This window comes from Homarus americanus, unplaced genomic scaffold (assembly GCF_018991925.1).
Source record: "Homarus americanus isolate GMGI-L3 unplaced genomic scaffold, GMGI_Hamer_2.0 scaffold7782, whole genome shotgun sequence".
NCBI lineage: Eukaryota > Metazoa > Arthropoda > Malacostraca > Decapoda > Nephropidae > Homarus > Homarus americanus.
In genome coordinates this window covers 1-70,000 of record NW_024719690.1, presented here as the reverse complement: position 1 = coordinate 70,000, position 70,000 = coordinate 1, and the positions used below count along the sequence as shown (strand labels likewise).

Below are 70,000 nucleotides of genomic sequence, written 5' to 3'. Positions count from 1 at the left end.
TTAACTACGTTACCGATAAGGGCAAATGGTTTCAGTCTTAACAAACAAGAATTTACAGATGCCATTGCTCTAAGGTACAGTTGGCCAGTTGAAGGTTTGTCCTCCCAATGCCTGTGTGGCTCTTCCTATGACGGCGATCACGCCATGGTGTGCAAGAAAGGGGGCTTCATATGCATGAGGCATGACGAAGTAAGGGACCTTACAGCAAATATGCTGAAGGAAATCTGCCGGGATGTCATGGTAGAACCGACCCTCCTTCCATTGGATGGTGAGATCTTCCAACATAGGACTTCAAACACATCTAACGAAGCCCGTGATGACGTCAGTGCTCGAGGATTCTGGAGGCGGGGACAGCGAGCTTTCTTTGACATCAGGATTTTTGATCCCATGGCCGCATGTCACCGTAACCTAGCTCTCGATGCTGCACATAGGAGGAACGAGAACGACAAGATAAGGGCATATGGAGAGAGAATCCAAAACGTTGATCAAGGCAGCTTCACTCCTCTAGTGTTCACAACCTCTGGTGGGATGGGACCAAGTGCAAGGTGTTTCTACGCCAGACTCGCGGAGGTGATCTCCGAACAGAAGCAGCAGCCCAGAAGTTTCGTTACAGCCTGGATGAGATGTCTACTGTCTTTCTCTCTCCTTCGGTCGGCTTTGCTCTGCCTCAGGGGAACGAGAGCTTCTGCCCCAACTCCGACAACTGCCGCAGATATTGACTATGAGGCTACAGTCACTGAATGCCCCATAGATCTGCGGCTCAACTAATTTAACACAGATAGGATAGCTACTTATGTATTAGGATATTTAATATTAAGGTAATTAAATGGTGGCGAAGGTGTGGCTATTGGGGGAGGTTGGAGGCCACGTTGAATAAAAAGAAAAAAAAAGAAAAAAAAAAGTAGTAGTAGTAGTAGTATTGTAGTAGTTGTAGAAGTAAAGGTAAAAAAATAAAATATAGGTCAACATTAAAAAAAAAAATGGACCACAAATGACAGTTTGTTTACTTCAGCAAAAACAAACTTTGATAAAACTAACATTTGTGAGGAATACGTTAACAAGCTATCACGAACACAACCCACATACAATGACAGTTATATATTTTGTTTTAATTAAGTCACTTATTTTGCGTACCAGTGAGGCAGATATGTACAGTATGTTGTTGAGACAGACGTAAGAGCCCCTCAGCACCGCCATTAAATGTTACAATGTTCTTATGTTTTAGTGTAGCCAAAGTGTCGATTAACTCTTATGAATTTGTTGACTCTTTTTTACTTGTGTATACTGTAGCTTCGGGCAGTGTTTACCAGTTTTGTTGTTGTGTGAATACTAGGATACTCGCTGTGAGTCGGGTAACAAGCAGTGTTTGATGTACCTAGGTTGTTTGTTAAATGTGCTAACGACGGTGTAGGCAATTTGCCGGTTCATGGCGTCATTAGTGTAACGATCCACGACCCTGACCGACCCGAGGGTTGAAAGGTTAACAGGTTCGAACGAGGTGGTGGTGATGACATCCGTGTCAAGTTTGTTTGGATCCCGTCACATATAGGAATAACAGCCTGTGACACTGTTGATCGACTTGCCAAAGAAGCTACACAAGAAGAAGATATTGAAGCCACCCTCGCCCTCTCCCTGAATCATCTCAATTCTCGCATACACGCCACACAACGAGAGGCATTCAACGTAAAATGGACACACCTGAAACAACCGGGTAGCAACACACTATGCCACTATGACGCTGTAACCGGTGACTCCAACCGCCACTACAAAGAATATCAATCCCTGACTCGATCTCAACAGATTATATACATGAGACTGCGCCTAGGGTACAGGTACCTATGGGAGTACATTGGCAACCCTGAGCCTCACCGCACTGTTTGTAAACTTTGTGGCCAACCCGACTCTCACACCCTCTCTCACTACATCCTCACTTGCCCTATGACCTCCTCCTATAGGTCCCCAGCCGTTACCAACACCTCTTCCCTCCCTGACCAGATATCCCTCCTCCTAGTCTCAGGCCTAGCACTTGACATTATTAGGGACCTGCCACGCTTTGCTATAAACAGATGAAATGTACCGGGAATTCCCCCTCCCTCCCCCCACACTCTCATCATTCTGTCACTTTATGTAACTTGCTGACTGTATGTATATTCTGTATGCTGTATTTATATTATGCTATGTATATTATGTATGTGCTCCATTTATGTATTATTTATTTAGCCTAGCTAGTAGCGTGTGGCAATGTATTTATCAATGTCCCACATGCTTAATTAATGTGCCTGGCGACGTATGGAAGCTGCTAATGTATCACTTGCCATACGTCGTCTATAGAGCAGTTGACAAGCAGACAGGTTGAAGAGCTCTACTCCCCTTGTGTACATATCTCTTATCCAGTAAATAGAACCTATAAACATTATACAGGTGTTTGTGTTCGCTCCTGTATACAGAACTTATTACCCAGAACACGAACATGGCGCAGTGAACTGGTTTTACTGGATAATTACGAGTGACAGTGCAAAGTTTGTGGAAAGCCGGCTTATGGACTCCTTCCCTGTGTCAACCAACCGCCGCCCGCCACCCCTCCTCGAAGAATTTAGCAACTTTGTGCAGTGTCAGTGACAGTGATTTTCTGTGCAGTGTTTAGTGCATTGTGTGTTTCGTGCCATTCATGTGTGACCTTGTTCTAAAGGATTCCCAAGGTACACGGCATGTTCTGGGCATTTGTAAGGAGTAGACTTCAGTACACCTCCCCTCGCGAAGCCTGGAGGGTAACTGCCGCTAGTCATCGTCTCCACCCCCCCTCACAGTGTCGTCTCCACCCCCCTCACAGCTCGAGGCGGGACGCTCTCGCCCGCCTGGCACACACACATACATGTACTAACACACTGACATCGGCGATTGCCTTATATATATTTTATATATATAATCTACTTATCTGTGTATTTAATTAATTTTTTGTCTGAGATCTTGTTGATACGACGGGCTGACCGGTCAACACTGATTTAGACACAGTACACAGATGAAGTAGTTATGTCTCGTGCCTTACGTAGCCGTGGAACCAGCGCCCGGATGAGTCAGTCGGATGATAGCTCCGCAGAGATGGATGACCAGGCTGACCATGACGCTCCAGCTCCCACAACATCGCGCAGCCCTTCACCTCGATATTCAGCGTTGTCTCCAGAGATAATTGCTTTAATGAAGTTTATGAGAGATGAAAGGCGCGAGGATGAAGCTAGCAGACGTGTGGCGGATGAACACAGAAGGCAAGCAGAGGCAGAACGAGACCACCAACGGAGATTGGAAGACAGTGCACGGTTTGAAGCTTTGATATCTCGCCTCACTGTTAACCAAGCCCCTGGCTCTAACACTGCCTCGGTACTGAATGGTTCAGATACCTCATCAATGCTCTCTTCACGCCCACCAGCCCCACCTAAAGCAGCTGCTCAAACACCGCCCATCTTGAAGCCTGATGTGAATTTCCAGACTTTTCGTGAATGGCGGCGACGGTGGACTGATTATGCTACAATGGTGGATCTCCAGAGTTTGTCACAGCCTAAACAACTCATCCAGCTGCGTATGTGCCTGTCCTTGGAAATTCAGCGTGTCTTAGAACATACGCTGCAGGTACCTCCGACCTCTTCGCTGTCTGTAGAGGAGGTACTGGACATTCTACAACGGCACATCAAAGGACAGCAGAATGAAGCTCTGCGCAGGAGGGAATTGTTTAGCTGCAGACAGATGGAGGGTGAGACTTTTGACGCCTTTTATGTACGTCTTAAGAGAGCCTCGGAAGAGGTAGATATATGTCTAGGCCACCACCAGCAGTGCGAGGAGACCCAGTTGAAGCAGGTGATCCTGATGGGTGTTAAGGACGAGGAACTTGTCCAACGCCTCACCTCCCTCGACTCTTCCTCTTCTCTCAAGGATGTGTTGACGATATGTCGCTCCTATGAGGCTGCCAGGTGTGCCACCTCTGCCATCCGAGCTCCCCCTACAGCTGTACGCGCTGTGTCCCGGTACAAGAAGGACAAGAAGTCTGCTCCTACGCCTTCGCCCACCACGTCCACGCCCGGTTCATTTTGTAACAACTGTGGTAAGCAGCACGGAACACAGGTGTGTCCAGCTGCTGAGTCTACCTGCAACAGTTGTGACCGTAAGGGCCACTGGTCACTCACAGTACGGTGCCCAGCTAACGCGTCCAGTGCAATGTGTGCGGTCGTCTGGGCCACTATGACAAGTGTTGCCCTACCAACAAACCCAAGGGACAGCGTCGGCGGAAGCTTCAGCGCCCTTCCACCAGTGAGGGCCGCCCACAGTCTTCCAATGAGAAGCGTGACGACCCTGGACAACGCTCGAGCCATATTAGGAATGTGTGCTCCCCCTCGCGTCCCAGGACCAAAGTCCCCCAGTACATCAGCGTCATCGTGACCTACGGCGGTGTGTCATCCCGTCTTCAGATGTTGCCCGACACCGGTGCTGATGCTACAGTCATCGGTCCCCAGCATTTGCAATGCTTGGGGCTCTCTCCAAGTGATCTAGGACCGCCCCCCAAGGATCTCCGCTTTACGGCAGATGATTCACAGATGACCCCGGCCCTGGGTTCACTCCAAGCACAAGTCACCTTTGGCAACAGGTCGTGTCAAGCCTGGATTGATGTGCATAACGGTGTCCCGACTCCTTTGCTGTCCTACAGACATTGTCAAGAGTTGGCCATCATCTCCCAGGACTTCCCAACACCGATTCTTGAGGTAAAACACGCCAACAGGGTGCAAAAAGGGAGCAGCAACGACCCTGCTGCCGCCCTACCCCTGCCTCTTGCCAGTGACACCTCTCCTTCGGATGCTCGGAAGTACTTCCTGAAGGAATTCAGCGACGTTCTGGTGACCAAGTCCGCTCTGGAATCCAAGCCTCTCAAGAAGATGGCAGGTCCCCCCATGAGGATCCACCTGAGGGACGACGCGAAGCCCTTCGCTATTTACACCCCTCGACTGGTTCCCCTGGCCTTCCGCGAGGCGGTCAAAAACGAGCTGGACTCCATGGTCGCCCAAGAAATTATTGCACCAGCCGGTGATGACCCGTCTCCATGGTGTCACCCTATGGTAGTCGTCGCAAAACCTAAAGGTGGTGTTCGGATCACCACTGACCTCTCCAAGCTCAACAGCCAGGTGTCTCGTCCTGCGCACCCTTCTCCCACGCCCTTTGCAGCTATACGCAGTGTGAACCCGAAGGCGCGCTTCTTCACGACGATGGACGCCCTGTGTGGATACTGGCAGATAGAGCTTGCCGAAGAAGACCGACCACTCACAACTTTCATCACCCCGCATGGACGTTACAGTTATTGCCGTGGCCCTATGGGATTCGCCGCTACAGGAGACGCTTTCTGTCTTCGAGGTGATATGGCTCTACAAGGTTTGGCGAACTGTGTGAAAGTGGTCGACGACATACTCGTGTACGACGAGGATTATATGGATCACCTCTGCCGTATCTACGAGGTACTCAACAGGTGCCGGAAGCACGGCATTACCCTAAATGCCGACAAGTTTGTTCTGGCCAGCTCTTCAGTTGACTTTTGTGGGTACACCCTCTCAGGGAATGGTATCGCAGCTGACCCGAAAAAGGTCCGCGCCATCACGGATTTTCCCACCCCTGCTAACCTCACCGACTTGAGGTCCTTCATCGGTCTCGTCAACCAGTTAGCAGAGTTTTCGTCGGACATCTCCGCAGCTGCCCAACCACTTCGCCCCCTGATGAGCCCCAAGAGGACATTCCTGTGGACCCCCGACCACGACAAGGCCTTCCAGCAAGTGAAACAGGCCCTGTCTAGTCCACCTGTCCTCGCCACGTTTGACCCAGCCTTGCCGACGGTTCTGCAGACAGATGCCTCACGCTTGTACGGCGTGGGATACGCCCTACTGCAGGATCACGGTGGAGGGCAGTTCCGGCTCGTCCAGTGTGGCTCGCGTTTCCTCTCTGACACTGAGACGCGCTACGCCACTATTGAGTTGGAGCTGTTGGCTGTGGTTTGGGCGATGTCCAAGTGCAGGTTTTACCTCATAGGCCTGCAACACTTTCACCTAGTGACCGACCATCGCCCGCTTGTCCCGATCCTCAACCACTACACGCTGGACGCCGTTGAGAACCCTCGCCTCCAGCGTCTGAAAGAGAAGCTCTCGGCGTACATCTTCACAGCAGTGTGGCGTGCTGGTAAGGAGCTCTGCATCCCTGATGCCTTATCCCGCTCTCCTGTCAGCCGCCCTACTCCAGAAGACCATGTGCTCGACGCCGACCTCGCTCTTTCCGTCAGGACTGTGGTCACTCTCCATGCCGTCCAATCCCTTCGTTCGGACCTGTCACCAGATGACGACAAGGCAATGGAGGACCTTCGAACAGCGGCCCGAGATGACCCTTCCTACGTCCGACTTGTCGAGTGTGTGAGGAATGGATTTCCTAGCAACCGCTACGATCTTCACAACACCCTGCTCCCGTATTGGAAACTCCGCGATGAACTCTACTGCGACGGAGACCTTGTTCTGTACGGAGCACGTGTAGTTGTCCCTGCTGCATCACGTCCCCACGTCTTGGCTCGCCTTCACGACAGTCACCGTGGAGCTGAAGCCACCAAACGACGTGCACGACAGACTGTGTTCTGGCCCGGCATCAACTCCGACATCTCCAATGTTGTCCGTGCGTGTGAGCCCTGCCAAGTATTACAACCCAGCCAGCAGCAGGAACCCTTCATGAGTGACGACAACCCCACCCGCCCCTTTGAGTCTGTGTCAGCCGACTTTTTCTCTGTGTCAGGAAAGTCCTTCCTTGTTATCATCGACCGTCTCTCTGGTTGGCCGGTTGTCATCAAGTGCGGTAATGACACGACGTCTGCCGCTACCATCAGCAAGTTCCGCCACTACTTCCATGACGTGGGAGTTCCTGTGCGCCTGCGAACCGACGGAGGGCCTCAGTTCACAAGCCGGGACTTTGCTGTGTTCCTCGACCGATGGGGAGTCCGGCATGTGTTGTCATCGCCCCATTACCCGCAGTCCAACGGCCACGCTGAGGCTGCTGTCAAATCCCTGAAGCACCTCATCCTTAAGGTGGCCCCTTCTGGGAACATTGACTGCGAGGCCTTCGACCGGGGTCTTCTTGAACTCCGCAACACACCTAACTACACCGGACGCTCCCCTGCCCAGGTTTTGTATGGACGCCCCCTTCGTTCTTGTGTCCCTGCTCACCCTCAATCCTTCTCCAAGGAGTGGCAGGCCAAGACAGAGGATTGTGATCGCCGAGCCGCCGAACGTGTTCAGGACGTCGTCGCCCGCTACAACGACCACGCCCGTTCTCTCCCCAGGTTGAGTGTCGGCACCCAAGTCCGTGTTCAGGACCCGACCTCCCTACGTTGGGACAAAGTAGGCGTAGTCATGGGTCTCGGTAGGTCACGGGACTACCAGGTGCGGTTACCCAGTGGTCGTGTGTGGTGGAGGAACCGCCGTTTTCTCCGCCCCGTAACAATGCCTTCTGCTGACCCCGCCACCAGTGTTGAGTCCCATACCCTTCCCAGTGATCTAGTCCCTCGACGCTCAGAACGGATCCAAAAGAAAAGGTCCGCTCAAGACTTTGCTATGAGCGTATAGGGGGGAGGGAGGTGTATGTATATTCTGTATGCTGTATTTATATTATGCTATGTATATTATGTATGTGCTCCATTTATGTATTATTTATTTAGCCTAGCTAGTAGCGTGTGGCAATGTATTTATCAATGTCCCACATGCTTAATTAATGTGCCTGGCGACGTATGGAAGCTGCTAATGTATCACTTGCCATACGTCGTCTATAGAGCAGTTGACAAGCAGACAGGTTGGAGAGCTCTACTCCCCTTGTGTACATATCTCTTATCCAGTAAATAGAACCTATAAACATTATACAGGTGTTTGTGTTCGCTCCTGTATACAGAACTTATTACCCAGAACACGAACACTGACAAAACCCATGACCCTTCAGGCTTCCACGCCCTTAATGCATGAGTCATAAAGGCAAGCATGAACTCCGCATGCTTCCCAGTTGGGCGCTGTAAACGCTTCTGCGCTTCACCTTGCACAGGATGTAAGGGGGTGCCCAATAAACTAGCCCCCTCGTGGGCAATCTGTAAAAAATCTGTAACCTGTGGGGATGTGGTCTCAGTGTTGCTGCACCTGTACGCTATAGTGTTTACCTCGACAAGCAGTGAAGCCTCCTGATAGACACGTCACTGGTGAAGCCTTGGAGGTTCAGTGCACGAAGTTTTTCTACTCATCGAGGAGGACGTAATTATCATGACCACATCGGTGACACAGGGAAGTGATTCTCCAGTTCATGTGTGGGGCTGCCGGCCAGGGTCTGTGTGGGGCTGCCGGCCAGGGTCTGTGTGGGGCTGCTGGCCAGGGGTCTGTGTGGGGCTGCTGGCCAGGGTCTGTGTGGGGCTGCTGGCCAAGGTCTGTGGGGCTGCTGGCCAGGGTCTGTATGGGGCTGCTGGCCAGGGCCTGTGTGGGGGCCGGCAGGGTCTGTGGGCTGCTGGCCAGGGTCTGTGTGGGGCTGCGGCCAGGGTCTGTGTGGGGGCCGCTGGCCCTGCTGTGGGGGTCTGTGTGGGGCTGCTGGCCAGATGTGTGGGGCTGCTGGCCAGGGTCTGTGTGGGGCTGCTGGCCAGGGTCTGTGTGGGGCTGCTGGGGTCTGGGGCTGGCCAGGGGTCTGTGTGGGGCTGCTGGCCAGGGTCTGTGTGGGGCTGCTGGCCAGGGTCTGTGTGGGGCTGCTGGCCAGGGTCTGTGTGGGGCTGCTGGCCAGGGTCTTGCTTCAGTGTTGTAGTGAGTGTCATGATAGAGGGAAGAATATTTACTGTATATAGGGTTGGCGAGAAATAACTGCTATACTTTACACTCATATAATATCCTGTCAATATTATCGTATATCTTAAACAACATATATCATACACGGTACATGATATATACTGTACAATTAAACAGATGGATATTTATTGAGACAGCTGCGTGTCACGTGTTGTGTGGTGATAATACTTGAACACTGTTAACCATCTCCATCATAATGTAGAGTATACAGGCACACACCCATGTAGTGAGTGATAACATCAATTTCACTTATTTATTGATCTTTTCCCTGATTCTCACTCGAATAATCTATATTAATTTAAAGTCAGGAGGTTGATCGATTATAAGAATCATTATACCAACACGTGAACCAGGGTTATGTTTATCGATATATAAGATTTAAAGAAATATTTTTTTGTATATTATGTGTATTTAATTGTTCTTTGAATATGGCCAAAAGACCAAAGGTTAAGGTGTAATGTTATTCGAAATGAAAAATGAATACTGGGAGTAAGTTCTCATCTGGCCCGAGTGCAGTACTGTGGCACACACGTTATAATGGTGAAGATAGTAAGTAATGTAGGCTTAAGAAATTCTTTTAAAGCACGATTATGTTTATTTGGTTCACGATTCCTGTTTCTGGTTAATTGATACAGAAGAGAGTGATCTGTGTACATCGTTTTGTCGATTCAGTCCAGCTACGAGAAATTGAAGATTCTGATAAGCGATATACCTGTAGGTGTCCGAAAGTACCAGTTTATTGTGTTGAAGAAACGATCAGTCTTGATGGAATAAAATAATCAAATATAAAATAATTATCGATATTAGGTCTAAGATTCAACATGAACGTCGGCGGTGTCTCAGTAAATTTTTCTATACACAAGTTTCGGGAACAGAGTCAGTTTATCATGATATGCTTCAGCCATTGTCTAGAGTCTCATCTTCGTTCAGATATCCTCATTTATATTGTCTGTCAACACTATAAGCTCCATGTTATTTTGTAAACATCGTTCTGGACTACCTTGATGAGGTCTCACTAATCCCTGGACTGGTCGAGGTGGAAGCAGACTCCGGGCCGCACCATCTCCAGAGTTCACAGCACCATTAGATTTATCCGTCAAGTCTGAGGTTTACAAGGACTTACAAGATCTACAAAACTATAGAGTTGCTTGAGTTCCGTAACGCAGCGGACAGATTTGAGATTTACAGATGTGAAAAGTGTTCACGTCGAGTCTTAGACCTAAGTTAGATATTAAATACCTGTATATATTCTATGATATGTTTATTTACGTTTTACCATAAATGACATTTGTTTAAAAAAAAAACAGATATAAAGAATTTGAACATATACACAAGCACATCCACGAACCGCACTAACCTCCATCAGCGGAGATTGAATCTGGTACAGGTTAATACATTACAGGAATGGGTGTGCGTGTAGGTACAAATTCCTGAAATACACGCACTGAGCTGTGTTTCAGTGGTGCTGGTAAAAGTTAATACAGGGTTGTCTGGTGTGGCGTGAGGGCGGCCCCGGGGATACTGCTATACCCGAGAGGCCAGTTGTGTGTGTATGTGTGTATGTGTGTGTGTGTGTGTGTGTGTGTGCGTGTCTAATAAAATAAAAGCTTCCCCAATAAGGATAATCATTTGCATCGAAATTTGTTTGCGTTTGGGCTTGCGCTCTTGCAATTCAATGGCATTAAATTTGAATAGAATTACACAAGATCCCAAGCTTATGAGATAGTGAGGGGTATCACACGCCCCTCTGTCCCCCTCCTTCCCTCTAACCCCCTTCTCCTCCAGCACCCCTTTGTCTTCCCCCTTCCATTCTCCCCAGTTTACTTCCCATCTAGCATCTTTCTCTTTCTAAACTCCCCATCCCTCTTTCTCCTCCTTCTCCCCATCTTCCCCTCCTACCTCTTCCTCATCTCCTCCTTCTCCCCACTTTCCCCTCCTACCTCTTCCTCATCTTCACCTTCTTCACGTCTCTCCTCACACTGCCCTTCACCCTCATCCTCCTCTTCCCCTCTTCCTCTTCTCCTGTTTGTTTCTCCCCGTTCTTATATCTTTCTATGCTTCTCCCTTAATTCATGTGGTGGCTGAGTGGTAACATCCCCGCCCACACTTAGCTGATAGTTCGAATCTCACTGAGGTCGAAATGCTGAATTAATGTATAGTTACATTATATAATTTCCTAAAATGTATGAATTTATGACACGCTAATTAAGGATTAATTGTGATATAAAGATAATTTTTATAGGTTTTATTAATTAAATTGGACTGGAAATACTGATGAAACTATAGATAACCCTAACATAAGTTAGAAATAGATATAATCCTTACTAAGCTAACCTAATTAACTTAACCCTAACCTAACCTAAATTAGTTATATTTTGGTTAGGTTATGTATGTAATCGACGTCTCAAATGAATCGGAGTAAAGTTTGCCGTACATTAACATACAAAGTCTCTATGTTTGTCTTAGGAGGGCAGAAGGTAAAGTCAGACAGAATTACAGTATGTACATTTTGTTTTGCCATGTTCAACGGCTAGTTTATTGTGCACCCCATACTTTTCCTGTGAGCGGTCCATGAGTGTGAGGCAGTATGTCTGGCCGCACACTTTGTTAGTCTCATTTACGCGAGAGGTATTCAAGCACATTGTGTGTTTAGTTCCATACAGGGGAACTGGTATAGCTACCGAGTGCAAAAAAGTGGCTACAATCTTATTATGTCGGCTATCTTGCCATTAGAGATAAAGTGTTGTGCCATTTCACACACAGTGTGCTTGGACCTGTCCCTAAAAGGTTCTATCTTCACACAGTCAAGGACGTAGTGTTCAAGTGTGTGGCCATATGTCTGGCCACACACTTTACATTTAGTTTTGTTCACATCTGCTTGAGGAACATACTGCCAGAGGTACTTATATCCTAACCTTAGTCTAGGTGTTACAAACATCTTGTAATCTAGTGATCTTGTTACTTGCTCCATATACACGTTTCACTTGATACATATCATGGCAAACAGTGGATTGACTGGTGCCTGTTTGCACTTGTCTACTTGCGTCAAATTCATCAATAAGTTCCTAATGGTTCTTTTTGACAGACCGCGAGTTTGGCGAGGGCATCAACTCTGTCATGTTCTGTGAGGCCTATGTGAGAGGGGATCCACAATAGTTTCATCTTAACACCCCGGTCAACAAGGTACGCATATTTGTGTCTGGCTTCAGAGACAAGCACGTGACAACTGAAGTTGAGGGTGTCATGGGCAAGTAGTGAGGATGGAGAATCAGTGATGATGAGACTGTCAGTGACAGCGAATTCAATAAATTTAATAGCTGTGAGTATGGCAACTAATTCAGTTTGTAGAGTGGATGCCCAGTTAATTCTAACTGCTTTCTCAATTATATTACCGTCAGGTTGAGTCACAACAATAGCACTTCCAGCCCTCCCACAGGCGGTGTTAAGAGATCCATCAGTGTAGATGGTCTGTGTGATGTTATCATCAGTCTGTAGAGTGTGTATGTGTTCAAGAGCTCTCACTTTGGCAGTGTGTTGGAGATAAATACTTTGAATAATTAATCTTTTAGGCGGATATATCGGTATTGTGATATCGAAGGGAACTGTCCGCCAGGGTGGCAGGAAGTGCTGTTGTGTCTCAACTTTGTACAGGTGGTCTAGTCCAAACATCTTCATATGTGTAGCTGTAGTTTGGATCCATTTAGATTCACGAATTCCATGGTCCATACATTCTAGCAGTTTTAAGGAAACAATGTTATGAGGATCACCTCGCGAAAGCCTCAGGGCTATCATGAGATTGACTTCAATTATTCAGTCTTTGACACTGGGTAAACCTAGTTCTTTCCTCATATTAAGTACTTTAGTGCTCATGGGACATCCTAGGATAATTCCGAGGGCTTTATTTTGCATTTTTTCAAGCTTGCCAATGCCTTTCCCTTCACGAAAGACCAGGGCTGGTGCGTGGTAATCTATCAGATTATATATAGGCGAGGTACGGTACATTGTTGTAACAATTCTAATATTAGCACCATAATGTGGGCTGTACCCCGCTACACTTCCAAGAGGTTTCAGTCTGTCAGTACATTGGCGGGTTAGCTGTTGTATGGCAGGTAGGGTACAAGGGATGGAGACACCAAGATATTTAAAAGAAGAAACAGTCAATAGTGTTGTTACCTATCTTGAACTTGGCGGGGCCGCGTTTACGGTTACCAGCTTGTTTATTCTCAATAGAGATAATAACACCGAGGTTCTGACAGGCTGCGTATACATGGTTCAGGGTGATTTGCATTTCACGATGAGTTTTAGTATGTATAAGAATATCATCAGTATAGCCGATTGTGATATTGTTGGGGTTGTCTGGTATTGAATTGAATGATGCATTCATAAGAACATTGAATAAAGTGGGACTAAGTACTCCACCTTGGGGGTGCCAAGTTGCATATCTTTAACTTTACTTTAGTAATCCTGAAACAGTGCAGCAGCCCTTCTATTGGTAAGGTACCCACTTATCCAGTCTGCCAGCCGACCTCTTCTATCTATTTTGGCTAATTCGTACAATATAAGTTGACTATTGACAATATCAAATGCAACTTTCAGGTCAAGAAATGTTGTGTATTGTTACGCCGTCTCTTAATTTACTTAAATATCCAGGTTCTAGGCGTAACCAAACAAAAAAGAGTGAAGTAGATTAAAAGAGAATAAAAATAAATAAAGTAAACCTTTAAGAATTTAATTAATTAAATATTAACACAATAAAGAGCCTCGTAGGCTGTCACAACAAATTGATTCACCATCGAAACTTTTAAGACAAATGATAAACATCAAAAGAATAATAATAAAGCATTGGATTACGTTAACACTGCATAAAAATAAAAACTAACACTGAAATTAACTAACGTGAAACACTGAATTACTAAAATGTAACTAAGCAAATACTGATGGACAAAAACAGACATAAATAGGTACTCAGATATACCACATTGGTGGCGACAGGAACAACACAAATAAATTAAGTATAAGTAACAGGTGACGAGTGTCACTCAAAGGATGTGAACTGTATGACAGGAGGACTGAACTAACTCAGTCAGTCAGTTGGCGAGTCCTATATACAAGGTCGCCTCCCGCCACGCCGGTGGGTCGTTTAACGATGCAGATGGTCGTTAGAGAACAAAGAATGCTGGTTACAATACAAAATGGTTTTTGAACAAATAATAACAGTTAAAACCTTAACAGCATAGGGTTAAGGTGATAAGATTATACAATAGTAAATACAACACATCATTACAGGAATAATATGGAAGCATGTTATATAAAAAAAATAGAAAAATACGACACGGTCGTAACACTTCCCCCCCCCCCATAAAATAAAATTTTGCTTGCACAAATTTTGATATGACAAGTGTTCATCCTGTGGGTCTAGATAACAGATCACTAGCATCACAGCCTAGCTTGAAAGGCTTAGAAAAATTAGGGGCTCTCAAAATAGATAATAATAATACATTTCCCAAGTTTTGAAAAGAATTCTGACACCTTGAAGTCCAACAAAAAAAATGTTACCCTTCTTCAAGAAATCAGTAAGGGGTAGTGCCAACTCGGTAAAATTACAAAAACATCTCCGGTAATAACCCACACAACCCAAAAATCTGCGGACTTGTCGTTTGTTACATGGAACAGACATCTGAGAAATAGTGTCACACCTTGCTGTGGGAGGAGCAAGTCTTCCCAACCCAATTACATGTTCCAGATACAAAAGTTGAGCATAAACAAATTCTGACCTAGCAAAGTTTATATCAAGTCCTGCATTTTCTAACTCAGTGAAGAGAGCGTCTAGCCGACATAAATGGTCTGACCAAGTGCCAGAAAAAATTACATCATCTAAATATACTACACAACCAGGCCAATGGGCCGTGACTTGTGACATCAGCCTTTGAAAGGTGGCAGGGGCATTGCAAAGCCCGAAAGGCATAACATTAAATTTATAGGTTTTACCTAACGTCACAAAAACTGGAAATGTCTTTAACACTACGGGTCAATGGTACTTGCCAAAAACCCTCGGAGACACTTAACCTTAGAGAGGAACTTGGCGTTCCCGATTGCTTCGATGCAGTCGTCGACTCTTGGTAGAGGGAAGCTGTCCTTGCTGGTGACGGCGTTGACCGTGCGGAAGTCAATGCAGAATCGAAGAGTGCCGTCCTTCGGTACTAGAGTGACTGGTGAGCACCACTCGCTGGTAGGGAGCCTGCTTGATAGGCTTAGCACACTGGTTCCCAAACTGGGGGCCATGGCCCCCCAGCAAAATTTAGGCGGCCCATAAGCTGAGGCGATGCACACAAAAATCCCAAGCCCCACCACACTAGAACAGCCAGTCAGCAGCTGAGCCAGCCAGAGATATGGATTGGGAGAGGGGGGCCATGGATAAGCCTTAGCAGAACCAACAACATCATGCACCACGGCAGTGGCACAGCCAGGCCTGTCTTGGAAGACAAGAGGATGTTGTTGGATGGCTGCCAGCACGTCAGCTCTCTGGTGTCCCGGTAGACGCTGTAGCTTCCCCTGTAATTCCACGGAGTTGGACTGCCAAATCCTGACTGATGACAGGGCGAGTGGACTTGCCCCTATTCTTTCCTCTTCTTTCTCACCATCTACCAAGAAAGTGTCAACGGCACACACGGGAACTGGATCATCAGCAACAAATGGGGGTGCTGGGCGTGTGTGGTACAGCTTGATGGTGTTGACGTAACATAAGCGCTGTAGTCAGCGCCTGTCAGGGGTAGATATAATATAATTCGTGGGGCTTACCTTCTTCACCACTCTATATGGCCCACTGAACTTCGCATGGAGCGGCTGTCCATGTCTCGGCAAGAGAATGAGTACTTGATCTATCTGGAACTCTGTGTCTGGCATGCTTGTCGTACCATGTTTTGGTCTGCGACTGCTGTAAATGGTCTGCGGCAAGGCTCCAACAACTTAGAAGCTCCTCTTTAACATCTCCAACTAAACTTAATACACTAATGCTCACTTCACTACTACCCAACATCTATCTCTAACTATGTACAAAGGACCTCTTACTGGATGAGCGAACAGTAGAAGTAAGAGAAACAAAATGGATGATATTAGGGCCCTAGCAGTAACTTTCGTAAGAGGTACAGCATGCAAGTACCTAGTGGAGGCATGAATGACTAAATAAATATTCAAACCCACTAGAAGTTTTAGGCAGAGGGCCTACAATGTCACACTGTACTGTTGTAAAGGGCTCAGGTACGTGAGGTACTCTTATAAGTGGCAAATGTGGAATAGCCTCATTGGCTTTTTCTACCTCTTGACAAAAATGACAGTACAGTACTTACAATATTTAGTAACATCTCTCCTCATACATGGCCAATAGAACTTTCTGGCCAGCCTGTTGAACGTCTTTCGGACACCTTGATGTCTAGAAAAGCGACCGTCATGTGCCAGAGCTAGAACATGTTGTCTGGAAGTGTGTGGGAGAACTATTTGAGTGACAGACGCCCAGTCCGCGTCTTCCTCTGACATAGTCGGTGGGAGCCAGAGGCGGCACAAAACACCGTCTTGACTGAAATATCTCGTGGTAAGGCCTGAATCATTGGCAGAATCAAACAAGAGCCGTAATGAATCGTCTTACTCTTGCGCAGCTATTAAAGCAACTCGCCCGGTCACAGCATTAACTGCGGAAGAAATGTCTTGGGAAGCAATTGGGTTAGCAAAAAGTCCTTCTAAGGAAAGTGAATCGTCTACAACAGGAGTCACATTATGATCCTTAGTCATTGACATAGAACGAGTCACATCACACAAAGGGGAAACACCGGGCATATCATCTTCAAATTGTTGCAACTCTGCAGTAGACTCTGGTTTTTCCAACAGCACAGGAGGTGGGGTTACGTTCCCCATTTGACCTCCCGCCAAATCGTTACCGAGTATGAGGTCCACTCCAGCAACAGGCAGCTCGTGCACGCAGGATACGTTAGCTATCCCTGAAAAACAAGAAGACTTGACGCGTTCTAAAACCAAAGGAGCTACACCTTGACCCCAAAGGGATCCCAAAACGACGTTTTGTCAGTCTTCCTCGCCGCAACAACACCCTCTTTGATGAGAGTTTGGAGGCAACCCGAGTCTCAAAATAGTGACTGATGTTTCGACATCAACTTCTACCGTGCCTTGTGACAAAAAGGGACGAAAGGTACCAACGTCTGGGTCCTTCCCAAAACTCTCCTGGAAAAGATCAAAGTCTCGTGAGGCGAGAACCGAAACCTCTCGTGCTTCACCTTATTTGGCTGCGGCCTTGTCCAACAAAAATCTGCCTTATGACCCGGCTTTCCACGGAAACTACAAGTAAATTAAGAAAATTAGGACGCCCCATTAGGTGGCGAACGAGTCCCAGCTCCTCCTGTCATGCACAAATTTATTACGCACAAAGTAACCATTGTTAGTCCTACCATGCCTCAAAACAAATCCATCAGCATGCTTAACAGCCTCTTCAATAGTACTAAATTCCTTATCTAATAAGTATAAGGTAACCTCTTCGTCGATGGTTCTCAGAAATTCCTGTGAGCATTAACTCAATCAGGGAGTCAAATTCACTCGCTTCCTTGGAGTGTAACCACTTTGAGAATACCTCTTTTACTCCTAGCAAATTCAAGGTGGGTCTGCTCTGCCTTCTTACGGAGGCCACGAAAGCGTTGTCTGTACGCTTCAGGAACAAGGGCATAAGCCTTTAAAACTTCCTCCTAAATACACAAGTAATCCTTAGCGTCACTGTCTGTAAGAGACGAAAAAACACAGAGCCTTACCTGTAAACGCCTGCTGAAGCAAAATGGGCCAAAACTCCATAGGCCACTTTAAAGTGGTAGCAAGTCTCTCGAAAGCAATGAAAAACTCATCAACTGTTTCCTCTGAAAACGTGGGCTTTAGCCTAGCAGCACGTGCTGGATCGAAATGAAGAAAACTAGATCTGGGGGTGAGGCCATCGGTGCTAGAAGGGTTACTCTGACCGAGCTGTATACGCAGCCGCAAGTTTTCTGAATCTGATTCTTTCGCTTTAGCTTCAGCCTCTTTCGCTTCAGTTTTCGCCTGACGTATTCCAACTCTTCTCGCTATAGCTTCGGCCTCTTTCAATTTTATTTGTAACTCGAGAAGGCGTAATTCATCAGTCACTGACCGTGACTCAACTACGTTAACTTGACTAGCTTCACCGTGGTTTTCCCTTAAACTAACATCAACACTAGCTCCTAACAGCTGACTACTTACCGCGTTAAACAATTTTACCTTACTGGCGCTGCTAGAAATTTCCATACCATAATACCCGCAAATTAAACTTAATTCATGTGCACTTAATTTTGAAGTTTCCTCAACGGAGGGACTGCTTGATATAAACGCAGCCACATCATCTTGGGTAATGATAACCATGATGGCTAGTTAATAAAAAAAAATATACATATAAAACACAAGAATATCGCAAGTGTCAAAAGGTCGTTAGTGAATCCTGGCAAGGTCGCCAAAACTGTTACGCCGTCTCTTAATTTACTTAAATATCCAGGTTCTAGGCGTAACCAAACAAAAAGTGAAGTAAATTAAAAGAGAATAAAAATAAAGTAAACCTTTAAGAATTTAATTAATTAAATAGTAACACAATAAAGACCCTCGCAGGCTGTCGCAACAAATTGATTCACCATCGAAACTTTTAAGACACAAATGATACTAAACATCGAAACATCAAAAGAAAAATAAAGCATTGTATTACGTTAACACTGCATAAACATATAAAAACTAACAATGAAATTAACTAACGTGAAACAACACTGAATTACTTAAATATAACTAAGCACATACTGATGGACAAAAACAAAGACATAAATAGGTACTCACATAGATATACCACATTGGTGGCGACAGGAACAACACAAATAAATTAAGTATAAGTAACAGGTGACGAGTGTCACTCAAAGGATGTGAACTGTATGACAAGACTGAACTAACTCCGTCAGTTGGCTAGTCCTATATATAAGGTCGCCTCCCGCCACGCGACCCGCCGGTGGGTCGTTTAACGATGCAGATGGTCGTTAGAGAACAAAGAATGCTGGTTACAATACAAAATGGGTTTGAACAAATAATAACAGTTAAAACCTTAACAGCATAGGGTTAAGGTGATAAGATTATACAATAGTAAATATAACACATCATTACAGGAATAATATGGAACATGGAAGCAGGTTATATAAAAAAAAAAGAAAAATACGACACGGTCGTAACAGTATCTGTGCCTTTCATCCCCATGTACAGTTAAAGGAGTGGTGATTTCAATTGTGTGCATCTTTACCAATGGTGAAGTCATTTTTATTAGGAGACATGTTTTCTCTGATTCTACTTAAGAGTCTGCGAAGAACCATCCTCTCAAAGTTGTTACACAGGCAGCTGGTTAGTGATATGGGACGAAAAGCATCAGGCTGTTCTGATTTCGGAATTAATATAACAATACTGTTGGTCCATGATGTGGGTAGTTGGCCCTCGGCATGACTCATAATGTACAATGCCAATAATGGATTACCCGGCTCACACCTTGGTAGTCTAACGATGTTGTAGGTGACTGTCCTGTCCAGGGGCAGTAGACCTTACCCCTGGCGAGGGCGGCGTCAAGCTCCCACTCAGTATATGGAACATAACACTCATCGTGCTGTTTGCCCAGCATTAAGTTAATGAGATTACTTCTCTCTACAGACTTTGCGTCAAGGAGTCCTCGAGTCATAGTTGGTAAGATGTCATAGCTAGGGACATGAGCCCACTTTGTTATTAGTTCATTCGGTATTTGTAGCGGGTTTGGAGGGTATTGGTGAGGAGATCCTGTATGACTGCTGGGTCGCTTCTAATCAGAGCATGATCTTGTGTACCGACTCTGAACTGAAACTCAGCGTCTGGGTGTTTATCTTCCGCATCGTCCAGCCATCGATACTTGACTTCAGGTGATGTACCTTCAGGGAAGTTTAATCTTACTCTCATGGGGAGTTGTGGTTGTGGTTGATGGTCTCTAAGGTTTTCTGCCTTTTCGGTCTCCCGCTTGTTCCTGGACTGAACTAGTTGAAAGCCATCCTCTCCATTGGTGTCAAGGTCAACACAATAGTCACCTGGCTCACTCAGTGCATCAGGAGAGCTAGAGTGAGTAGCTGGGTCTCCAGTTAACACTGGTCAGAGGGCCGAGGCCTGCGTGGCACTCCTCGGAAGTCAGCGATGGTTGGGAGGCGTAACCCTCTCACAGGACAAGGCAAACTAACGTCTACAGCGTATCAGCCATGTGAGGGGAGGGAGTGTGGTGGCAAACCCAGTATATCTACAAAAGAAGCAAGAATATTCTCAGTTTATAAAGGCATTGATTATACTTGTTGTTCATTTGGCTGAGGTTGGTGTTGTGAACCTACCTGTAGAGGTATTATGAGGGAGGGGCGGGGTAGTTAGTAGCCAATCAGAGAGTCAACAGTGGGGTGAGGGGGTGGGGCAAGTAACGGGAGTGAGAGAATGTAGGGGAGGAGGAAGAAAAGGTGAGAAAGAGAAGAAGACAGAGAGAAGGGCGAACAGGCTGACAGAAATATAAACTTAGAGTCAGACACAGAACTTTATATTTAGAAAGATTATTATTCTTTGTCAGCGTCACTGTAATAAAGTAACAATAATAATAACAATAATAATATTACAACTACTACTACTACAACTACTACTACTACTACTAATAATAATAATACTTATAAACGCCTTGGTTAAGGACGTTCAGGTGACGGGCAAGTCGAAGGGAATGATTGAAACCCGCCTTTTGACGCATTCAATATTTATTGATGTGGTCAAAACCTACAGAGAACAAGGCGTTCATTAGTATTACATGGTGATCTATCTGATACATAATTAGTTAGCCTCAGACGATTTCATCTTAATTACAATTGATTATTAAGCATAGTGACATGATACAAAGTTCATAACTCTATTAATCTTAGTTACATTTCATTCCGCATTGTCTTATTTCTCCAGATAAGGCAGAAACGAGTAGGTATAATTAGTCCACAATATTTCAGTACTGAGGGGTATGTCATCACTTTGGCTGTACTTACAAGTGCGGGTCAATGCGAACCAGTATGTTGTTCCAAGGGACAATAGTACTGTGTAAATTGTTCCAGCACAAAACTCGGCCAGGATTGGGAGTCGGTGTTTACCACAGAGGGCTGGTGGCTGCATGGTCCTCACAGCATCACTTGAGAAGGCGATCTGCCTCATGGAGAATCAGGGCATCTTGTTCGTGCAGGTCGCGTGGGGAGGGGGAGGGGGGGGGGCGGCGTACGTGGTCCTAGGCTGATAGATTGAATGTTTGTTCAGGTAAGGCAACGCCAGCACTGTAGTTGAAGCCAGCGGCGATAACACAACTACTACTACTACTAATATTAATAATAATACCGTTAATCCTATCCACAACAACAACACCCGTATCCCTCCGCCAGCGAGCATAACATCACGTCTATGCAAATTAACTACTCTGGCCAATAGCTAGCTAGGTCAGGTTCAAGTAATCCGTTGCTGACTACCCAAACATCCGTCCAGTAAACTTTCTCCTTAACTTAAGACACGATAACTCAGATACGGTAGAATCTCAGCGTAGTTTTAATGTCAGATTCTTCGATAGGTTCAGTATGCTAGAGATCAGTGTAATGGGGTCGTGGTAAGCCCCTAGGGTGAAGTGGGTCTCCCTATATAGGTCCTGCCATACTCCCATTATATTACCATACTACACCTCTCCATACTGTCATCTCTTGTTACTCTTTCAAGGACTGTGCCATCCTGTCTGTCTGTCTGTCTGTCTTTGTCTGTTTGTCTCCAACTCTCTTTATCTGTCTGTGTTTGTCTTTCTGTCTCTTCTTTTGTCTGAGGATCTCTCTTTGCCTCCGTATCTCTCTATCTGTCTCTCTCTTTGTCTGTCTTTATCTCTCTTTGTCTGTCTGTCCGTCTCTCTCCTTGTCTCAGTCTCATTCTCACTTTGTATGTCTGTATGTATGTCTATGTGTCTGTCTATCTGTCTCTTTTCCCCCTGTCTTCCTCCCCCGTAACTGCCCCTCCTCCCCACCCCTCCATTACTCCTCCCCTCTGCCAAGCTCTTCACTCCCTACTAAACTGATTTGAGTTGAGGATATAGAACTGTCCTGGTTGACCATTATATACGAGGGACAAAGGAACTGCACTAATGAGAGGTGGTTTGTCTGCTCGGGACAGTGGGTGTAGTGAAGAGTCCTTGACGTGTTTGAGTGAACCGGGAGTACGGGAGAAAAAGTAAATGTCTCGGGCAGTGAGTTAATGAGGATATATTAGTGGGGAATTAAAAAGCAATGGTGATAGGATTTGATGGTTATTCTTGAAGATATTGGGTTAATAGATTCATAAATTCCAAAACTAATGGATCACACACACACACACACACACTACCCAACAACGTCAGCTAGAGAAGGTACAGAAAAGGGCCTGCAGAATCATGCTCGGCGCAGACTACTCCGGCTACAACAACGCTCTCTCCACCCTGGAAATGCCATCCCTCAGTGACCTCCACCACCAAGCACTAGCAAGGTTTGGTAGTGGACTACTGCATCATCCTCGTCATCGCCACCTCCTGCCACCGGCAGTCCCCCGCCCACCTCGTGCAGTCTCGCCACTATAACAAAATTCAGCCCATAAGAGCCCGCACTGATAGATATAAGAACAGCACCATCCCATCTATTGTTAAAATAATAAACAGCTCCTGATTTATGTACTGTACAGCCCTGTAAATGAATTCAATGCATATCATTATGTCTAAATCAAATGTAAGTTTGTATATTTTCAGCCACCGGCTGCAACTCTATTAATAAACCGCTTATTATTATTATTATTATTATTATTATTATTATTATTATTATTATTATTTTTATTAATAAAACAATACAGCATAGTGCTAACCCTGAACCCCTGACAGTACTCCTTTACAGACAAAAGACTCACTTACAACACTGGGTAACAAGAGGGTGTCCACCAGAGACTGACTGCGCCCGCGTTCTTGTTAACACTTGGCCTCGATAACACAAATGTTTTAAAATAGTATAATGGATCGATTGGAATTGTAACTTGCAACAATAGACTGTAGCCTTTGTGTGTGTGTGACGACCTCCCAACCTTTTTCAATTTATAAAGCCGTTTTCCCGTCTGGTTGTTTGTGTAATTTGAATTGGAAACTATTTCAGTGATTTTCATCTACGACTGAGTTATTTCACCAGTAAAACTATTATTAATCTTTTGGAAATTTAAATCACAGTAGTTAAAGAGACGGATGGTATTCGTGTGTGTGTGTGTGTGTGTGTGTGTGTGGGAAGAATAATACTCTCCTTCAATCGTCACATAATTTCCTAGGTAACATGATCACATAAATACACCTAGGCAGGCTCAAGGAGTGAAACAGCTGATAGAGAGAATTAGAGAATCTTTTTGGTTATGAACAACAGAGAGACTAATACGAATGGAACAGCATATGATAAGTATTGGTCCTGTGTATAAGGGGAAGTATTGGTCCTGTGTATAAGGGGAAGTATTGGTCCTGTGTAGATGGGGAAGTATTGGTCCTGTGTGTAAGGGGAAGTATTGGTCCTGTGTATAAGTGGAAGTATTGGTCCTGTTTATAAGGGGAAGTATTGGTCCCAGTGTAAGGGGAAGCATTGGTCCTCAGTGTAAGGGAAGTATTGGTCTGTGTATAAGGAAGTATTGTCCTGTGTATAAGGGAAGTATTGGTCCCATGTATAAGGGAAGTATTGGTCCTGGTGCATAAGTGGAAGTATTGGTCCCGTGTGTAAGGGGAAGTATTGGTCCTGTGTGTAAAAGTATTGGCCCTGTATATGGAAGTATTGGTCCTGTGTATAAGGGAAGTATTGGTCCTGGTGTATAAGGGAAGCATTGGTCCTGTGTATAAGGAAGTATTGGTCCTGTGTATAAGGGGAAGTATTGGTCCTGTGTATAAGGGGAAGTATTGGTCCTGTGTATAAGGGGAAGTATTGGTCCTGTGTATAAGGGGAAGTATTGGTCCTGTATATAAGTGGAAGTATTGGTCCTGCGTTTAAGGGGAAGTATTGGTCCTGTGTATAAGGGGAAGTATTGGTCCTGTGCATAAGGGGAAGTATTGGTCCTGTGTGTAAGGGGAAGTATTGGTCCTGTGTATAAGGGGAAGTATTGGTCCTGTGTATAAGGGGAAGTATTGGTCCTGTGTATAAGGGGAAGTATTGGTCCTGTGTATTGGTCCTGGTGTATAAGGGGAAGCATTGGTCCTGTATATAAGTGGAAGTATTGGTCCTGTGTGTAAGGGGAAGTATTGGTCCTGTGTATAAGGGGAAGTATTGGTCCTGTGTGTAAGGGGAAGTATTGGTCCTGTGTGTAAGGGGAAGTATTGGTCTTGTGTGTAAGGGGAAGTATTGGTCCTGTGTGTAAGGGGAAGTATTGGTCCTGTGTGTAAGGGGAAGTATTGGTCCTGTGTATAAGGGGAAGTATTGGTCCCAGATAAGGGCATGGCTAGTCCCAGGTATAAGGGGAAGGCTGGGTCCTGTGAGCAAGGGGCTATTGGTCCTGGCAGGGGAAGCATGATCCTCCAGTATAAGTGGAAGTATTGGTCCTGTGTATAAGTGGAAGTATTGGTCCCAGGTATAAGCAAGTATTGGTCCCTGTGTGTAAGGGGAAGTATTGGTCCCGTATAAGGAAGTATTGGTCCTAAAAGTAAGGGGAAGTATTGGTCCCAGTAAGGGGAAGTATTGGTCCTGTGTATAAGGAAGTGTATTGGTCCCGTGTATAAGGGGAAGTATTGGTCCTTGTGTATAAGGAAGTATTGTCCCGTGTATAAGGGGAAGCATTGGTCCCAGTACAAGGGGAAGTATTGGTCCTGTGTACAAGTGGAAGTATTGGTCCTGGTGTGTATAAGTATTGGTCCCAGATATGGAAGCTATTGGTCCCGGTGTGCATAAGGGAAGTATTGGTCCCAGTGTAAGGGAAGCATTGGTCCTGTACAAGGGAAGTATTGGGTCCCAGTATAAGGGAAGTATTGGTCCTGTGTGTATAAGGGAAGTATTGGTCCTGTGTGTAAGGGGAAGTATTGGTCCTGTGTATAAGGGGAAGTATTGGTCCTGTGTGTAAGGGGAAGTATTGGTCCTGTGTGTAAGGGGAAGTATTGGTCCTGTGTGTAAGGGGAAGTATTGGTCCTGTGTGTAAGGGGAAGTATTGGTCCTGTGTATAAGGGGAAGTATTGGTCCTGTGTGTAAGGGGAAGTATTGGTCCTGTGTGTAAGGGGAAGTATTGGTCCTGTGTGTAAGGGGAAGTATTGGTCCTGTGTGTAAGGGGAAGTATTGGTCCTGTGTATAAGTGGACAAATGTATGCAAATATTACGAGGCTCAAGGGCAATAAGTGTATCAGGGAAGGTGAAGATGTGTATATGAACTGATTCAGTTTGTAGAGTGGAAGACCAGTTGTTAATTCTAATCCTTTCCCAATTGCATTACCGTTAGGTTGAGTCACAACGATAGCACTTCCAGCCCTCCCACAGGCAGTGTTAAGAGATCCATCAGTGTAGATGGTCTGGGACGTTATCATCATTCAATAGAGTGTGTATGTGTTAAACGCAAAAAATTGCGAATCAACACATCATGCAAAATTGATCAATTCTACTTAAGAAATCAATGGCTCAACTACCCATGGTGCAGCCCCCTATGCTCATCCGACGGTAATTCCCTAATTAAAGAAGAAGGCATCCGTCAGTGCTGGAAAGAGCACCTCCATTTCCTGCTCAACATACACACCTATGCGGATGTCCTGCCTCCCCATCAGGTCCCTCAGCACCCAGAACTGGCCTTCCTCAGCTATCCTCCATCCCTGGATGAGGTAGCTACTGCCATCGAGCAGAAGAAATATAACAAAGCCAAAGGGCCTGATAGAATCTCAGCCGAGTTGTATAAAACAGGAGGACCTCAGCTTACCAGCCGTCTACACTCTCTCCTGGAAATTTATTGGAACAGGAAGAAATCTTTCAAGATCTTAAAGACGCCTTCATTCTCAATATTTATACGAACAAGGGAGACCAGCCAGACTGTAGCAACTACCGCGGGATCTCGCTGCTGTCTATAGCTGGCAAGATTAAAGCCCGAGTCCTCCTAAACAGACTTCTTCCTGAGGCAGAAAACTTCCTCCCAGAATATCAATGTGGCTTTAAACCATCACGTGGCACCACTGACATAATCTTTGCTGCCTGCCAGATACAGGAAAAGTGCAGAATACAGCGTCGTGACTTGTCCATGGCCTTCATCGACCTTACTAAGACTTTGACTTAGTCAAGATCAGGGAAATCCTCTGGTGTTCCCTCAGTCGTTTTAGTTGCCCACCAAAATTCATCCCCATTGTGCGGCAACTTCACAGTATCATGAATTGCAGTGTCTTGCAAAATGACACCCTGTCTGAGTTCTCCCCCCCACACACGAAGGTAAAAAAAAAAGAAATGTACTGGGACCAACTCTCTCTTCTATTTTTTTAGCTGCCTTACCTACTCGTGCCAGTGCCCACTTAGCTGGCGGGGTGGACATCCAGTACCGGATGAAGGGACTTTTCAACATAAGACCACTCCAGGCAGGAACACTGAAATTTAGTATGCAGAAAACCTCATCCTCGCCGCTCACACTGAACGCCAGTGAGTTTGCACTCTTTGTCTCTGAGGTGAATGTGTGTGTGTGTGTGTGTGTGTGTGTGTGTGTGTGTGTGTGTGTGTGTGTGTGTGTGTGTTTCTGACAAAGGACGATAATAATGAATATATGAATTAACATGATAATTATCCTATAGAATTATGCAAAAGCACATTGTTTTTTTAGTGCAACGAGAGTTTAAAATACATTATTCAAGGTTTAGGAAACTGCTGGTCCCGGTGAGAATAGTGGCTGATAGATCATCTCGCTCCATGTTTGTGACCACTTTTAATGCACGTTATTGTTCCAGGCTAATAAGGGTGAGTGTTGTTTGTTGTTGCTGTTGATCATTCTCGAACCCTATGTAATTTCCGTAATGATCTAGTGTTAACATTATGTCTGCTAGTATTATTATTGTTGCTGTATATATTAAGAGACACTTTATTTGATTACCAATTACTTCATGTAAATTAATAGCATAGCATACATGCAATAAATCAATCACACACACACACACACACACACTTCCCTCAGCCTTCATAGGGTAAGGACGTGTGTATTCGGTGCTGCCCGCTCACGCGGCCGTGGTCTCTTGATCATGGAGACAGCTGCCAGCCCGGTGTGTCGGGCCCTCCGCTCCCCATCTCCTCCTTCCCATCTGGATTTATCAACGTCCTCACACCAACAGTACAGTGCAAAGATTGACGATTAACCCACAAGTGATATACAAAAGTGGCAATTTCAACTCGAAGGAAAAGCACAAAAACACAGCAATACTGATTGTGGCTAGATCTGACCTGACCTCACGGCTTCACCTGACCTAACCTGAAGGATGGAGCACACCTGCATTGCCCCAAGCTACTGTCCTGGCCACTTGGCCACACACCTGCCCAACCGCATCCAGCCCATACGAGCACGAACTGACTGCTACAAGAACAGCGCAGTCTCAACCTTTGTAAAAATCATCAACACCTAATTATTATATATCATATTTGTATCACTTATGTTACTTGTACATCATTTGTAAATCAAGAGAACCATTCCCCAATTATGTAATTGTATATTTTCAGCCTTCTGGCTGCCATGCTCTTTCAATAAACCGTTAATTATTATTACACACACACACACACACACACACACACACAACTACTACTACTACTTTGCTGTCACTCGGAAACAAGTATGAAGATCATCCACCTATAATACAATGATATGAGTTATTAAAGATGTCACCATCGTTGGTGAGCTCTGCAGGGCAGTCCACAGATGTTGCATGTGTGAAGGGCTACAGCTAGTGCGGGAGGGGCGGCTGCAGCCTCTTTCCAGCATTGGTGCTTGTGTGCCCTGGTATGCAGTCAAGCTAACTCGAAAGCGTTGACACCTTCTCGTGTGGTGTGCCTCCTCGAGTTAAGATGTGGAGCAATCGTCTCCCAGGTAGGGGGGGAGGGTCGATTTGGCACTTTTTTATGTTTGTCTAAAATTATCCTTGTACCTTTTCCGTTGCCCACCAGCATTATGTTTACTATTCGTTAGGACTGTAAAGTAGCTCCTTTGGCTGTCTACTGTTGTCTATGCGGGCAACATGGCCACTGGCCAGTCCAACATTGTCTTCATGGATAATGGTAGCCTCTATAGTTGGTGTCAGCGAGAATACAGGCATTTGTTCTCTTGTCTTCCCAGCGAATTCGGATTATGGAATGTAGACTACTTGTAAGCAAGAATTCAAGTGCCTTGAGGTGCCTCCTGTATGTGACCCATGTCTCGCTGCCATACAGCAGAACGGAGAGGACCACTGATCGATATACGTGCAACTTTGTAGATAATTTCAGTTTCCTACAGCTGGAGATATGGTTATGGAATCTTCCAAAGGCTTAAGATGCACTTCTGAACCTGGTGTAGAATCTCTTCATCCCATGTCCGTGGTGATGGACAGGTGGGAGCCAAGATAGTGAAAATGGGTAACAATATATTGGGTAGTACCATTAACCTGGATGGAAGGTGGATGTGTGGCTGAACCAGGAGAAGGCTGAAAGAGAATCTGAGTCTTATATACATTCGCCTCAAGGCCGAAGTATGCATATGCTTCTACGTAGGTGTTCTGGATCTCCTGTAGGTCGCGTTCAGTGTGAGCGATGAGGGTGAGGTCGTCTGCATATTGAAGTCTAGTGATGGAAGCTGCCGACACCTTTGTTGTTGCCTGGAGTCGTCTTATGTTGACGAGTCCCTCCATCCGGTACTGGATGGAGGGATTAAATTGGCACTAGTATGATTAAGGAAGGCACCCAAGTAATGGAAAAATGAGCTGGTGCCAGTACACATCCTTGTTTTATCCCCATTTGCATGGGGAAAGAACTCTGACTGGGTGCCTTTGTGCAGAATATTGCCGTTCATACCATCGCAGAGTTGCCTCACAATTAGAGATGAATTTTGGTCGGCAACCAAAACGACTTAGGGTCCACCAGAGGGCTTCCCTGTTGACCGAATCAAAGGCTTTAGTAAGGTCGATGAAGGCCGTGTTCATGTCACGACGCTGTTCTCTGCACCTTTCCTGTATCTGGCGGGCAGCAAAGATCATGTCAGTGGTGCCACGTGATGGCCTAAAGCCACATTGAGATTCTGGGAGGAAGTTTTCCGCCTCAGGAAGAAGTCTGTTTAGGAGGACTCGGGCGATAACCTTGTCAACTACGGACAGCAGCGAGATCCCACGGTAGTTGTCACAGTCTGAACAGTATCCCCCATACTTAAAGATATTGACGATGGAGGCGTCTTTAAGATCTTGGGGGATTTCCTGATTCTCCTATAGATTCTCCTGCAGAAAGTGGAAACGGCTGGTAAGCAGAGGGCCCCGTTTTATACACCTCAGCTGGGATTCCATCAGGCCTTTTGCTTTGTTATTTTTCATCTGCTTGATGGCAGTAGCTGCCTCATCCCGGGACGGAAGATAGTTGAGGTGGGTCACCACTGGGTGAAGAGGGAAGTGCTGGATAGTTCGGACATCCTCATCGGTGTTTCGGTTGAGCAGCGAATGGTAGCGCTCTTCCTGGCTCTGACAAATGCCTTCCTCGTCTTTAATTCGGGAGTTACCGTCTTATGAGCGGAGGGGGGGGGGGCCATGAGTAATTGGGCCATACATTGCTTTGTTGGAATAGAAAAATCCACGTATGTTGTGTTGATATGCATTTTTTTGCTTTTCACATACTTTATTTTCTGCCATTCGTTTTTTAGATTGTGAAGTTCGCTCTGGCCGACGCTTTTTTCTCGTGGAAGGTATCAGCTTCGGTCCGAAACGGAGGACTGTTCCGCCAGTCAGTGAAACCAGCACGTTTACCATCGATGAGTACGTTTATTTCCTGGTTATTTTCATCAAACCCTTTCCTTGTGTTTACTTTCGATCTGGACGAGGGTCTCGCTGCAGTTTGAGAGCGTCGAGGTTACCCCAATAGCACTCAGATTTGGGTTGTTTGTTGCCCATTGTCGATCTGCTCTCTGAAAGCATGTGCTACCGTTTGATCCTCATGTCGCTTGGTGTTAAAATATCTTTTGAAGGCTTGTTGCCTTCGCCGTTTTGAGGCGACGTGAAGTGGAGTTTGGCTCTGACAGCCGATGATCAGTGTCACAGTGATCTGAGCCACGCATGCTTTGGGTAATGAGGACATCTCGGCGATCTTTCCCTAATAATAACGTAGTCAATGAGGTGACAATGTTTAGATCGTAGGTGTTGCCAAGATCCCTTGAACTTGTCATCCTGCCTAAACAAGGTGGTGATAATGAGGTTGTTTTCAGCACACCTCCTGAGAAAGAGTAGGCCTTTTGGATTACACCTGCCCACTCAGTGTCTCCCTATGGTTCCCTGCCTTAAGTCAGCATCCCTGTTAACTCTGGGGATAGAGGTTAGCACTCTCTCAAGGTTGGCGTAAAAGGCTTCCTTTATGTCCTCCTCTGCATCCAGTGTTGGGGCGTATGCACTGATGAAGAAGGCATGACGTGAGTGATTCAGTGGGACTCGAATCGCCATGAGGTGCTCGTTGACCCAATCAGGCGAATTAGCGAACGGCAAACCCAACACCACAAATGCGGTTTTTCTCCGCAGCAGGCTTACCCTTCCAGAAGAAGGTATAGCTGGACCCCCGTACTGAGAGTTGGCCCTCGTCTGGGAGCCGGGACTCACTAATGGCTGCAATATCGATGTTATACCTAGGCAGCGCATTTGCAAAAATGGCGTCTCTTCTTTCAGGACCCTCATTTGTGCCAGTATCCACAAGTGTCCTGACATTCCTTGCAGCGACTATAAGAGGTTGTGTAATTTGTTTTTGTTTTGATATGTGAGTGGCTCTTGGAAAGGGCTGCTCAGTCGCACAGACAGGACCGAAATGCACTGATGCACAGGGCATAAACGGTCATCTTATTGTTACGAGTTGGGGATTTAGAATATAGTTAAAAGTCTACCCAGATCCCAACAGGCAACACCAACAAAAAAACAAAGACAATCGGACTATAAAAGGGTTGACAAAGGATGCGAGTTTCTGTTGTGTACAATAAAGTACCATAAATTCCTTAACAAAATATTCAGCTTTCTATAATTTACCCTTAACCATGCTTAACCTAAACATTAACAGTATATACATATTTATACAACATACAATAATTTGAAGCAAGGTGGAGGTGGGGAGGCAACATAAGACTACAAATACTTAAGTGCGGAGCTGAGATGGCCGACGAGTAAGGCTGAGTATTGTAGAAGACGGTAGGTAGTCACTGTGCCATAGGTTTCCAGGATAGGTGATCCTGTGGTCACTTCCCAGAGTGAACTGCACTCTCATCGAACTGGAGCTGATGAAGAAGACTTGTAGGAGGTGACGCAACAACCAGGATATGGAGAAGGGAAACCCCGGAGTGGTAACTAAGACTAGTCATACTCGTGTTTCGTCCCTAGATGGCGTTGCTCGTGGTGCTGGGTAGGTAGATCATGACAATTGATGAAGTGGTTCGTAACATTATCTATGCAATCCATGTGCACAGTTTTGAATAGAGACTCCCGGAAGTCATATCTGCCTGCCTCAGTCGCCACTCGTCTGTCGTCATAGAACTTTTGGATGCTTCGGGGTTTTGATGATGATAAGTATAATGAGCTGGATGATGGCTCCCCTTTTTTCTGATCTAGTGGTGCAAGTGGCTGCAACAAATGGGGAGAGGGAGAGTTGCAATGGACTACTGATAGCCCAGTTTGTTGCGTTACGTCTTAGTAGCCTGTCCATTTTGCATCCGCCGGTGTAGTCGATGGGTTCCCCTTATCGGTTGCCTCTTCCGCCTGTTCCGCCGTTGGGGTCTTACTGGAGCTTTGTAATCATGTCTGCCTGATGCGGGGCTCCACCTCGGATATTTCGTTCGGAATTTACTCTCATAGTCTTATACCTACTAAGGTTATTCTGCAAGGTAGCGGGGCAATGGTTGGTAAAGGCCAGGGCGCGTCGTCATGCCGGAGGGTTTATGCAACATACCCCTGGGCCCCACTGCTGCTCCGAGATCCCCTGCTGGTGTAGCCTGGGCCCACGAGGTACCCAGTTACCGTGTGTTGCCACGAGGAGACACAGCAGGAGTCTTGATGGTGGAGAGGCTATGTAATGGCTGGGAAGACTTACGCAAGGTTGCTTCTCTGTTTCACCACGAGGGCTAGCCAGTGGCAGAGCTGAAAGCGAGAGGGAACAAGTGCTTGTACTTTAACACTAACTTAATACTGCCACACTAGACGCACACACACACACACACACACACACACACACACACACACACATCCTTTCATGTTTCTACCTCATTAATTAGTGACCCAACACACAGACGGACACTTCTGAGAACGTATTATGGTTTCTGGTGAAGGAGAGAGAGAGAGGATGGGAGAAGAGAAATATCCCTTCATATGTCTCGCTAGTTATTCCAACAAACCTCCGGAGCTTTGACGAGGTAATTTGTGAATTGACAAAGTGATTGTTAACCTCTCTCTGTCTGTCCTTTTCTTTCGCAATCTCTGTCCTTTTCTGTCTCCCTCATTTATATGATGAAGTTTGAAGTTAAATCTCTCTCTCTCTCTCTCTCTCTCTCTCTCTCTCTCTCTCTCTCTCTCTCTCTCTCTCTCTCTCTTTGCCTGTCTGACTTCGCCATCAGTCTTTTGCTCTCTCCTTCTCTATCTCTGTCAATCTGTATGTCTATATGTCTGTCTGTCTATCTGTCTTTCTGTTTATCTTTCTGCCTTGTAGATAAATAAGTAATTATCATTGCAATAAACATAATCCTGAAAGCTCTGTCCTCTTGTTCAACCTTATTACTGCACAGCCCAGGTTGTAATGCTCCCTCATTATACTTATGTTTTGAAATTCCACTCTAATTTATATGTATATGTGTATGTGTATGTGTCTGTGTGTATATGTATATATGTATATGTATATATATATATGTATATGTATGTATGTATATGTGTATATGTAATAAATAAAAATAATAAAAAAGTCAATAAATTAATAAAAAATAAAAAATAATAAATAATAAAATAAATAAATATTGAAGTGATAACCGTGGTAACACTATGAGATGTACTTATTACCACCATGCTATTGTACTATTCCAGATGATACTAAATGTTACATAATAATTCCTTGAGATAAATGTACAGTATATATCAGGTGCCTACAGGAGAGCTCAGGTTCTCAACTGGCTCAGCCATGTTAATATTGTTATTATTATCCACTCTGTATCTGTGTTTTTCTGGTTAAATAAAATGTTTCAATTCAATATCTATTTGTGACTCTCTCCTTCATCTCCCATTCCAGTATTATTTCTCATCATCACACACGTAACTCTCAGCTGCCTTACACGTTACGAAACATGGGAAATAACTTGGTTGTTTTGAGAGATAGGGAGGGGGGATTCTCATCATCACACACACGTAACTCTCAGCTGCCTTACACGTTACGAAACATGGGAAATAACTTGGTTGTTTTGAGAGATAGGGAGGGGGGGTGGTGAGATGAAGTGAGAGATATTTCTGAGATGAAAGGGTGAATCACGGTGTAAAGTGAGAGACAACTTGAGGAAATGACAATCAGATCCACCAATAGATAAACAGAATGATAGAAAGACCCACAAATCGAGAGAGAGAGAGAGAGATAACGTAATCAGAATAAAAAAGGAAAATAGAGAAGAAACTATTAACATTTGCTTGGATAAACAAAACACATATTTTTTTTTTACAAACTTAATTATTGCTTTAGTAGCCCTAGAAATATATAACAATAAACGTATATATAAAGAAAACAGATAATAATGCAAGAAGACAGTAAAAACGATAATAACATCAATAACAACACTGAAATTCTGTCCCTAGATGATAAAATGTTTTTGTTCGATATTACAGGACGTTATTACAGGATGTTTACTGTTTTTGTTCAATGTTTTCGTCCAGTGATATAGTCTTTCAGTGTTACCTGCTTGTTTTTGTCCAGTGTTACCGATGATTTGTCCAGTGTTACCGATGATTTGTCCAGTGTTACCGATGATTTGTCCAGTGTTACCGATGATTTGTCCAGTGTTACCGATGATTTGTCCAGTGTTACCAGTGTTTTTGTCCAGTGTTACCGATGATTTGTCCAGTGTTACCGATGTTTTTGTCCAGTGTTACCGATGATTTGTCCAGTGTTACCGATGTTTGGTCCAGTGTTACCGATGATTTGTCCAGTGTTACCGATGTTTTTGTCCAGTGTCATTTCATATAAAGGTACACCACGCTACCATAAGTCATACGATCGAAAATCAGTCAGAATATTGTCCAATATGAGTCGTCAGTATAGTTGTACGAGTCATCAGTATACTTGTATGTCATCAGTATGTTTGTCAGTATCCCTGTATGAGTCGTCAGTATACTTGCATGAGTCATCAGTTTACTTTTATGAAGTATCAGTATACTTGTAGGAGTCATCAGTATACTTGTAGGAGTCATCAGTATACTTGTAGGAGTCATCAGTATACTTGTAGGAGTCGTCAGTATACTTGTAGGAGTCGTCAGTGTAGTTGTGTGAGTCGTCAGTATACTTATATGAGTCATCAGTATACTTGTAGGAGTCATCAGTATACTTGTAGGAGCCGTCAGTATACTTGTAGGAGTCATCAGTATACTTGAATGAGTCATCAGTATACTTGTATGAGTCATCAGTATACAGTAGTTGTGTGAGTCGTCGGTCTACTTGTATGCGTTGTCAGTATAGTCGTATGAGTCGTCAGTATACTTGTATGAGTCATCAATATACTTGCATGAGTCCTCGGTATGCTTGTATGAGTTGTCAGTATAGTCGTATGAGTCGTCATTATACTTGTGTGAGTCGTCAGTATAGTTGTGTGAGTCGTCAGTATACTTATATGAGTCGTCAGTATACTTATATGAGTCGTCAGTATACTTGTGTGAGTCGTCAGTATACTTATATGAGTCGTCAGTATACTTGTGAGAGTCGTCAGTATAGTTGTGTGAGTCGTCAGTATACTTATATGAGTCGTCAGTATACTTATATGAGTCGTCAGTATACTTGTGTGAGTCGTCAGTATAGTTGTGTGAGCCGTCAGTATACTTGTATGAGTTGTCAGTATACTTGGATGAGTAGTCAATATAGTCGTATGAGTCGTCAGTATACTTGTATGAGTCTTCAGTTTAGTCGTATGAGTCGTCATATAGTCGTATGAGTCGTCAGTATACTCGTTGAGTCGTCAGTATAGGCGTATGAGTCATTACGGTTAGAAGGTAACATTACTCGGGAGTATTTGCGTCTCATGGCTCTGTAGGACGCCCATATCTCCCCAGAGAGCGTTTAGGTGGGTGGGCGTGACGGACATCTCGTTAAAAAGGACGCCCAGGGCCATCTTGGGCGTGAGGCGTCCAGAGCAGCGGGAGTAGGAGGTTTCACAGCGCCCTTCTCCCGTCAGGCCAGCCAGGAGGGAGAGAGCGTAGCGGCTATCAGGAGCAAGGTCTTCACTCTGGTCTCTGTGGGGGGAAGGAAGAGGAGGATGAGCCGTTAATGATATGACAACAAGGTGGATTAAACAGACGAATGAAGGAATGGATAGTAGGAAGACAAGGTATAAGTGACGTGGATTGTATCTCGGGAACCTCGTTAATATTTAAGACATTTTTAATACAAACCTATTCCCAACTCTTCCCCTGGTCTCTCACAGTTGTCTAACACGAAAGAGGGACATAAGAGGTAGGCAAACAAAGACAGAGGGAAAAATTCTCCTAACCTTGAGGTATAATCCGGCATTATTTCCTCCTTGCCTGCCTGAATTTACGCAGTGATCCCAGCGGTATTTGCATCGAGCTGCTTCTTTACCCCTCATTTCCTATTGGCCGTGTTGGTGGAACTTGTCGGATACTTTCTTGCATGCTGATGACGGCTTAGCGCTGTGAGCTGGCTCAAGGCCGGATCTTACCCCTTGTGGCGGCTCACAATCTATTTTTCGGGTTCAGTGTTTGCGGGGGCTGCTGGAGGGAATCTGAGGGGATAGTGAGAGATAGCCGCCGTCAGGTACAGATTGGATGAAGATTGATGAATCACAAGGGATAGTGGAGGACCTTTAATGTGAACGTAGGCAGCGTGTAGGTGTGGACACGCGGTACAAGGGTCAATGGGTATTATGCTCCAGGCTCGTAAAAGAAATGTTCACTGACAAAGCCACCTGGAAACATAGGCAACACCTGTGTATCGACTGCTGTTGTCCATGATTCGTTAGAGATAAAAGCTCTCGTCTATAGGGAATTACTTAAGCGTAATCCAACAGTAATCCAGGAGATCGTGAGAGTGTCACATAGGTATCAACTACATAGTTTAAGGAGATCCATTACCACAACCTGCGAACACCGAGGCGGTTGTACATGTTTTCTGTGTTGCTTTTACCAGTGTTGGTGGTGAATGTTCAGTCTTTTTCCCCGGGTACAGCGTAACAAACATGTACAGTATATGTGTCCGGGGATGATAACATGTTTATGCCCAAGATCATCGTGGAGTGATCAACATAGACCCGGACACACTGTGGGGAGAAAACCAATAACCTAAAAACGCAGGTGGTCACTTCATCTGCACATCTCATAACACTACTGATCTAATAATTCCCAGGCTGCTGACTCTAGCATAAACAAAAACATTGCCCTCTGAAAACATAATTCAGGTAAAATTTTTCTGTCTTTAAATTTCACGGGAATCTGGGAAGTTCCACCCCCCCACCCCCCACACACACTCCTCCATTCTCTCTATCTCAGCTTGCAGGCATATTTTCTGTAATAGGTTTCTTACCCAAGCACAATAGTGTCTCCATGGAGTGTGTGCGAGCGCGCGTGCACGTGTGTGTGTGTGTGTGTGTGTGTGTGTAATAACAGATTAGAAGAAAGGTAGATAGAGAGAGAGAGAGAGACCACAACATACATAAGTAGGTACTTACGAAAACAGGGCCCTCACAGCCTCGTTATGGAAGTCTGCCAGATGGTCGACGTCTAGCAGGGTGCCCTCCACACGGTCGCCCTCCCCCACCGTCTGTCCCCGCCCGTCCACCTCACCTGCAGGAGGACCCAACCAGCCAAGAAGAACATAGAAGCTAATGTTATCTAGAGTTCAAGAAAGAAATAATGAATGGTTGTTAGTTACACATGAATTAGTTAAAGCGAGACTCCCATTATGGTATGTAGCGAAATCAATATTGTAAGTGAATGAATTAGAGCTGTTATGAGATACATATATTAACTCTGTTGATGTTGAGTTCAAACATCAGTGGTAATTCATTAGTTTATCCACGTGTTATCAGAACCATCAGAAGAAGCCTTGAAAAGGTTACAATAATTCTGGGTCGGCATCTTAAGTAGGGGCCAAAATATCAGCATTCAACGCTGTAACTGTAAATGATGTCCTGAATAACAGACTAACCGACCCTTCGTATGCCACAACTCTGACCCAGTGCCCTGCTATAGCGTGTGATCAGATATGACTCAACACGTGTGGAGAAATATTATCGTAATGCTATTTTATGGTAAGTTTAATCGTGGTTTGGGTCGTGAGTGTGGTATTCGTGGTGTGTTAGTAGCCATTGTTTACGTGTAATGTTCTGTGAGAAGGCATAGTTTTCGTGTTTGTTTTAAGGGGAGGCATTCTGTGCTGTCTACCTGAGTTTTGTTTATCTTTTTTTTCCGTCTCTTTTTCCTGTATTTCTTTTTAATTCTAACCATTCCATCAACCCCTTTCCACTTAAGCATCTTTTAATGTATTCCACCCTTTCACTCCTCCTACTTCACTCTTTCCCTCTCATCATACTTTTCTCCTCCTTTTAACCCCTCTACCCTTCTCTCCCACCTACACCCCATCACCCCTCTCCTTCTCTTACCTACCTACATCCTCCCACTCGTATCCTTCCGTCCCTTTCTATCCTACGCGATTATAGTTCCCCTCTCTATCCCATACCCTTCCAAGCCTACCACTTTTCTCCCTCCGTCTCACATGTTCCCACTCTCTTCTCCCTCCCTCCTACATCCTCTTAAGCTCCTCTCCATCCCTCCCACATCTTTCCACTCTCGTCTCCCGCCCTCGAATATCCTCTTAAACTCCCCTCCCTCTTTCCCTCCCTCACTCCAACATACTCTCATTCCCATCTCCATCCCTCCCACATCCTTCGACTCTTCTCTCCCTCTCTCCAACATCCTATTAAACTCTCTCCTCTCCTTCCTTCTTACATCCTCTCATGCTCCTCTCCATCCATCCAACATCCTTCCACTCTTCTCTCCCTCTTTCCAACATCCTCTTAAACTCCCTTCCTTCCCCCCCCCCCTCCCTCCTCCCTCCCTCCCTCGCCATAACATAATGACCCGCTTGACAGTCAGCGACCCCTGGATAACTCGTTCCGTGGGTTCATTGACAGTCACGTCTGACTCCTGGTATCTGAGCACAGAATGGCGGGTTGTTGTACAGTCACCAGCCTCCACCACGCAGGTCTTGGGTCCCACCGGTTAGTGGCGGATACAGCAGAGAGAGAGAGAGAGAGAGAGAGAGAGAGAGAACATAAGAATGGAGGAAACTGCAGCGGGCCTATTGGCCCATACTGGGCAGTCCCATTTGCACCCAACCCCTATTGCTCATATAAGCATCCAACCTATGTTTGAAGCTATCCAGCGTATTCGAGTTAATGATGATATTTGGTAACTTGTTCCATTCATCCACTACTCTGTTTCCAAACCAGTGTTGACCTATTTCGCGCCTAAATCTAAATTTGTCTAATTTAAAACCATTGTTACAAGTTCGCTCCTGGTTGGATAGTTTGAGTACCTTTGTAATGCCCCCTTTGTTTAGCCCTGCCTTCCATTTATACACCTCTATCCTGTCGCCCCTCGCTCTACGTCTCTCGAGGAAGTGCAAATTAAGATGCTTTAACCTGTCTCTGTACTCAAGGTTCCTAATGCCCGTGATTAGTCTTGTCATTCTCCTCTGGATTCTTTCCAAGGATTCTATATCCATTCTGTAATACGGTGACCAGAACTGAACTGAATAGTAATCCAGGTGAGGTCTCACAAACGCAAGATATAATCTTAAGATGATCTCGCTAGTCTTGTAACTAACACTCCTTTGTATGAACCCAAGTACTTTATTAGCCTTGTTACGAGCAAAACAAATTGTTTACTTGGCTTAAGATTCCTGCTCATCATTACTCCTAAATCTCTCTCGCAGTCTGATTTCACAATGGCATCGTTGTTCATCTGGTATCTGGTTTCCCTGTTTACATCTCCTATACTAAGTACTTGATGTTAGACTGATTGGACGGTAGTTAGAGGATAGTGATCTATCCCCCTTCTTGAAAATCGGAATTACATTAGCTATCCTCCAGGATTCTGGTACTACACCTGTTTTTAAGGACATGTTAAACAACTTTGCTAAGGGCATACTAAGCTCTTCCTTACATTCCTTTAACACTCTGGCAAATATCTCATCGGGACCAGGTGACTTAATAGGCTTTAGTTTGTCTATTTGCTTACTAACATCGTTACTAGTCACTACTATCTTGCTTAATTTGTTTTCTTCACTATCTATGAATAGAGTCTGTGCCTCGGGTATCATGTTTAAATTTTCGGTGGTGAAAACTGTTGAAAAATATTTATTCAGATTATTGCTCATTTCTCCGTCTTTATCAGTTAGCTTGCCAGTATCTGACTGTATTGGCCCAATCTTTTCTCGTGTTTTGGTTTGATACATTTGATAGAATCCCTTGGGGTTTGTCTTGCCCTCCCTTGCTATCCTCAGCTCATTATTCCTCTTTGCTTTCCTTATCTCGGTCTTAACCCTACCGGCCAATACCTTATAATAATCCTGGAGGTAAATTTTGCCAAGATTTATCCTCCTGCCTATAGTCTTTCTTTGATGAATAATGTTCTTTAAATAGTTATTTATCCATTTAGGGTCATTGTTGTTTGATCTGAGTTTTTTGTATGGTATGTTCTGCCTTTGTGCATTAAGTAACTCATTATTTAAATTGTCGTGGAACTCGGCAACCGTCAGGTCCATGTAGTTCACCACCAAGCGTGATGCCCCTTCTCTCAACTGCCTCTTCAAACTATGAAAGTTTGCCCTTCTGAAATCTGGGACTTTGGTGGAATTTTCCTTACGGCTGCTCTGAAAATCTAACTGGAATCTGATTTCTTTGTGATCGCTGTTTGCAAGTTCGTTCCCTACCTCGACATGACTAATGAGGTTTTCTCTGTTCGACAGAACTAAATCGAGCATATTATTACCCCGGGTGGGTTCGGTTATATGTTGACTTAGGAAACAGTCCTGGATCGTTTCAAGAAAATCCTCTGATTCTGAGTTACCTGTAAGGTCAATCCAATCTATTTGGCCAAGGTTAAAGTCGCTTACCATACAGACTTTGTTGTGTATGGAAGCCCTGCGTATTTTATCCCAGATAAGTCGTTCATTAACTCTATCAAAATTGGGAGGTCTATATATTACTCTTGGGATTAATTTATCCTTACCGTCGATTAATTCTATCCAAATTGTTTCTGTATTCCGCTCAGTTTTTATTTTCTTATTTATTTCACACTTCACATTATCCCTGACATACATTGCTACTCCGCCTCCTTTCCTGGTCTGCCTATCGGTATGGAATAATTTGTAACCTGCAATTTGGTATTCGACAGGTAACTCACGTGAGTCTAGGTTGATCCATGTTTCAGTGAATGCTACTATATCGATTTTTTCGGTACATACCAAGGCCCTAATATCATCCATTTTGTTTCTCATACTTCTACTGTTTGCATAATAGACATTTAAGTTAGTCGTGTTCTGAGTCCTCCCCTTGCCGCGTTTAGGTTATAACTCGCTGTCTAATTTAGTTTTGTCATCATTCCTAACACTATTTCCCTGTAACCTTTCACCTTGTTTATCCGCTCCCACTGCAGTCTCCTCCACCCCCGTGCTCACATGTTCCCCTAGCAGTTTAAAGACTTCGACATCTTTTGGACTGCCCTTTCGAGAGTTCCAGCCAGGGTTGCTACTCCATCCCTAGACAGATGCACCCCATCCCTAGCATAAAGATCCCTTCTGCCGTAGAAGTTGTCCCAGTTGTCAATGAATGGGACTGATATTGACTTGCAATATCTGTCAAGACGGCCGTTGACACCAACTGCCCTTGACAACCATTCATTGCCAACTCTCCTTCTAGGCAGGACACCACATATGATAGGGATCCCTCCCTTAGACCTAACACGTTCTATAGCTGTCTTGAACTTATCAAGAAGCTCCTCACTCCTACACCGGTCAATATCATTGCCTCCTGCAATGAGGCAGATAATGGGTTTGTTCCCATTACCAGACAAGATATTGTCCAACCTGTTAACTATATCCCCCACCCCAGCTCCTGGCAAACACACCCTCATCCTATTTTTATCTTTACAGCAAAAAGCTCTGTCCATGTACCGTACCTGTGAGTCGCCAACAATCAAGATTTTCTTACCTTCCTTGTCAGAGAGAGAGAGAGAGACTATCCATAACTGTGTTGGAGGCACTAAGGTATATTGCTTTGCCATCCACCAACGCATCCTACACAGGATAACTGAAATGCCTGTTGGGAGCATCGAGCACCTCATGACGCTCAGAATCCCACTGTATCACTCATGTCATGACTTCTTCATCAGGGCATGCGCCCCAACACTGGATGCAGAGGATGACAGCAAGGAGGCCTTTTATGCCGACCTTGACAGAGTGCTAACCTCTATCCCCAAAGAAGATAAGGTTTTACTCGTTGGTGACTTCAATGCCAGAATTGGCAGAAATGATGACATCTGGCAAGGAATCATTGGGAAAAATGGACTAGGCAAGTGTAATCCCAATGGCGTACTTCTCCTCAGCAAGTGTGCTGCACACAACCTCACTATCACCAATACCTTGTTTAGGCAGGCCGACAAGTTCAATGGTTCGTGGAAACCCCTACGATCCAAACACTGGCATCTCATTGACCACATCATTGTCAGAGAAAGAGATCGACAAGATGTCCTCATCACCCGAGCAATGAGTGTCTTAGACCACTGTGACACTGATCATCGGCTCGTCAGAGCCAAACTCTCACTTTACGTTGCCCCAAAACGGCAAAGGCAATAAGCCTCCAGAAGAGGTTTTATCACTATCCGTTTGGAGGATCCAGAGGTAGCACATGCTTTCAGAGAGCAGCTCGAATATGGGCTGATAAATAACCTAAAAACAAACAACCCAAATCCCAGAGCCGAATTGGTTATTCTCGACAGAGTTATGACAAAAACCTGCAGAGAGACCCTCGGCTAGATCGAAAGAATACACCAGGACTGGTTTTATAAGAAATGACCCTGAAAGCAATGTACTCGTCGATAATAAACATGCTGCTTTAACTGACTGGCAGAACAACCCTCAGTCTCGGACCAAAGCTGATACCTGTCGCAAAAAGAAAGCGGAGGCCCAGTGCAAACTTTGCAAACGAAAGAACGACTGGTTTAAAAATGAAGCATATGAAACACAAAAACTTGGAGAACAGCACAAGGTGCGCGAATTTTTCAATTCCACTAAAACATATCATGGGCCAATCACTTTGGCGCAGCCCCCTTCTACTCATCCGACGGTAACTCCCTAATTAAGGATTAAGGCTGTGCTGGAAAGAGCACTACCATTCGCTGCTCAACCGAAACACCTATGTGAATGTCCTGACTGCCCAGCAGGTCCGTTAGCATCCACATCTGACCCATCTCAGCTATCCTCCATCCCTGGATGAGGTAGCTACTGCCATCAAACAGATGAAAATAACAAAGCCTCAGGGCCTGATCGAATTCCAGCCGAGGTGTATAAAGCAGGAGGACCTCGACTTACTAACCGTCTCCACTCTCTCCTGGAGAATATATGGGAAAAGGAGGAAATCCCCCAAGACCTTTAAGACGCCTCCATCGTCAATATTTAAAGGAACAAGGGAGACTGGCCAGACTGTTGCAACTACAACAGGATCTCGCTGCTGTCCATAGCTGGCAAGGTTATCGCCCGAGACCTCCTAAACAGACTTCTCCCTGAGGTGGAAAACTTCCTCCCAGAATCTCAATGTGGCACCACTGACATGATCTTTGCTGCCTGCCAGATACAGGGAAACTGTAGAGAACAGCGTCGTGACCTGTACATGGCCTTCATCGACCTAACCAAGGCCTTCGACTCGGTCATCAAGGAAGCCCTCTGGCGGACCCTCAGTCGTTTTGGCTGCCCACCAAAATTCATCGTCATTGTGAGGCAACTCCACGATGGCATGAACGGCAGTGTCTATGTTCTTCCCCATCCAAACGAGGTGAAAGAAGGCTGTGTACTGGCGCCAATTCTCTTTTCCATTTTCTTGGCTGCCTTCCTGACTCGTGCCAGTGCCAATTTAGCCGGCGGGGTGGACATCGACTCCAGGCAGGAAAAAAGGTATCGACAGTTTCCATTATTGAACTTCAATATGCAGACGACCTCACCCTTGTCGCTCACACTGAACGCGACCTACTGTACAGGAGATCCTTAACACCTACGCAGATGTATATGCACACTTCGGCCTTGAGATGAATGCACGTACCCTCTCTAATGTTACCCACATTCAGTATCTCGGCTCCCACCGTCCACCACCTCGAACATCGATGAAGAGATTCAACATCGGATCAGATGCGCATCTCAAGCCTTTGGCCGACTCCGTACCCGTGTCTTCAGCTGTAGGGAGCTGAAAATGTATACAAAGTTGCACATTTATCGAGCAGTGGTCCTCCCCACTCTCCTATATAGCAGCGAGACGTGAGTCACATACAGGAGGCACCTTAAGGCACTTGAAAACTTTAACCAACGTAATCTATGTTCCATCCTCCGAGTTCGCTGAGAAGACAAGAGAACAAATGCCAGTATTCTCGCTGACACCAATTGTGGGAGCATCGAATGTTACCATTATTCATGAACAACTATACGTGGGACTGGCCATGTTATCCGCATGGACAGCAGTAGACTGCCAAGGCAGCTAATTTGCAATCATCTAGCGAATAGTAAACGTAACGCTGGCGGGCAACTGAAAAGTTATAAGGATAGTCTTAAGACAAACCTAAAAAAAGTGCCAAGTGGACCCTCTCACCTGGGAGACGATTACTCCACACTGCAACGCTTGGAGAAGAACCACACGAGAAGGTGTCAATACTTTTAAGTTTGCCCGACTGCATAACGAGGCAGACAATCGCCAACGCCGGAAAGATACTGCCGCCGCCCCTCCCGCACTAGATGTAGCCCTCCACACGTGCAACATCTGTGATCGACCCTGCCGTCCCCTTATCAGCCTCTTTAGTCACCCCAGAATTCACCAACGAAGGTGACATCCTCAATAACTCATATCATTGTATCATACCTGAATGATCGTCATACTCGATTCCGAATGACAGCAAAGTATTATGTACAGGTTTATGTATGTATGTATGTATGTATGTATGTATGTATGTACCGCACTGCTATTCCTAAATTATTGTTCTCCGGTCTTAATCAACACTGAGTTCTGTTACACCTTTGACTACTGCTCGAGTCATTGTTTCTACTTTGTATTCAGTCACCTGTTTGATTACACGCACTGGAATATTAACGCTTTATCAGCCGTTACCTTAACCTAATCCCATCCTCACCCTGACACACCCTCTCTCCCCTTCATCCTGATCTACTCTATCCCCTTCCCCCATACCTAGCCTTCCCTCACCTACCCTTCCCCCATACCTAGCCTTCCCTCACCTACCCTTCCCCCATACCTAGCCTTCCCTCACCTACCCTTCCCCCATACCTAGCCCTTCCCCCATACCTAGCCTTCCCTCACCTACCCTTCCCCCATACCTAGCCTTCCCTCACCTACCCTTCCCCCTGACCTAGCCTTCCTCCACCTACCCTTCCCCCTGACCTACCCTCCACTCCCCCCACCCAGGTACTGACCATGGTGCAGGCTGTCAGCATCAGGGAGCAGGTCATCCATGGCGGTTCTGGCAGCCGTCTCTAACTCACACAGGATCCTTACTGTGCAGGGAAGATCCTCCACCAGGTCCTGAAGGATATCGAGGATCTTGTTTAGTTCTCTCTTGTTGGTTAGGTTAGGTTAGGTTAGGTTAGGTTAGGTTAGGTTATAACATCTCACTACTGGTTACGTTAGATTTGGGTTGGACACAATTTCTTACGCTAGATAAGATCAGTTTATGCCAGTAAAGGTTAAGTTAGCTTAAAGTAGGTTAGGGTATTTACAGTCAGCCCGACGTGTGATCAAACCCTTTCCACACACAAAACCCAAAATAACGTGGAACAAATTAGGGTCACACCTATGTTAAAAATAAGGAACCGATCTGTGTGAGTTGGCGCCTCCCTCGAGTGCAATTTCGTTAATACTGATGTTAGTGATTTACGCTTGTTGTTATTAAGGTTACGACTGTAAGGTACTCTCTCTCTCTCTCTCTCTCTCTCTCTCTCTCTCTCTCTCTCTCTCTCTCTCTCTCTTTTCTATCTCTCTCTCTCTCTCTCTTTCACTACTCATCGATTCTAATGCCGTCAAAATTAAATGTTTCCATCAACGTTCTAAATCAACAAACGTTTGACATTATCTTTTGTTATAAAATATCTGATTAAGAACGTTGATGTCAGGTAACATACCATTTGCCTTATTGCCATTTACACCTGTGAGGGCAATAAACTGAAGTGCAGTGTTGGTGGTATGAAATGTTTGTGTAAGGGTAATGGTTAGAGACAGAGAGCTGAAGCGAGGATGAAGAAGAATGAAGAAGAATGAAGAATAAAGAAGAATGAAGAAGAATGAAGAATAAAGAAGAATGAAGAAGAATGAAGAATGAAGAAACGAGGATGAAGAAGAATGAAGAAGAATGAAGAAGCGAGGATGAAGAAGAATGAAGAAGAATGAAGAAGCGAGGATGAAGAAGAATGAAGAAGAATGAAGAATAAATAAGAATGAAGAAGAATGAAGAATAAAGAAGAATGAAGAAGAATGAAGAATGAAGAAGCGAGGATGAAGCAGAATGAAGAAGAATGAAGAAGAATGAAGAAGCGAGGATGAAGAAGAATGAAGACGAATGAAGAATAAAGAAGAATGAAGACGAATAAAGAAGAATGAAGAATCAAGAAGAGAGGATGAAGAAGAATGAAGAAGAATGAAGAATAAAGAAGAATGAAGAAGAATGAAGAATGAAGAAGCGAGGATGAAGCAGAATGAAGAAGAATGAAGAAGCGAGGATGAAGCAGAATGAAGAAGAATGAAGAAGAATGAAGAATAAAGAAGAATGAAGAAGAATGAAGAATGAAGAAGAATGAAGAATGAAGAAACGAGGATGAAGCAGAATGAAGAAGAATGAAGAAGCGAGGATGAAGAAGAATGAAGACGAATGAAGAAGAATGAAGAATAAAGAAGAATGAAGAATGAAGAAGCGAGGATGAAGCAGAATGAAGAAGAATGAAGAATAAAGAAGAATGAAGAAGAATGAAGAAGCGAGGATGAAGCAGAATGAAGAAGAATGAAGAAGAATGAAGAATGAAGGAAGACGAAAAAACAAATAAGAATGTGGAAGGTCATAATCTACAAAGGATTAATTATTACAAAGACTACGAATGTATGCTAATTAAGGTTAGACTAGGTCAAGTTAGGTCAAGTTAGGTTAGTGTTTGGGGGGAATTTAACTGGGGTGCTTAATATTCACGTGATCCATGAATGGTTTTTAACAGAGTAACTGCCGTGACCAGTATGGCTGAGGGAACTGTGTGGTTGTAGCCGAGAGACACAACTAATGATGGAATAACATCTAGGATAATTATAAAATAGAGAGGATAAAGAATACATAGAAGAGAACAGATTACATCACCATTCCTATATGTTTAATGAAAAATATTACTTTCGGTCCATTTAGATATATGTAAAGTAAGAAATTATTACGTTAAATATGCATAATATAATATTCAGAGGGAAAATGTTATATCACATCTGATTAAATAAATGTACAGTGAAATTCCAATAAATTTAGTAAAGAGAAGCATTATTATTGTTTTGGTTTTGTTTTTATAAATGTTTGGATTATAACAAAGATCTGAATACTGTATATATATTCTTGTTACTGTGGCTTGAGTTATAACCCATAAAATGAAGAAATATACTGTACACGCGTATCCAATTTGTCTTTGTTTTGTGTTTTGTTCATGGAAAAAAAAAAAAAGAATACATACGGGTTGATTCGTTTTTTATGTGTGTTCGTTTTCCCTGGTCCAACAAATAGAACCCCAAAGCTATCATGGTTATTGTCGGTTATATAATTACTTCCATTAACAGATTAAGCAATACGTCTATTGTGAAAAAAAAACGGGAGGTTTGTTTATAAATGTATTTCATGGTGTTTGTGTGCGCGCTTCTGTGTTTACAATTCCACAATAGAACAAGGCACTGTTCAAACACGCTGGTTGGCTCAAACTTCATACACTATATCAAGAATAAAAACTATATCAAGACACTAATTGAAGATCAACACATTCATCTTATTGACATAAATAAACGTTTGGTTACAGGAGGGAGAGACTAAGAGGTGAGGTATGATAACGGCAGAGGGGTGGAAGGACTCCCTGCCTTGTCTTCAGGGGCGCTGAAGTGGGTGAAAATGGTGACATGTTGTAAACTATGACGCCACAAAACACTGCTGATACCTTACCTCCTGATCCACATAGGTCGCGTCCCTCCTGCTGCGTCGCCCGGAGAATAACTTGTTAAGGTCTATGGGCAGCCTCCCTGTGGCGCCTATGACGAAGATCTTTAGCAACACCAGCAGGGCCAACAAGGCACCGTTCTGGTTCAGGGCGATGGAATTGTCAGGCAGTGAAACAAAGGTGTAGGTGACGAGGGAACACACCAGGGGAAGAATCGCCGTCAGCGTCACCACCGGGAGCATCGGGAACGTGGCAGGGAGACGCCACCGCTGTTTCCATTGTGAGATAAGGAGCCGTGTGAGGTGCATTTTGCTGGGAACACAGTTCCTACAAGTTAATTTCCGTATTTTTCTCTGTATGTAAATGGAGACTGGGCCTGTTAAGTGAACAGTCTCCTGTGGGGTTGTTCCTAAACGAATGTTTGAAAAATAATTTTGTTTTCAGACTCATTTAATGGAGATATTTTTTAACAAAACTGACGGATAGAGTCAAAATCCCCAACAAATTTAGCATTACTTAAGGGATGAACCTTAAATATCGCCAGTTTTAGGGATGAGGTCAATTTCAACTCTAACAAGAACTTTGCCCCGAAACTTTCAAGACTTTAAACCTCCCGTGAGTCTCTTGAATATAAAGAGCACAACCAGCCACTCCCACCCCGTGACCGTCACTCACCTCACCAGCTCGTCCCCAGGCGTTTTATATCCGTCTCTCAAGTCATTACTGTTCCCTTATCTCTCCTTCCGTTCCACTTAACTCACCATCAGAAAGTCATTGAGGCCAGCGGGTCTCGTTTTGACTCACCCTTTGTTATGTCCTTAATCTTGGTGACCATCTTGGCTAATATCTTGGTGAACATTGAGCTGACTGGTGACTACTATCTTATACTAGAGCCATCATGGACACATGGACTTCGGTCATTATAGTCAAGAACAATAGGATTTAATCTCCATGTCCAAGTACTTCTAATTAATCTGATACTCTATAGGCGACTTGAGCTTCCTTCCCCTCCTCCTCGTTCCTTGACATCTAGAGACCAGGTTTCAAAACTTTCTGCAGATATATTGTACAGTATGACAAAACCTAACTACGACGTCCACACACACACACACACACAGTTGGGTCAGTAGGTCAGCGTGAGAGACGAGACTTTAAGTGATGATAGTCTAGCGTGAGAGATATTATCAAGATCTTGGTCACCTGGGCAACGACCTAAAGTATTGTACCTTCTTGTCCAGGTAGAAAATTACGTGTCCACCCACTTACCTGTCTGTACAATGCCTCGATGGGTCATGGTAGTGTGTTGTGATAAATTGGAATAGTTTCACATAGGGTCATGGTTGTGGTGGTGGTTGTGATGATGGTTGTGGTGGTGGGTATGGTGATGGTTGTGGTGGTGGGTATGGCAATGGTTGTGGTGGTGTGTATGGTGATGGTAGTGATTATGGTGGTGGTTATGGTAATGTATGGTGATCATTTATGGTACATGGTAGTGTATGGTATTCCCTGATAGTCTATGGTAGGTAGAAGGTGTTTCAAGAATTAATATGTGCGATAACCTAACCTAACCTAACCTAACCTAACCTAACCTAAATTTTCTTTTATTTACAATAGAAGTATATTGTTTTAATGACGTAAATATTTAATATTAATTAAAAAACATAATATTCACTTACAGAAGATCAGATATAACTGTAACAAAGTCCTTCAAATGTCTAGTTACTGCGTTGCATGGTAAGATGTGTGTACACTGGGCATTATTAAAATAAGATATTAAAATAATAATAATAATAATAATAATAATAATAATAATAATAATAATAATAATAATTAACGGTTTATTGAAAAAGCTCTGCAACCCAAAGGCTGAAAATATACATTGGACATAAATGACTTATTACATACATTGGTGGTTTAACAAAAGCCTTCATTAGAGAAAGGTAAAGGATTTTTTTCTTTAGTTTGTTGTTGATGTGTGTGTGTGTGTGTGTGTGTGTGTGTGTGTGTGTGTGTGTGTGTGTGTGGATATAAGAGAGGCAGGGATTTTCTTTCCTATTTCGCTGAAAGTTAATCACGGAGTCAGTGTTACCACCTTATACCCTACACCTGTGTTACGTCGCCAAATGAAGTTTCACATAAGAAAGACGAACATAAGGAATAAAACATTATGTAAACGTCATTAACTTTGCCAAAGAAAGATTTTGAATAAATGTTAATCACCATCCACATTTTTCCTATGTATCCGTGGGAGTCAGAGGTGGCTGTAAGATAACTTCTGGGCTCTGGTCGTGGGAGTTGGAGGTGACTGTAAGATAACTTCTGGGCTCTGGTCGTGGGAGTTGGAGGTGGACTGTAAGATAACTTCTGGGCTCTGGTCTGGTCGTGGGAGTTGGAGGTGACTGTAAGATAACTGGGCTCTGGTCGTGGGAGTAGGAGGTGGCTGCAAAGATAACTTCTGGCTCTGGTCGTGGGAGTCAGGTGGCTGTAAGATAACTTCTGGGCCTCTGATCGTGGGAGTTGGAGGTGGCTGTAAGATAACTTCTGGGTTCTCTCAGGAGTTGGAGGTGGCTGTAAGATAACCCTGGGCTCTGGTCGTGGGAGTTGGAGGCTGTAAGATAACTTCTGGGCTCTGGTCGTGGGAGTTGGAGGTGGCTGTAAGATGCTTCTGGGCTCTGGTCGTGGGAGTTGGGGTGACTGTAAGATAACTTCTGGGCTCTGGTCGTGGGGAGTTGGGAGGTGGCTGTAAGATAACCCTGGGCTCTGGTCGTGGGAGTTGGAGGTGGCTGTAAGATAACTTCCTGGGCTCTGGTCATTGGGGAGTTGGAGGTGGCTGTAAGATAACTCTTCTGGGCTCTGGTCGGGAGTTGGAGGTGACTGTAAGATAACTGGGCTCTGGTCGGAGTTGGGGTGGCTGTAAGATAACTTCTGGGCTCTGGTCGTGGGAGTTGGAGGTGGCTGTAAGACTAACTGGGCTCTGGTCGTGGGATTGGGAGTTGGAGGTGGCTGTAAGATAACTTCCTGGGCTCTGTCGCTCTGGTCTGGGGAGTTGGAGGTGGCTGTAAGATAACTACTGGGCTCTGGTCTGGAGGTCTGTAAGATAAGTGGTCGGGAGTTGGAGGTGGCTGTAAGATAACTTCTGGGCTCTGGTCGTGGGAGTTGGAGGTGGCTGTAAGATAACTTCTGGGCTCTGGTCGTGGGAGTTAGGTGACTGTAAGATAACTTCTGGGCTCTGGTCGTGGGGAGTTGGAGGTGACTGTAAGATAACTTCTGGGCTCTGGTCGTGGGAGTTGGAGGTGGCTGAGATAACTTCTGGGCTCTGGTCGTGGGAGTTGGAGGTGGCTGCAAGATAACTCTGGGCTCTGGTCGTGGGAGTTGGAGGTGCTGTAAGATAACTTCTGGGCTCTGGTCGTGGGAGTTGGAGGTGGCTGTAAGATAACTTCTGGGCTCTGGTCGTGGGAGTTGGAGGTGACTGTAAGATAACTTCTGGGCTCTGGTCGTGGGAGTTGGAGGTGACTGTAAGAAAACTTCTGGGCTCTGGTCGTGGGAGTTGGAGGTGACTGTAAGATAACTTCTGGGCTCTGGTCGTGGGAGCTGGAGGTGACTGTAAGATAACCTCTAACCTTATTTGACTTGGTGCAAAAATATTACTCATATTATCTTAAGACAAACCTGAAGAAATGACAAATCGATCCCCTCACCAGGGAGAGGATCACTCCACACCGTAATGCTTCGAGGAGTACCACGCGCAAAGGTGTCAATAATTTCGAGTTAGCCTGACTGCATACCGAGACAGACAAGAGCCAGAGCCGGAAAGACGCTGCCGCCGCCCGTCAGGCACTAGATGTAGCCCTCCACACGTGGAAAATGTGTGGACGGCCGTGTCAGACTCGTATCGGCCTCTCGAGTCACCTCAGAGCTCACCAACAAATTCATATCATTAAAACACATTTGGAAGATCGTCATACTCGATTCCAAGTGACAGCAAAGGAGTAGAAGTAAGTTCCTTTCCCTCTTTCTATGAAAGCTTTAGAGAGAGAAAGAGAGATCACGTATGCCAGAACCTCAGTCCCTCGTGGAACAAGCTTAGCAGCTTTGTAGTACGTGCTGCCATCTACAAGCCAACCGGCCTATTGCAGACTCCCTACGTTCTTATGTTCTTCGGAAGCGCTCAATTAGTTCACTGTTTTGATAATAATGATCTTATAACGTTACCCTCTACTGAAGAACAGTATTGGTTGTTTAACTTCATATATCAATATATTGATACATGAAGAGGCAGCTGAGGCGACAGGACTCTTTGGGGGGGGTGTACTGTACCTCTTTACAGCTGAGTTGACTGGGGATGCCTTGGAATCGAACAAGCCACCCTTAGTAGTGCCAATACAAGGACACATCGTGTTACATATATCTATGTATTTACATAACATTAAGATGTATGCTGTATATTCATTTTGTATCAGTAACTGTATGGAAATGTCATCTTCAACTGTCAGCTGGAGGTAGCAAAGGTTTGTCTACATAAATCTGGTCTGTTAACCAAAGCTGTTATTTCAGAACGTGAGCTGATTAATGGGCCTTGGGGTTGATGCACTGCTGGAAGAGGAGTGTTCGGTAATGGACGTGACACTCTACAGTACAGTTGTAAGGGTCTCATTTTTTCATATTTCATATTTATTCTATTTATTCTTCTTTTCTATACTTTATTCCTTCTGTCATATATATTGTATTTTCTGAATTTTATGTCATTTCTCTCAATTATATCCTGCTTGAATTATATTCTATACCATGGATTAGTCTAGAAAAACCATGTCATTCTTACTACAACACTTATTATACTTACCAAGGTAGCCTGCCACCACCCAGACTTTTATTAGAATATAACACAGCTCATTGAACTGTTAGGTGGCGTGCTACCTTGGTTCTAGGCACGTGAGGTACAATAGTTATTTTCTGAGAGTAAACCAGATGTTAATTAAGTACACTCAGACAAGACTGGTCCACTTATGCCTTACTTTACACATAGCATTTTATTTCTTGGTTACAACATTACACACTCATTATATTACTTCATTATCAATACAGAGGATTATATGACTTACTTGACAATATCCCAAAATTAAGATATTATTTAGCACATCATGTTATTTCGGAATGAACAACATGGCATCAAAGGTGACATCCTTAAATGGATTAGGGCGTGGTTACAGGACAGGAAACAGCGAGTGAGCATTAACGGCACTAAGTCCCATTGGAGCAACGTCACAAGTGGAGTTCCCCAAGGCTCAGTACTTGGACCATTATTATTTATTATATACATAAACGACATAGATATCGGCATAGACAGAAACATAAGTAAATTTGCTGATGACACTAAAATAGGACGTGTTATCAAATCTGACGAGGACTCAGCAAAACTACAGGAAGATCTAAACAAATTTTTCGAATGGTCTGAAAAATGGCAGATGAAATTCAACGTCGACAAATGTAAAGTACTCAGTATAGGAGATGTAAACAGGGAAACCAGATACCAGATGAACAATGATGCCATAGAGAAATCCGACTGCGAGAGAGATTTAAGAGTAATGATAAGTAGGAACCTTAAGCCAAGTCAACAATGTGTTTTTGCTCGTAACAAGGCTAATAAAGTACTTGGGTTCAAACAAAGGAGTGTTAGTTACAAGACTAGCGAGGTCATCCTAAAACTGTATCTTGCTCTTGTGAGACCACGCCTGGATTACGCAGTTCAGTTCTGGTCACCGTATTACAAAATAGATATAGAATCCTTGGAAAGAATTCAGAGGAGAATGACAAGACTAATCCCGGGCATTAGGAACCTTGAGTATAGAGACAGGTTAAAGCATCTTAATTTGCACTCCCTTGAGAGACGTAGAGCGAGGGGCGACCTGATAGAGGTGTATAAGTGGAAGGCAGGGCTAAACAAAGGGGAAATTACAAAGGTACTCAAACTATCCAACCAGGAGCGAACTCGTAACAATGGTTTTAAATTAGACAAATTTAGATTTAGGCGTGAAATAGGTAAACACTGGTTTGGAAACAGAGTAGTGGATGAATGGAACAAGTTACCAAATATCATCATTAACTCGAATACGCTGAATTGCTTCAAACATAGGTTGGATGCTCATATGAGCAATAGGGGTTGGGTGTAAATGGGACTGCCCAGTATGGGCCAATAGGCCCGCTGCCGTTTCCTCCATTCTTATGTTCTTATGTTTATGTTAACTAGAGCTCAGTTGGTACTACACATGATTGGTGGACTCATCCCCTATAACAACGGTACCACCGGTAACACCAACATTTATGGGTTCAATACTCAACATTGGATAACTAGATTTCTGCTAATTATCCCCAATCATGGATACCAATACTGCTCAATACATATAACTAAGATCAATGAACCAGACAAGACTGAGTCCACTGGTCGCTGGGGTTGTTTACTACACAAACAGCCGAAGCTCGTTTGCTAGTAGCGCCTCGAGTAGACTCTGTGCAGTGTCTTCCCACGGTGCTCCTGTCCTCATATTCTAATCTCGCCATATTAAAGACATCCTTCAAGGACCATCTTGCCCATAGGCGGCTACCGAACCTCGGTAGTGGTGACAACACAGACAGTGCCTGGAGATGCGTTGAGGAATAATCACGAGCGTGTGAATGTCTAACTCAACTACACATAACTATACGTCTGGCAACAATTGATGCTACTTACTTTACTTTAATTATACTTGGCACATGATTATTTCACTATGTTAAAACATGAACACTGATATTCACAAAATCGACTGAGTTAAACTGACTTAACATGACGGCGGGAAACAATTGCTCACATACCTGGAAATGAGTTGAGGAAGAGTCACGAGCGTGTGAGTCTTCCTCTTGCATTCGTTTATATTCGAGCCTCGGGCAGTTCCGGCCTATGCATGCATACCAGAAAGACTAATCTCACCAACGACAGAAATTCTATTCAACTCAGTCGCTGTACATTCAACTATGAAAATCAGTGTCATGGGTCAGGTGAATTTCTTATGTCTATTTTTATAATCTAATCAGAGATTGAGTGTGTCAGGAAAAGTGAAATGGACATTAAATACACACACTAACAACTGTACTTTCCCGGAAACCGCAAATCACAACCAAGGAACTCTTACTGGGGAGCCGTTAGGTCTTGGAGATTTTGAGTTTGACAGAATCTTTTCAGGAGATTAATGACTTCTTAAATAGACAACTGACACTAACTAAACTACAAACATCAAAATAATCTAACTTCAGTAGCACTTGGAATCTCATGGTTATCCCCAAGGACGGTATAAGGATATGCCACTCGTACTGAGACTTGACACTCACTTACTTGACAAGCTTTACTAACAATAAAGACAGTTGATGCATTCAATATCACTCACAAGGGATCTTGAATGTTCCATGTGTGATCAGATATATCTACAGTTGCAATTTCAAATTTTGTGTCGTTATACGAAGGAATAACGAAGTCTCGGGTGCATTCTAAGATTGACAGAAAACGAAGAACTCAGACATCCTGAAGTGATGAGAAAACGAACGCCTCAGATGGAGGACTCAATAAAGAAGGCATAGCTACATGTTTTGTGGGCAATTGAGTGTAATATGAATCGTCTGATTTTACGTTGACTAACATGCACGACCGTGATCATTACACAGTAAATATATTAAATTGTACACCGGTTTAAGCACCTTATTCTCTGCATAGCAGGCACTTTATGTTTTGCTGGGACTGCTAAGGGTCAGTGGCTCTCAACTGGCTCAGCCTTGTTTATATTGTTATTATTATCGATTCTGTATCAGTGCTTTTTTTGGCTAAATAAACTGTTTCAATTAAACAATCAAATACTATGATTGAGCCTGAGGCCTACTGGTGCGACGGGGTGCGGATGTACAGACCGAATCCAAGACTCAGCTTCAAAGCTTGAGCTTGGCCGCGGATTCGCTGAGTGTGAACGCACCCCAATGTTTGGATTTCAAAAGTCAGGATTCACAGGAATCCCATCAAGGAAAACTCCCTTGGATCCCAGCTGGCATAAGCCCGGTGGTAATTCATCTTGTATGTATCAGTCCGAAGTATATTGTTCTCACTGAAAAGGTGAATACCAAAGTGTCCTGCGTTGTAAAGATTGTTAACAGGTATATTATTAGTTAGTGACGAGAGGTAAGGTTGTGTCATGGAGTCCTGTTAAGTGTGTGCCCAGAGTAAATTGTACATAAATATAAGCTTTGTGATCGATTTTTGTTGAGTGTTATAAAGTATTAGTACTAGTGGTAGTGAAATGAAGTGGTGAAGATTCATTATTTTCGTGTGTCACTCGTAGAATGTTACAGTAAGTTATACAGTAGTATTTTCTAATGAACATTGCTTCTGTTAAATTTAAAGATTTGTTTTTGCTAAGCTGGAAGTAGGACCAAGTGTTAACGTAAATTTGGCCAAGTCTTGAGTAATCCCCAAGGAATGGTTCATGTGTTTGTGTTCTATTAATGTGTTCCTTAACTCGACTTCATTACAATAAATAATCTTATTGTGTGTTGTGATATCATTACCACTGCAGTATCCACCTTTCATTCTCCCTCATAATTTGTGCCACTGAATACATTAGACCCACGAGCCTAGCCCTTTCATTCCTTCTAATATAATCTAATTATCAAAGTATATACGTGTACTGTACGTAAAATTCCCACTTGTTGACCTCTCTGCCAGCTACCAAAGTTAATTCAGATGTTTTACTGCTGAAGCTATATGTTAAATGTTGTGTGAGGCTCTCATCTGGGTGGTGGCAGCTAGAATTGTGAACAGGGCATTTAAACAGCATTTGAAATCAAAATTGGTGGAAGAAATGAAATCAAAGCCATATTCTTTACTAATTGTGTTGATCAAACGACACAGGACTGCTGAAAATTATCCCACTAAGGCTACACATTTTCACGCATGATGGAGTGTGTACTCAGCCGCTTGACATGCGCATGACCAAAGGATCTACAGGTGAAAATAAAATAAAATAAAATAAAGCCTAAATAATACAGATGTAATCTTTGAAAGTCTTTAATACTAAAAGTGTACAATGAAAATACAGTACTATATATGTACTGAAAATACAGTACCCTGTATTGTGCATGTACTGAGGTCTTTCTATACCTTGCCAAACACATGCATATTCTCTTTTTTTTTTCAAATAAAGGTGAAAGCAAGTAATGCAACTTTAATAATGAAAGCAAATATATTTTCTGTAATATATTTCTGATATATTGTTTGCATGTCAAAGAATCAATATACAGGAATTTATGAAAACTCAGTTCTCAGCCTAAATATTTAAGTGTCCAGCAGGGGTGGTTCATGTGTGTTGTCCCAGACCTAACAGTCTTCCTGTCACACTGATACTCTGCTCTGTACTACAGTCATGATTGGTGTTCCTTTGTTAGCCCTGATCTCAGTTGGCATTTCAAGTCCCTCAGTATCCATTTCTTCCTCCACGTGCCACTCATACTCTTCCTTTTCCAGGTACTTGACAACACACATGAAGTCCCTTTGTCTCTTGGCAGCTAGACCTTAAGGTCGCAGCCTTTCTGTTGGGGCACTCACAACAGAATGGCTACTGCGACTCGAGCAGTGTTTCTTAATATGTGAAGTCATGGACTTGACTGAGGCAAAGTATTTGCCACATGTTCCACAGATGTGCTTCTGTAGCTCATTCTTCAGACTAGGACATGCCAAATCATATGGTAGGCCTTTGGAAAGTTTTTATGCCCAAGCACAGATTTGTTCAGTGCTAGATTGACAAAGAGCAGTGGATATTTGGCACTCAAATCATCAAGACAACATAATAAGCCATCTGCTGTCAGGACAGGGGGAAGTGGTGACGGCTAGAATCTGTTGGTAACAACTGAAAAGTAAGAACTTGGTGCATTACAGCAAGCTGCATCTTGGTATTTGCTGACCTGTAGAAAATACGGACTCCCTTGTACATGTTTTGCATACCAGGAAGGACTCTTCAAGGATTTCATATTAATTTCCTTCTTGTGGAATCAAAATATTCAGCAACTGTTGGGTAGCCAACATGAGCTGACCAAATGTCTGTAAGAATTTTCCTGCATGGGCAAAGTTTTGCTCTTCCAATTCTTCATCCACAGTTTATCCATTAGAATTTAGATGGCTTACAAAATGATCCTGAGGTAAGATGACTCTAGCTAGATCATGGCTAAGTTGGGCCATACATTGTTCAACTCTCTTAAATGCACTACGTTGGTGAAAGTTTTCAAGTGCCTTGAGGTGCCTCCGTATGTGACCTATGTCTTGCTGCCATACAGCAGGGTAGGGAGTACATGTAACTTTGTAGATAATTTCAGCTCCCTGCAGCTGAAGCCACGAGTATGGAGTCTGCCAAAGGTTTGAGATGCACATCTAATCCGGTGCTGAATCTCTTCATCAATGTCCATGGTGGTGGACAGGTGGGAGCCGTGATACTGAAAGTGGGTAACATTAGAGAGGGTAGTACCGTTAAGCTGGATGGATGGTGGAAGTGTGGCTGAACCAAGGGCAGGCTGAATGAGAATCTGAGTCTTAAGTACATTCACCTCAAGGCCGAAGTGTGCATACGCATCTGCGTAGGTGTTTTGGATCTTCTGTAGGTCACGTTCAGTGTGAGCGACAAGGGTGAGGTCGTCTGCATACTGAAATTCATTATGCTGCTGCTGATACCTTTGTTCATGCCTGGAGTCGCCTTATGTTGAAAAGAACCTTCATCCGATAATTAATCGATGTCTACTCCGCCGGTTCAATTAGCACTGGCACCAGTAAGGAAGGCAGCACACACACTACACCTCATGGCCAAACTCTGTTGGTCAAGTTTACAGCTGTTCAGTAACTGTGGCAGGTATCTAACACACACCTGCATCATGCACACACCTTACCAATCAGCAGTACTGACACAGCCTGCAGGTGTCTTGTGGGTATGTTGACCATGTGCCCTCGACCTTAAAACCATAGTTAACATAGATTATACTGGCAGTAAGTTATTAACAAGGCACCCATATATAACCGAGATGTTGTTGATAATGGCAATATATTTACAGTACTGTATACATCATAAATACCAGATGTACTGTTTATCACATGGGGCGTGAGGGGTTGGTAAGGGAGCTCCCGGCCAACACTGTCTATTGGTTTATCACATCGGAGCAGTCATGTTTCATCGGCAAAGACAAACACCAGCTGTGCTGTATCATGTCACCACACGAGACCCACTCCTGGTGTGCTGTGTCATGTGTCGCCGCTGCACAGTTAATCTACGATGTGAATACGACAAGATCCTGTACGACACAAATGCTTAAAGCTGCTTTGTTGTATCCGGGCCCTCCGTCACTCATGTCCCAAGGAGTGTGTGTTGGCCTGGCCCTCCGTCACTCACGTCCCCATGGGTGTGTGTTAACCGGACCTCAGTCACTCACCTCCCCAGAGGTGTGTGTTGGCCGGACCTCAGTCACTCACCTCCCCAGAGGTGGGTGTTGGTCGAGCCCTCCGTCACTTACGTCCCCAGGGGTGTGTGTTAACCGGGCCCTCCATCACTTACTTCCCCAGGGGTGTATGTTAACCGGACCTCAGTCACTCACTTCCCCAGAGGTGTGTGTTGGTTGGACCTCAGTCACTCACCTCCCCACGGGTGTGTGTGTGTCGGTCGGCCCTTCGTCACTCACGTCCCCAGGGGTGTGTGTGTCGGCGGACCTCCATCACCTTACGTCCCCAGAGGTGTGTGATGGCCGACCACCGTCACCACGTCCCCAGAGGTGTGTTGGCCGACCTCCGTCACTCACGTCCCCAGAGGTTTGTGTTGGTTGACCTCAGTCACCACCTCCCGAGGTGTGTGTTGGCCGGGACCTCCGTCACCACTTCCCCAGAGGTGTGTGTTGGTTGGGACTCAGTCACCACCCTCCCCACGGGTGTGTGTATGTCGGTCAGCCCTCGTCACCACGTCCCCAGGGGTGTGTGTGTCGGCCGGGCCCCTGTCACTCACGTCCCCAGGGGTGTGTGTGTCGGCCGGGCCCTTCGTCACCACGTCCCCAGGGGTGTGTGTGTCGGCCGGGACCTCCATCACCACGTCCCCGGGTGTGTTGGCCGGGACCTCCATCACCACGTCCCCAGGGTGTGTTTGGCCGACCTCCGTCACTCACTTCCCAGAGGTGTGTGTTGGTTGGACCTCAGTCACCACCTCCCACGGGTGTGTGTGTGTCGGTCGGCCCTTCGTCACCACGTCCCCAGGGGTGTGTTGGCCGGGACCTCCATCACCACGTCCCCAGGGGTGTTGGCCGGGACCTGTCACCACTTCCCAGAGGTGTGTGCTGGGACCTCAGTCACCACCTCCACGGGTGTGTGTGTGTCGGTCGGCCCCTTCGTCACCACGTCCCCAGGGGTGTGTGCTGGCGGACCTCCATCACCACGTCCCCAGGGTGCGGGCTGACCTCCATCACCACGTCCCCGGGGTGTGTGTTGGCTGACCTCCACTCACGTCCCCAGGGGTGTGTGTTGCCGACCTCCATCACCACGTCCCCTGGGCTGGGACCCATCACCACGTCTCCAGAGGTGTGTGTTGGCCGGGACCTCCATCACCACGTCCCCAGAGGTGTGTGCTGGTTCGGGACCACCATCACGTCCCCAGGGGTGTGCTGGGCTGGACCTCATCACCACGTCCCCAGGGGTGTGTGCTGACCTCCATCACCACATGCCCCGGGGTGTGTGTTGCCGGGACCACCATCACCACGTCCCCGGGGTGTTTGGCGGACCCATCACCACGTCCCCAGGTGTGTTGGCCTGACCCCCATCACCATCCCCAGGTGTGTTGGCCGGGACCTCCATCATCACGTCCCCAGAGGTGTGTTTGGCCGGGACCCCACTCACGTCCCCAGGGGTGTGTGTTGGCCGGGACCACCATCACCACGTCCCCTGCTGGCTGGACCTCCATCACCACGTCCCCAGGGGTGTGTGTTGGCCAGGACCTCCATCACTGTCCCCGGGGTGTGTGTTGCGGACCTCCATCACCACGTCTCCAGAGGTGTGTGTTGGCCGGGACCCATCACTCACGTCTCCAGAGGTGTGTTGGCAGGACTCCATCACCACGTCTCCAGGGGTGTGTGTTGGCTGGGACCTCCATCCCTCACGTCCCCGGGTGTGTGGGCCGGGACCTCCATCACCACGTCCCCGGGGTGTGTTGCGGACCTCCATCCCCACGTCCCCAGGGGTGTGTGCTGGCGGACCTCCATCACTCACGTCTCCAGGGGTGTGTTGGCTGGGACCTCCATCACTCACGTCTCCAGGAGGTGTGTGTTGGCCGGGACCTCCATCACCACGTCTCCAGGGGTGTGTGTTGGCCGGGACCTCCATCACCACGTCCCCAGGGTGTGTGCTGGCCGACCTCCATCACTCACGTCCCAGGGTGTGTGGCGACCCCACACCTCCCCAGGGTGTGTGTTGGCCGGGACCTCCATCACCACGTCTCCAGGGGTGAGCGACCCACCCCCAGGGGTGTGTTGGCCGGGACCTCCATCACTCACGTCTCCAGGGGTGTGTGTTGGCGGACCTCCATCACTCACGTCTCCAGGGTGTGTGTTGGCCGGGACCTCCATCACCACGTCTCCAGAGGTGTGTGTTGGCCGGGACTCCATCACTCACGTCTCCAGGGGTGTGTGTTGGCCGGGACCCCATCACTCACGTCCCCAGAGGTGTTGGCTGACCTCCATCACCACGTCCCCAGGGTGTGTGGCCGGGACCTCCATCACCACGTCCCCAGGGGTGTGTGTTGGCCGGGACCTCCATCACCACGTCTCCAGGGGTGTATGTTGCCGGGACCTCCATCACCACGTCTCCAGGGGTGGTTGGCCGGGACCTCCATCACTCACGTCTCCAGAGGTGTGTGTTGGCCGGGACCTCCATCACTCACGTCTCCAGGGGTGTGTGTTGGCGACCTCCACCACGTCCCAGTGTGTGGCGACCCCATCACCACGTCCCAGAGGTGTGTTGGCGGGACCCCATCACCTCACGTCACCAGGGTGTGTGTTGGCCGACCTCCATCACTCAGCTGCCCCAGGGGTGTGTGTTGGCCGACCTCCATCACCACGTCCCCAGGGGTGTGTTGGCCGGGACCTCCATCACTCACGTCCCCAGGGGTGTGTGTTGGCCGGGACCTCCATCACTCACGTCTCCAGGTGTGTGTTGGCGGACCTCCATCACTCACGTCTCCAGGTGTGTCGGGACCTCCATCACCACGTCTCCAGGGTGTTGGCCGGGACCTCCATCACCACGTCCCCGGGTGTGTGTTGGCCGGACCTCCATCACCACGTCCCCGGGTGTGTGTTGGCAGGACCCATCACCACGTCTCCAGGTGTGTTGGCTGACCCCATCACCACGTCTCCAGGGGTGTGTGTTGGCCGGGACTCCATCACTCACGTCTCCAGGGGTGTGTGTTGGCCGGACCTCCATCACTCACGTCCCCGGGGTGTGTTGCCGGGACCTCCATCACCACGTCCCCAGGGGTGTGTGTTGGCCGGGACCTCCATCACTCACGTCTCCAGGGGTGTGTGTGTGGCCGGGACCTCCATCACTCACGTCCCCAGAGGTGTGTGTTGGCTCCATCACCAGCCAGTCCCCTGGGTGTGTGGCGGCCGGACCCCACTCACGTCCCCAGGGGTGCAAGGGGCCATACGTCCATCGCCCAGCCGTCCCCTGAGGCAGTGTGTGCTGGCCGGGGACCCATCACCACGTCCCCCGTGTGTGGCATTGGCACGTCCATCACCCACGTCCCCAGGGGTGTGTGCTGGGCTGACCTCCATCACCCGCGCCGTCCCCAGAGGTGGTTGGCACGTCCGGCTCACGTCCCCAGGTGTGTGTTGGCCGGACCCACCACGTCCCGGTGTTGGCCAGTACGTCCATCACCACGTCCCCAGGTGTGCAGTCGGGACTCCATCACCACGCCAGTCCCCTGCAGTGCTGGCTGACCTCCATCACCACGTCCCCAGGGGTGTGCAAGGCTGACCTCCATCACCACGTCCCGTGAGGTGTGTTGGCCGGCAATGTCCATCACCACGTCCCCGGGGTGTGTGCTTGGCCGGGACCATCACCACGTCCCAGGGGTGTGTGTTGGCTGGCATGTCCACGCCCACGTCCCGGGTGTGCTGGCTGGACCTCCATCACTCACGTCCCCAGGGTGTGCTGGCCAGACCTCCACCACCACGTCCCAGGGGTGTGTGTTGGCCGGCATGTCCATCACCACGTCCCCGTGTGTGTTGGCTGGGACCTCCATCAATTACGTCTCCAGGGGTGTGCTGGCTGACCCATCACCACGTCCTGGGTGTGTGCGCTTGGTACGTCCATCACCACGTCCCCCGGGGTGTGTGTTGGCTGGCGGGCGTCCATCACCACGTCCCCGGGGTGTGTGCTGCTGACCCATCACTGTCCCCTGGGGGTGCAAGGCCGGTACGTCCCACCACGTCTCCAGGGTGTGTGTTGGCCGGCATGTCCACCACGTCCCCCGGGTGTGTGCTGTCAACTCCACCACGTCCTGGGTGTGTGTTGGCCGACCATCACCACGTCCCCAAAGGCTGGACCTCCATCACCACAGTCCCCAGGCAGGTTGGCTGGGACCTCCATCACCACGTCCCCCTGGACCTCCATCACCACGTCCCCTGGGGGGTGTGTGTTGGCCGGTGTCCATCACCACGTCCCCGGGGTGGGTTGCTGGGACCCACCACGTCCCCCGTGTGTTGGCCGGGACCCATCACGTCCTCGGGGCAAAGGCTGGACTCCACACCTCACGTCCCCAGAGGTGTGTGTGGTTGGTCAGGACCTCCATCACTCACGTCCCCAGGGTGTGTTGGGCCGGTAATGTCCATCACCACGTCCCAGGGTGTAGTGTTGGCCACCCCGTCACCACGTCTAGGTGTGCTGGCTGGACCTCCAACACCACGTCCCCAGGTGGGGAAGTGGCTGACCCCATCACCACTGTCCCAGGGGTGCAAGGCCGGACCCTCCATCACCACGTCCCCGGGGTGTGTGTTGGCTGGACCCAACACCACGCGTCCCAGGGGTGCAAGGTTGACCCCATCACCACGTCCCAGGGGTGGATGGCCGGGCCCTCTGCTCACTCGCGCCCCAGGTGTGTAAAGGGCTGGGACCCATCACCACGTCCCCGGGGTGTGTGCTGGCCGGGACCTCCATCACCACGTCTCCAGGTGTGTTGGCTCAGGACCTCCATCACCACGTCCCCCGGGTGTTGGCCGGGACCTCCATCACTACTGTGCCCCAGGTGTGCTGGCCGGGACCTCCATCACCACGTCCCTGGGGTGTGTGTTGGCTGACCTCATCACCACGTCCCCAGGGGTGTGTGTTACGGGACCTCCATCACCACGTCTCCAGGTGTGTGGATGGCTGACCTCCATCACCACGTCTCCAGGTGTGTGCTGGGCTGGGACCTCCATCACCACGTCCCCGGGGTGTGTGCTGGCTGGGACCCATCACCACGTCTCCAGGTGTGTGCTGGGCGGACTCCACGCCCGCTGTCCCCCGGGGTGTGTGCTGGCTGGGACCTCCATCACCACGTCCCCAGGGGTGTGTGTGGGATGGCCGGGACCTCCACCACCACTGCCCAGGGGTGTGTGCTGGCCGGGACCCCATCACTCACGTCCCCGGGGGTGTGCTGGCTGACCTCCATCACTCACGTCCCAGGCAAAGGCTGACTGACACTATCAGTCCCTGGGGTGCAGTGCTGGACCTCCATCACTGTCCGAAGGCGCATGACCACCATGTCTCCGTAAAAGGCTGGCCCTCCATCACCACGTCCTCGGGTGTGTGATGGCCGGGACCTCCATCACCACGTCCCCGGGTGTGTGTTGGCCGGGACCTCCATCACCACGTCCCAGGGGTAAGGCTGACCTCCATCACCACGTCCCCAGGTGTGATGGCCGACCTCCATCCACGTCTCCAGGGGTGTGCGGCTGACCTCCATCACCACGTCTCGGGGGCAAGGGCGACTCCATCACTCACGTTCCAGGGTGTGTGTGCTGGCTGACCCATCACCACGTCCCTCAGTGTGTGTTGCCGGGACCCATCACCACGTCCCAGGGTGTTGGCTGACCTCACGTCAGCCCTGTGTAAGCATGGGACCCTCCACTACCACGTCTCCCAGGCGTGCTGGCCGACCCATCACCACGTCCCGGGTGTGTAAAGGCTGACCTCCATCACTTGAGGCCGTCCCCTGGGTGTGTAACTCCAGAGGTGTTGGCTGGACCTCCATCACTCACGTCCCCAGAGTGTGTGTTGGCCGGACCTCCATCACTCACGTCCCCAGGGTGTGTGTTGGCCGGGACCTCCATCACTCACGTCCCCAGGGGTGTGTGTGGGCCGGGACCTCCATCACCACGTCTCCAGGTGTGTGCTGGCCGGGACCCATCACTCACGTCTCCAGGGGTGTGTGTGGCGGGACTCCATCACCACGTCTCCAGAGGTGATGGCCGGGACCTCCATCACCACGTCCCCGGTGTGTGTTGGCGACCCATCACCACGTTCCCAGGGTGGTGACCTCCATCACCACGTCCCCAGAGGTGTGCTGGCTGGGACCTCCATCACTCACGTCTCCAGAGTGTGTGTGGGCCGGGACCTCCATCACTGTCCCCGTGCAAAGGCCGACCCCCACCACGTCTCCAGAGGGTGTGATGGCCGTACGTCCATCACTCACGTCTCCAGGGTGTGTGATCGGCCGACCTTCGTCACCACGTCCCCAGGGGTGTGTGATGGCCGGGACTCCATCACCACGTCCCAAGAGGTGTGTGCTGCGGACCTCCATCACCACGTCCCCGGGGGTGTGTGATGGCCGGTACGTCCATCACCACGTCCCAGAGGTGTGTGCTGGCCGGACCCATCACTCACGTCCCCAGAGGTGTGTGCTGGCGACTCCATCACCACCGTCCCCAGAGGTGTGCTGGCCGGACCTCCATCACCACGTCCCCAGGGTGTGTGTTGGCCGACCTCCATCACTCACGTCTCCAGGGTGTATGTTGCCGGGACCTCCATCACCACCGTCTCCAGGGGTGTGTGTTGGCCGGGACCTCCATCACTCACGTCTCCAGGGGTGTGTGTTGGCTGGGACCTCCATCACTCACGTCCCCAGAGGTGTGTGTTGGCCGGGACCTCCATCACTCACGTCTCCAGAGGTGTGTGTTGCCGGGACCTCCATCACTCACGTCCCCAGAGGTGTGTGTTGGCTGGGACCCCATCACCACGTCCCCAGAGGTGTGTGTTGCGGACCTCCATCACTCACGTCTCCAGAGTGTGTGTTGGCCGACCTCCATCACCACGTCTCCAGGGTGTGTGTTGGCTGGACCTCCATCACCACGTCCCCAGGAGGTGTGTGTTGGCCGGGACCTCCATCACTCACGTCTCCAGAGTGTGTGCTGGCGGACCTCCATCACCACGTCCCCAGAGGTGTATGTTGGCCGGACCTCCATCACCACGTCCCCAGAGGTGTGTGTTGGCCGACCTCCATCACCACGTCTCCAGGGGTGTGTGTTGGCTGGGACCTCCATCACCACGTCCCCAGAGGTGTGTGATGGCCGGGACTCCATCACCCACGTCCGGGGTGTGTGTGGCCGGACCTCCATCACTCACGTCCCCGGGGTGTGTGTGCCGGTACGTCCATCACTCACGTCTCCAGGGGTGTGTGTTGGACAACCTCATCCTCACGTCCCAGTGTGTTGGCCGGGACCTCCATCACCACGTCTCCAGGGGTGTGTGCTGGCGGACCTCCATCACCACGTCCCCGGGTGTGTGTTGGCCAGGACCTCCATCACCACGTCCCCGGGGTGTGTGGCCGACCTCCATCACCACGTCCCCAGGTGTGTGTTGGCCGACCTCCATCACCACGTCCCCGGGTGTGTTAGGCTGACCTCCATCACTTCACGTCCCCAGGGGTGTGTGTTGGCCGGGACCTCCATCACTCACGTCTCCAGGGTGTGTGTTGGCAGGACCTCCATCACCACGTCTCCAGGGGTGTGTGTTGGCTGGGACCTCCATCACCACGTCCCCAGAGGTGTGTGTTGGCCAGGACCTCCATCACTCACGTCTCCAGGGGTGTGTGGGCCGGGACCTCCGTCACCACGTCCCCAGAGGTGTGTGTTGGCTGGGACCTCCATCACTCACGTCCCCAGAGTGTGTGTTGGCCTGGACCTCCATCACTCACGTCTCCAGGGGTGTGTGTTGCCGACCTCCGTCACTCACGTCTCCAGAGGTGTGTTGGCTGGGACCTCCATCACCACGTTCCCAGAGGTGTGTGTTGGCCGACCTCCATCACCACGTCTCCAGGTGGTAGCTGGACCTCCATCACCACGTCCCCAGGGGTGTGTGTTGCGGACCTCCATCACTCACGTCTCCAGGGTGTGTGTTGGCGGACCTCCGTCACTCACGTCTCCAGAGGTGTGTGTTGGCCGGGACCTCCATCACCACGTCTCCAGGGGTGTGTGTTGGCTGGGACCTCCCTCACCACGTTCCCAGAGGTGTGTGTTGGCCGGGACCTCCATCACTCACGTCTCCAGGGGTGTGTGTTGGCCGGGACCTCCGTCACCACGTCTCCAGAGGTGTGTGTTGGCCGACCTCCATCACCACGTCTCCAGGGGTGTGTGTTGGCCGGGACCTCCATCACTCACGTCCAGAGGTGTGTGTTGGCGGACCTCCATCACCACGTCCCCGGGTGTGTGTTGGCGGACCTCCATCACTCACGTCCCAGAGTGTGTGTTGGCCGACCTCCATCACCACGTCTCCAGAGTGTGTGTGTTGGCCGGGACCTCCATCACTCACGTCTCCAGGGGGGTGTGTTGGCGGACCTCCACCACGTCCCAGGTGTGTGTTGGCCGGGACCTCCATCACTCACGTCCCCAGAGGTGTGTGGGCCGGGACCTCCATCACTCACGTCCCCAGGGGTGTGTGTTGGCGGACCTCCATCACCACGTCTCCAGAGGTGTGTGTTGGCCGGGACCTCCATCACTCACGTCTCCAGGGGTGTGTGTTGGCGGACCACCATCACTCACGTCTCCAGGTGTGTGTTGGCGGACCTCCATCACTCACGTCCCAGGAGGTGTGTGCTGGCGGACCTCCATCACCACGTCCCCAGAGGTGTGTGTTGGCCGGGACCTCCATCACCACGTCTCCAGAGGTGTGTGCTGGCCGACCCCATCACCACGTCCCAGAGTGTGTGTTGGCCGGGACCTCCATCACTCACGTCCCCAGAGGTGTGCTGGCCGACCTCCATCACTCACGTCCCCAGAGGTGTGTGATGGCCGACCCGTCAATCACGTCCCCAGGGGTGTGTGTTGGCCGGGACCTCCACTCACGTCCCCAGGGGTGTGTGGCCGGGACCTCCATCACCACGTCCCCGGGTGTGGGCCGGGACCTCCATCACTCACGTCTCCAGGTGTGTGTTGCCGACCCCATCACCACGTCCCCAGAGGTGTGGGCCGACCTCCACCACGTCCCCCGGGTGTGTGTTGGCCGGGACCTCCATCACTCACGTCTCCCAGAGGTGTGTGATGGCCGTACGTCCATCACCACGTCTCCAGAGGTGTGATGGCCGGTACGTCCATCACTCACGTCCCCAGGGGTGTGTGTCCGCCCTTCGTCACCACGTCCCCAGGGGTGTGTGATGGCCGGGACCTCCATCACCACGTCCCCAGAGGTGTGTGTTGGCCGGGACCTCCATCACCACGTCCCTGGGTGTGTGATGGCCGGTACGTCCATCACCACGTCCCCAGGGGTGTGTCTGGGGACCTCCATCACCACGTCCCCAGAGGTGTGTGCTGGCCGGGACCTCCATCACCACGTCCCCAGAGGTGTGCTGGCGGACCTCCATCACCACGTCCCCAGAGGTGTGTGATGGCCGGGACCTCCATCACCACGTCCCCAGAGGTGTGTGCTGGCCGGGACCTCCATCACCACGTCCCAGAGGTGTGATGGCTGGACCCATCACCACGTCCCCAGGGGTGTGTGATGGCCGGGACCTCCATCAATCACGTCCCCAGGGTGTGTGTTGGCGGACCCCATCACCACGTCCCAGAGGTGTGATGCATGGGACCTCCATCACCTCACGTCCCCAGGGGTGTGTGACGGGACCTCCGTCAATCACGTCCCCAGGGGTGTGTGTGTGGCCGGGACCTCCATCACCACGTCCCCAGGTGTGTGATGGCTGACCTCCGTCAATCACATCCCCAGGGTGTGTGTTGGCCGGGACCTCCATCACTCACGTCCCCAGAGGTGCTGGCCGGGACCTCCATCACCACGTCCCCAGGGGTGTGTGATGGCCGGGACCTCCATCACTCACGTCCCCAGAGGTGTGTGCTGGCTGACCTCCATCACCACGTCCCCAGGGTGTGTTGGCCGACCTCCATCACCACTCCCAGAGGTGTGTGTTGCCGGGACCTCCATCACTCACGTCCCCAGAGGTGTGTGTTGGCCGGGACCTCCATCACCACGTCCCCCGGGGTGTGTGTGTGGCCGGGACCTCCATCACTCACGTCTCCAGAGGTGTGTGATGGCCGGGACCTCCATCACTCACGTCTCCAGGGGTGTGTGTCGGCCGGGCCCTGTCACCACGTCCCCAGGGTGTGATGGCCGGGACCTCCATCACCACGTCCCCAGAGGTGTGTGTTGGCCGGGACCTCCATCACCACGTCCCCAGGGGTGTGTGATGGCCGACCCGTCAATCACATCCCCAGGTGTGTGTTGGCGGACCTCCACCACGTCCCCAGAGAGGTGTGTGCTGGCCGGGACCTCCATCACCACGTCCCCCGGGGTGTGTGTTGGCCGACCTCCATCACCACGTCTCCAGAGGTGTGTGTGGGCCGGCACGTCCATCACTCACGTCTCCAGGGTGTGTGTCGGCGGGCCCTTCGTCACCACGTCCCCAGGGTGTGATGGCCGGGACCCATCACCACGTCCCCAGAGGTGTGTGCTGGCCGGGACCTCCATCACCACGTCCCCGGGGTGTGTGATGGCCGGTACGTCCATCACCACGTCCCCAGGGGTGTGTTGGCCGGGACCCCATCACCACGTCCCCAGAGGTGTGGCCGGGACCTCCATCACCACGTCCCCAGAGGTGTGTGTTGGCC

The 70,000-nt window shown here is 47.4% G+C and overlaps 2 protein-coding genes across 2 annotated transcripts; both read right to left on the bottom strand.

Moving 5' to 3' along the window:
• Positions 1–41,884: 41,884 nt before the first annotated feature.
• On the bottom strand, positions 41,885–48,485 carry LOC121860265. Its single transcript, XM_042357343.1, has 3 exons — positions 47,836–48,485; positions 45,080–45,188; positions 41,885–41,931 (listed from the first exon to the last, which is right to left on the bottom strand). Exons 1-3 carry the CDS (start codon positions 48,136–48,138, stop codon positions 41,885–41,887), a joined length of 459 nt encoding a protein of 152 aa, XP_042213277.1. The 5' UTR covers positions 48,139–48,485.
• Positions 48,486–48,648: 163 nt separating this feature from the next.
• LOC121860264 (extensin-like) lies at positions 48,649–52,224 on the bottom strand. Its single transcript, XM_042357342.1, has 3 exons — positions 52,148–52,224; positions 50,051–51,431; positions 48,649–48,717 (listed from the first exon to the last, which is right to left on the bottom strand). Exons 1-3 carry the CDS (start codon positions 52,222–52,224, stop codon positions 48,649–48,651), a joined length of 1,527 nt encoding a protein of 508 aa, XP_042213276.1.
• Between the last annotated feature and the right edge of the window lie 17,776 nt (positions 52,225–70,000).

Excerpts from the sequence above, each read along its gene's own strand:
- LOC121860265 (XM_042357343.1), bottom strand. The coding sequence starts at position 48,138 with ATGCACCTCACACGGCTCCTTATCTCACAATGGAAACAGCGGTGGCGT. Across the intron at positions 45,189-47,835 it reads CGACCTATGTGGATCAGGAG|GACCTGGTGGAGGATCTTCC; the intron begins GTAAGGTATCAG and ends GATATCCTTCAG. Across the intron at positions 41,932-45,079 it reads TGCTGACAGCCTGCACCATG|ATGTCATCATTTCTGCCAAT; the intron begins GTCAGTACCTGG and ends ATTCCTTGCCAG.
- LOC121860264 (XM_042357342.1), bottom strand. The coding sequence starts at position 52,224 with ATGTGTCCTTGTATTGGCACTACTAAGGGTGGCTTGTTCGATTCCAAG. Across the intron at positions 51,432-52,147 it reads GTCAACTCAGCTGTAAAGAG|TCACCTCCAGCTCCCACGAC; the intron begins GTACAGTACACC and ends GTTATCTTACAG. Across the intron at positions 48,718-50,050 it reads ACATAGGAAAAATGTGGATG|TATAAGATAGTAGTCACCAG; the intron begins GTGATTAACATT and ends TGATGGCTCTAG.